The sequence below is a fragment of the Pelophylax lessonae genome (assembly GCF_965119305.1).
Source record: "Pelophylax lessonae genome assembly, chromosome: 4".
In the NCBI taxonomy this organism is placed as follows: domain Eukaryota; kingdom Metazoa; phylum Chordata; class Amphibia; order Anura; family Ranidae; genus Pelophylax; species Pelophylax lessonae.
The window spans coordinates 672,497,472-672,569,560 of record NC_138771.1 but is presented as its reverse complement, the minus strand read 5'-3'; the positions used below and the strand labels follow the sequence as shown (position 1 = coordinate 672,569,560).

The window sequence follows — 72,089 nt, the reverse complement described above, 5'->3', positions numbered from 1 at the left end:
CCCAGCCACCCCGGGGGCCCTCTCCTTCTCCCCCAGCCACCAAGGGGCCCTCTCCTTCTCCTCCTCCAGCCACCCCGGGGGCCCTCTCCTTCTCCCCCAGCCGCCCCGGGGGCCCTCTCCTTCTCCCCCAGCCACCCAAGGGCCATCTCCTTCTCCCCCAGCCACCCAGGGGCCATCTCCTTCTCAACCAGCCACCCAGGGGCCATCTCCTTCTCCTTCAGCCACCCAGGGACCCTTTCCTCTTTCCCTAGTCTCCCAGGAGCCCTCTCCTTTTCCCCTAGCCACCCAGGGGCCCTCTCCTTTTCCCCTAGCAACCCAGGGGCCCTCCCTTTTTCCCCTAGCCACCCAGGGGTCCTCTCCTTTTCCCCTAGCCACCTAGGGGTCCTCTCCTTTTCCCCTAGCCACCCAGGGGCCCTCTCCTTCTCTTCCAGCCACCCTCTCTTCCCCCAGCCACCCAGGGCCTTCTTCTTCTCCTCCTCCTCCTCCACCAACCATTCTAAGACTCTTCCAACTTCCCTGGGGCTACTCGCATCCTTTGCGTATTAGACACTACAAATCTATGACCATCCTGCAGAGTGACAAGTCGGGGGCCTGGTTACCTGTATGTTCCTGGGCCAGGGCAGAGCTCTCCTCCCAGAGCAACAACCAATGATAGAGTGAGCTGACCGGGCAGTCACTTCCTACTGATGCAGGTACCCCACCGATTCCTCCACATCTTAGGATTACATGATCAGACGGCCAATCCCCAGGCAGAGAAGGAGGGGTAAGTGTCAGCGGACAACAGACACCTGGCAGCCGCAGTGAAGGGACTGCAGCACACTGCTGCAACTTTTATATCCGAGGATTTAAAGAGGTTGTAAACTCGTTTGAGTTTTTTTTTTTTTTTTTACACCCTGCAAAAGAAAGACATAATGAGCTAGTATGCATCGCATATTAGCTCATTATGCAATACTTACCTCAGAACGAGCCCCCGCCGTGCCGCTCACTCACCTCTATGACGGGCGACATGTCCATCTGATTGGCCGGAGCCGCGGTGACGTCACTCCCGCGCACGCGCGCGGGAGCCGACAGTCACGGCACGGGGCTCTGAAGGAACGGCACGATCGGCCGTTCCTTCAGAGCGCATGCGCCAGTGACGTCACTGGCGACATGTAAGGTAAATATCTCCTAAACGGTACATGTTTAGGAGATATTTACAGTACCTATAGGTAAGCCTTATCATAGAATTGCCTATAGGTACAAGTTGTAGAGGAGGGTTTACTTCCTCTTTAAAACAATCTTTTACTTGGGAGAGTTCCCTGACTGCGCCCTTCTAAATGTTGTCGCTCCGCCACTGGCCGCGAGGCCCCTGTAGGTGCGAGGCCTTAGGCGACCGCCTAATTTGCCTAATTAGAGAGCCGCCTATGGTGACTGGTCTCCTCCTCTTAACATTGGTCCTCTCATCCCCTGGGCACAAGCTCATGGCCAAGAGTAGGCCTGAGTAAGTATACATTGATACTGATCTTTATCTGATTGGCAGCTGCTTACAAATGTCCTAAGTATTCTTGTAGGTCAATAAGATCCCAGGCTGACATCCAATCTCAGGAGGTGTAAGAAGGACAGGCGCCAGTTAAGCCTCGTACACACGCATCGATTATTGGGAGTTTTCGGCCAACGTCCGATCTGCTGATTTTCGGCTTGTTAGTATGATGCTTCCAACAACCGACTCCGACTTTTCGGCCGAAAAAAATCTGGTGTGCAGGCTATAAAATTTTTGTTGGCCCTCACCACAATGGCAGATTTTCCGTCAGTCAGTACAGATTTCACCAGACAAAAATCTGAAAATCAAGACTGGGCATGCTTAGAGAAGAAAAAACACATGACATCACTTCTGAAGTAGATTTTTGTTGGGCGAGAAAATCGTGCGCAGTCTAGGCACATTCCAACCAACAAAACACCACTCTGGACAAAAGTCGGATGATTGGTCAGCCGATAATCGTTGCGTGTGCATGAGGCATTAGTGAGCTCAAACCAAGAACTGGTTTATTGCACATGGCAACATGGGAAGGAGGGTCAGGTGTAGATCAGGATATCCCCAAACATCAACGGTCTCCTACACCAGACTAGGCTCCAATCTCTTACAAATGCCTCATAAAGTATCTCCCTGTACCATTCTGAACACAGACTATGCTGGCTGGACTCTTGCAGAGCTCGGGCTCCTTGGCAGTTGAGATTCAAGTGACTTGTCTCCTCCATTCGACATTGGTCCTCTCCTCCCCTGGGCGCTAGCTAATTCCCAAGCGTAGGCCTGAGTAAATATACATTGATACTGATCTTTATCTGACTGGCAGCTACTTACAAATGTCCTTAGTATTCTTAAAGGTCAATACGATCCCAGGCTGTAATTCAGTCTCAGGAGGTGTAAGTGAGGTTTTCTCCCACTGTCCAATATACCTCCCTATTGGACCAGTGTGAAATACTCCGCAAACAGAACGAGTTACACCTGAGCACCATGAGCAGACCTCACTAGCAGATCCTGCTCTCTGGTAGGCAGAGAACAATATAGATTTACCTGCAATCCTTCTGGTAAGCAGAAAGGATTCAAAACTTTACACTCTCTCTCTAGCACCTACCTAGAAGGGTGCTCAGACATCTCAAGTCTCCCGCAAGTCGTGGGAGACTCCCGCTTTCCGCCCTGAGCTCACGGACACCCGCAAGCTCAGGGCAATATCCCGGCTCTGTGTGTGAGTCAGATCATGATGATGACTCGATGCAGAGTGTGTCAGCAGGCCTGCACAGAGAAATGCTGGAGCCGCTGTAGGTCCGGCTCACAGGCGGAGTGATATGATCACATGCACTGTGGGAGGAGCGGAAGCAGCGACTGTGCTCTCTACTACAGCCGCATGCTTCCACTCCAGGAGGCATTTTGGCACGCGGGATCACCAGCAACTCGGTGACTGACCTAATATGAGAGCAGCACCAGAGAGCCAGCACCTGACCAGTACCAGGGCCAGTACCAGCACCAGAGAGCCAGCACCTGACCAGTACCAGGACCAGTACCAGCACCAGAGAGCCAGCACCAGTGATCAGACCAGTGACCAGGCCAGTACCAGCACCAGAGAGCCAGCACCTGACCAGTACCAGTACCAGCACCAGAGAGCCAGCACCTGACCAGTACCAGGACCAGTACCAGCACCAGAGAGCCAGCACCAGTGATCAGACCAGTGACCAGGCCAGTACCAGCACCAGAGAGCCAGCACCTGACCGATACCAGGACCAGTACCAGCACCAGAGAGCCAGCACCTGACCAGTACCAGGACCAGTACCAGCACCAGAGAGCCAGCACCTGACCAGTACCAGGACCAGTACCAGCACCAGAGAGCCAGCACCTGACCAGTATCAGGACCAGTACCAGCACCAGAGAGCCAGCACCTGACCAGTATCAGCACCAGAGAGCCAGCACCAGTGATCAGACCAGTGACCAGGCCAGTACTAGCACCAGAGAGCCAGCACCTGACCGGTACCAGCACAAGTGACCAGGCCAGTACCAGGACCAGTACCAGCACCAGAGAGCCAGCACCAGTGATTAGTACCAGCACCAGAGAGCCAGTACCAGCACCAGAGACCAGGCCAGTACCAGCACCAGTGACCAGTATCAGCACCAGTGACCAGGCCAGTACCAGCACCAGTGACCAGGCCAGTACCAGCACTAGTGACCAGGCCAGCACCAGTGACCAGCACCAGTGACCAGTACCAGCACCAGTGACCAGGCCAGTACCAGCACCAGTGACCAGTACCAGCACCAGTGACCAGTACCAGCACCAGTGACCGGTATCAGCACCAGTGAACGGTACCAGCACCAGTGACACGTACCCGCACCAGTGACCAGCACCAGTGACCAGTACCAGCATCAGTGACCAGTACCAGCATCAGTGTCCAGTACCAGCATCAGTGTCCAGTACCAGCATCAGTGTCCAGGATTAGCATCAGTGCCCAGCACCAGTGTTCAGTACCAGACCAGCACCAGTGACCAGTACCCGCACCAGTTACCAGACCAGTACAGTACCAGCACCAGTGAACAGTACCAGCATCAGTGTCCAGGACCAGCATCAGTGTCCAGCACCAGCACCAGTGTCCAGTACCAGACCAGCACCAGTGACCAGTACCCGCACCAGTTACCAGACAAGTACAGTACCAGCACCAGTGAACAGTACCAGCATCAGTGACCAGTACCAGCATCAGTGACCAGCACCAGCATCAGTGACCAGGTATACTGATTACATTTCATTTCATTATTCTCTGGTAGTGTTAAATTGGAAAGGGTTGGAAAGGGGGGGGGGGGGTGCGGCGCAGGCGTGCGTGGGGGGGGGGGGCGGCGTGTGTGTGTGGGGGGGGGGGGGGGCTCACCTCCCTGAAATGACTTTGCCACCTCCCTGAAATGAGTTTTTGCAGGTTGGGATGTCTGGGTGCTACACTATGTTGACTGGACTCTTGCAGTGCTCGGGGCTCCTTGGCAGTTGAGATTCAAGTGGCTGTCTCCTCCTCCCTGCATTGGTCCTCTCATCCCCTGGGCACAAGCTCATGGCCAAGAGTAGGCCTGAGTAAGTATAAATTTATCTTTATCTGACTGGCAGCTAAATTATGAATGCCCTAAGCATTCCTTCAGGCCAAAAGATCCCAGGAACATTACCAATTCCAGGGAGTAAGAAGGACGAGCACCAGTTGATGAACTCAAAGCAAGAACTGGTTTATTGCACATGGCAACATGGGATGGAGGGTCAGGTATAGATCCAATCTCTTCTGAACCCCTCATAAAGTATCTCCCTGTACCATTCTGAACACAGACTATGTGGACTGGACTCTTGCAGAGCTCGAGGTTGCTTGGCAGTCGACATTCAAGTGTCTATCTCATTCTTCCTGCAATGGTCCTCTCATCCCCCTCAGCACAAGCTCATGCCCAAAAGTAGGCCTGAGTAAGTACACATTTCTCTTTATCTAAATGGCAGCTACATTATGAGTGTCTTAAGCATTCCTACAGGCCAAAAAGATCACAGGAACACATCCAATCCCAGGGAGTAAGAAGGACGGGCACCAGTTTGTGAACTCAAAGCAAAAACAGGTTTATTGCACATGGCGACATGGGATGAAGGGTCAGGTGTAGATCAGGATATCCCCAAATACATCAATGGTCTCCTACACCAGACTAGGCTCCAAACTCTTCTAAATCCCTCATAAAGTATCTTCCTGTACCATTCTGAACACAGACTATGCTGGCTGGACTCTTACAGAGCTCGGGCTCCTTGGCAATGAAGGTTCAAGTGGCTGACTCTTCCTCCTGGCGTAGGTCCTCTCATCCCCCTGGGCACAAGCTCATGCCCAAGAGTAGGCCCCCAGAAATGTAAGTAATATTGATCTTTATCTGACCAGCAGCTACAATTTCCTAAGCATTATACTATAGGCCAGTGATGGCGAACCTTGGCACCCCAGATGTTTTGGAACTACATTTCCTATGATACTCATGCACTTGTGCAGTGTAATAGAGCATCATGGGAAATGTAGTTCCAAAACATCTGGGGTGCCAAGGTTCACCATCAGTGCTATAGGCCAATAAGAGCCCAGGCTCACATCCAATCTCAGGAGGTGTAAAAAGGACAGGCACCAGTTAGAGAGCTCAAAACAAGAACTGGTTTATTCACATGGCAACATGGGAAGGAGGGTCAGGTGTAAATCAGGATATCCCCAAAACATGGATTGCCTCCTACACCAGACTAGGCACCAATCTCTTCCGAATCCCTCATAAGGTATATCTCTCTGTACCATTATATGGCAACATAGGATGGAGCATCAGGTACAGATCGGGACACTCCCAAAACATGGATGGTCCCCTACACCAGACTAGGTTTCAAACTCTTCTGAATCCCTTATAAAGTATCTCCCTGTATAATTCTCAGCTAAGGCTATGTTGGCTGGACTCGTGCAGAGCTCCTTGACAATTGGGGTTCAAGTGTCTGTCTCTTCCTCCCGGCATTGATCCTCTCATCCTCCTGGGCACAAGCTCATGCCCAAGAGTAGGCCCCAATAAGCATAACTTATTTTTGATCTTTATCTGACAGGCAGCTACATTACAAATGCCCTAAGCATTCCTATAAGCCAACAGGTTCACAGGTCCCAGATGCCAGGGAGTAAGAAGGACGGGCACCAGTTAGTGAGTTCAAAACAAAAACTAGCTTATTACAAATCTCAACATGGGTTGGAGGGTCAAATATAGATTAAGACACCCCCACAACATGGATGGTCTCCTACACCAGACCAGGATTCAATTTCTTCTGAATCCTTCATAAAGTATCTTCCTGTACCATTCTGAACACAGACTATGCTGGCTGGACTCTTGCAGAGCTCGGGCTCCTTGGCAGTTGAGGTTCAAGTGGCCATCTCTTCCTCCTGGTATTGGTCCTCTCATTCCCCTTGGCACAAGCTCATGCCCAAGAGTGAGCCAGAGTATGTATACATTTATACTGATCTTTATCTTACCAATAGCTACATTGTGAATGCCCTAAGTATTTGTATAGGCCACCGCTCCAGTAGACGTCCAATGACGAAACGCGTAGGACGGTACTCTGTGTCAACGTCACTTCCGGTCTGCAGTCTGCCATGGTTGGAACGCGGAAGCTTTTTATATGGGATTGTTCCCTGGCTATTTTTTATCTCAAAACAAATATTTTATACACCATCCTGTCACTTCACAATAAATATCTTTTTAAGCACTTTGTGATATCTCTTTTTAACAAATCAATTGATATTTCATTCACATGGTAAGCGTTACTTTATATGCACCTTGCACTGGCACTTTATTCTACACACGGTTTTTAAAAATGTTTATTACCCCAAGGTTTGGATATACCATTATTTTATATTAGGTAGAGCCAACTCCAACTTTTACCTCTCCCTTACACTCCCAGGTTCACATCCAATCTCAGGGTGTAGGAAGGACAGGTACCAGTAAGTGAGCTCAAAACAAGAACTGGTTTATTGCACATGGCAACATGGAGGATCAGGTATAGATCAGGACACCCACAAAGCATGGATGGTCTCCTACACCAGACTAGGCTTCAATCTCTTCTGAATCCCTTATAAAGTATCTTCCTGTACCATTCTGAACACAGAAAATGCTGGCTGAACTCTGGCAGAGCTTGGGTCTCTTGACACTTGAGGTTCAAGTGTCTGCCTCCTCCTCCTGGCATTGGTCCTCTCATCCTCCCTGGCACAAGCTCATGTGCAAGAGTAGCCCCCCACTAGAACCGATTAAACATATTCCACACCAGGCTCCTCTTTACTGAAAAATGTTACATGAACAGTCAGTCATGTTGGATAATGGTGGTACCATACTTAACCGCTTGCCGACCGCCGCACGACGATTTACGTCGGCAGTCCGCCCCTCACAGGCAAAGCGACGTAGGGCTACGTCGCTAGCCTGTGAGGCTCTAGGGAGTAGGGAGCGAGCGTGCGCCACTGGAGGCACGCTCCCGCACGGTCACGGTCCCCCCACGCGTGTGCCTGGCGGACCCGATCGTCCGTTAGAGCGGGAGAAAGGCAGGCGGCTAATGTAAACACAGCCACCTGTCATTCTTCCCTGTGTAAGAATGGTGATCATACGGTTCTACTATGTAGGACCGTTGATCTCTGTTCTTACACTAGTAGCCACAGCCAATCACAGTTAGAAGCACGCCCCTAGGACACACATAACCCCTCCCTCTCCAATACAGTTAACTCCTTCACTGCCAGAGTCATTTTTACAGTAACAGTGCATATTTATAGCACTGATTACTGTAGTAATGTCACTGGTAACCCCAAAAGTGTCAAAAATATCAGTCAAGGGTCTGATCTGTCCGCCGCAATGTCGCAGTCCCACAAAAAAAATTGCAGATCGCCGCCATTACTCGTTAAAAAAAAAAACAACAAAAATGACAAATACCCTTTGTTAGTAAACGCAATAACTTTTGCGCAAGCCAATCAAAATACGCTTTTTGCGATTTTTTTTTACCAAACATATGTAGCATAAAACAAATTGGCCAAAAATGTTAAAAAAATTTTGATTTTTACATTTTTTTGGGGGGGAATTTCATATATAAAAATGTGAAAAATATTGTTATTTTTGCAAAATTGATGCCCTTTTTTGTTTATAGCGCATGATCAAAAAATCGCACAGGTGATCAAATACCACCAAAAGAAAGCTCTGTTTGTGGGGAAAAAAAGGACGTCAAATCTGTTTAGGTACAGCGTCGCACGACCGCCCAATTGTCCGTTAAAGTCACGCAGTGCCGAATCGCAAAATAGGCCCTGGTCAGGAAGGGGGTAAAATCTTCCGGGGCTTAAGTGGTTAAATAGGTTGCAGCAGTTCCTATAATAAGGATGAGAAGACTGAGAGAGAGACCCAAATTCCAATAGATGGTAGAACATAATCCAATTGAGGAATGCAATCAGCTATACCCCACTAAGTGGAAAAAGTCATTACACTTCCCCTGAAGAGAAAGCTCTTGTGGAAAGACTTCTTGGCTACATGGACCTTGGGAATACTGACGGCCTCAGACTAAAGTCACCTTACACTAACCCGCCCCTCTATATGTACAGCCCTCCAGGGACATTTCAGACAAATCGGTGTGGCGCTTTCGAAGGATTTGATCACAATTACTGCCCAAACTAAATTTACACCTATAGTGGTGACATCTTCTGGTGGAACTGCAATGAGATATCTAAAGCTCTCCTCTCTGCGTTTTTCCAATTGTTGGGTAACCAAGTTGAGATGTTAGCAGATTATCGGTCTTTTCCATTGGCAGAACGGAGAGAGCTCAAGGTGCAGCCATCTTGGTCCAAATGAGTATGTGCACCTCCTATTATGGAATAATTTTCATACAAAATCTTCTCCGTGTCTATTGCATCCCATTTTGTAGCTTTTTTCCTAAGCCACTAGATGTCAGCATACATCAAAAAAAGACAACGCGATACCGTTCAATACAACACAGAAGAAAAAATATACCTGGGACAGAACAGCATTGTAACTTTTTATTAACCTCCCTGGCGGTATGATTCTTTCCGATTTTAGGTGCTGAAAGCGGTACCATTATTTTGCATGTAATTCTTAAGAATGAGCAGCCCAAACCAACTATTTACATATGATTTTTTTACTGTGCGTTCTTCTTTATAACATCTCGGGTATGATAACATTTGAAACACAAAATCATAAATTATAATATAATAAATAACAATAAATAAGTTAAAGTATATATATATGTGTATATATATATGTACAGGGCTCAAAATTTCAAGTCATGAGCTACTAGCCAAGCTTTAAGAGTTACTCGCCATTTGTTGCCCCACCCAAACCCTACCCTGCTCCGCCCCTAAACACGCCCTCGTAAAATATCTCATAAAATTACACTGTTAAATGTTTTATTCAGAATTAAGTTACAAATTTTTTTTAACAACAACAACTTAAGGGCTCTTTCACACGGTCCGCCTCCGTAGACGGATCCGTGTTGCTCAGCGGGGATCGATCTGCGATCCCCGCTGAGCCGGCGGGTGACAGCTCCGTCTCCGCTTGCAGAGCGGAGAGGGAGGCGTCTCAGCACCCGCTGCCCTCTATGGGGGATCGGATGAGAGCGGACCGCTTGTCCGCTCTCATCAGATCCGATCCAAACCGATTACTGAACGGATGGAAAAATAGGGTTTCCATCCGTCCAGATTTCACGCACAGGATCGGATGCGGATGGCAGCGGGTGTCAGCGGAGGTGTCTCCGCTGACACCCGCTGCCCCATAGAGCTGCATGGAGGATCCGATCAGATCCGCCTAAAAAACTGACAGGCGGATCTGATCGGACCGCCTGTGTGAAAGAGCCCTTAGAGTGACCACAGCGTGCCCCCTTTCAATGCAGAGCGCTCACAGCGTGCCCCCTTTCAATGCAGAGCGCTCACAGCGTGTCCCCTTTCATTGCAGAGCGCTCACAGCGTGTCCCCTTTCATTGCAGAGCGCTCACAGCGTGCCCCCTTTCAATGCAGAGCGCTCACAGCGTGCCCCCTTTCAATGCAGAGCGCTCACAGCGTGTCCCCTTTCATTGCAGAGCGCCCACAGCCGTTTCTTCAGAGCAGTGTGCCGTGACTTCATCGCGGCACCGGCCAGTCACAGAGCCGGAGCCGCAAACCCAGGAGGAAGACCGGGTAGAGATGGACGCTGCCTTCAGCGATGGCATCGCATCGCTGGAACGCTTCGTTTTCAGGTAAGTTTAACATAACGTGCTAGTATGCGATGCATGCTAGCACATTATCCCTTTGCCTTGCAGGTAAGAAAAAATAAAAGTGTAGCAGTTTACAACCGCTTTAACCAGTTCTGCTTGAAGTTATTTAAACACCCAGAACATTATATATTTACTTAAATCAGAAAAAAAAAGGCGATAGTTGCAAATTTTTTTAATTGTTTATTAAACGCAAATTTTCAGGAAAAAAATATAATGAAACACATTTTAGTTCAAGCGCACATAATATGCTACCCATTTTTTGGGTCAAATATGAAGGATAAGGTTGTGCTGAGTAAATAGACACCAAACATGCCAAGCCTTAAAATTGCGTGCGTTTGTGATTTAGCGAAAAACTATGGTACCCAAAAATCTCCATAGGTAACGGCAAACCTTTTTTTTTTTTTTTAAACATTTGTAATTTTGTTTTGTGTTCACTTTTTTATTTTAATAATTAATTAATTAATTTTTACTTGATTGATATCACAAAGGGTTAGTAAACCCCTATGTGATAGCATTGGGCAGATGACAGGTACTCTTTTTTAAGACATTGGGGTCTAATAGACCCCCAATTTCTCCCCAGCACTTCACACCATCTAACCAAGCACAGATCTGTTTGGTTAGATATTCCCCGGTCAGGAAATGGTGGATCTAAAAGCGAATGTGATGACATTGTTATCACTTCCAGCTTCATTGCTTACATGTTGTTTACATTGTTTCATTGTCTAAATGTGAAAGCCAGGCATGGACATGCCTGGCAATTACAAGTCTCTCTCTCTCCAAAAGCCGGCCGTTGTGGTCCCATCAGCACAAGCCATCAGATTGTGATTACCAGTTCTCAATTTGGACGTACGCGTTACGTCCAAATTGCAGAAATGGTTAATCACAAGGTGATAGGCAGCAACAGGGGCTGATCTGTTTGTTTGTTTGTTTGTTTACACAGCCAAGAACTGCACAGGCACCATGATTTACATGATCCTGTCATCTCTAGGCAGGCATCTCAGTCCAGGAAGTAGATGGTGGCCCTGGATGATGCCTGAACAAAGATGTCGCCATCCTTCTGAAGAGAAATGTAGATAAAGACATTGTCAAGGGGAGCCCTGTGATCTGTACTGTCATGAGGAGTCCTGTTTCTTTAACCAATAAAACAATAGTTTAATAAATAACCAAAAAAAACAGAATACACCATACTCTGTAAATATCATGTATTCTAAGACAAGGTTTTTGGTGTCCATTGGCCTAAGTATTGACTACGATCCCCTGTTGTCTCCAGCCACAATCCACCAGCCTGAGGACAGCTCCAAATGGGCCGTTTTTTGCCTTCCCAAGGGGCCAAACCCTGGTAAAACAACCAATACCAGAAGGGGAAGGACCGTCAGATGGACCCCAAATTTTTGTAACCATCCCAGTATTCCATAGAATGCCATAGACCCTATACCCACCAAGCCACCATGACCCAGCTGATGTACAAGACATGAGGGCGATCAGGTGGGACAACTTTCCCCCACACTTCTGGAATGATAACCAGAGCTCCCACTCTCTGACCACCTTACCATCAAACTCTAATCAAGTAAGGCTCCTCAAGGAATACAGCCAAAGAACACACTCACGAGGCAGTAGTGGTGTGAAGGGGCCATAGGAAGAAGGTTGGAGGACTTTGGGCATCATTGGTTTGAATCCCTCAAGCTCCTTGGATCATTCTTTCTTTTGTGTTTTATTTTCATAAATTCAATGTGAGTTTCCAGCAGAAAAGGACTGGGCTGGAGATGGTAGCAGACATTCGTCCCCCTAGGCCAGTACCAATAAGATTTGCTAGGATGGTGGCCCTGAGTGGAGATGCAGTGGAGACTCTATTGGTTGGAGGACTCTGGCCATCATTGGGTTGAATCCCTCAAGCTCCTTGGATCGTTCTTTCTTTTGTGTTTTATCTTCATAAATTGAATGTGAGTTTCCAGCAGAAAAGGACTAGGTTGGAGATGGTAGCAGACATTTATCCCCTAAACAATGTGGGCTATGTGGGACTTTAGGTGAGACACCAGCAGGTAATGCCCAGCGTCTCCATCCCTGTATCAGAAAAAACGAAAGTTGAAAAGGATTAAAAGAGGTGCATGGAAGCCAGCCAGCCCCCAGTCTGATGTACTCACCCTCCAGTCTGCCACCAACCAAGTAGACCTGTCTCATGATATAAATAAAGAACAGGGGTTTCGTTGACACACATTTGCAAACACATGTGTAAGTCGCAGAGCCACGACACGGCACCCTGTGTTACCTGCAGTCCTAACACTTTTCATTTGAGTGTCTCCACAATGGGAGCACATGGCTGCTAATGGATGGATAGGAGGCAGGTGAGAGGGAGCAGCCCAAACCTCCCCCAACCCACCTCCATCCACGACTGGTATAGTATCTCAAAACTCAAATAGCGATGTTCTTGTGATGGTACAAACTGAAAACGACCAGCTGAGAAGCATACACCTCCAACCCCTTGGCGGATGCAGTGTAAAACACAGATTGGGACTTTATATGAGACATTGGCCTGTAAAGCACAGCGCCTCCATCCCTAATTTCATAAAATATTTGGGACTTTACATGAGACAAGCAGGTCATCCCTGTATATGAAAAAACTGGGGTCAAATTAGACTGCATCCACCAAAAAACGCACGAAAATCGCACGGTGGGACTTTAAATTAAGCACCAGCCTGTAGGCAAGGTGCCTCCATCCCTGGTTACATAGACAATGTGGGACTTTAGGTGAGACACCAGCAGGTATGCCCAGCGTCTCCATCCCTGTATTTTTTTACATTTATCCCCCTAGGCCAGTACTAATAGGATTTGTTGAGTTGGTGGCCTTGAGTGGAGATAGTGGAGTCCCTCTTTACTCACCTTGTTCAATGTTGGATGTGGGCTCCTGGGCATGTCCAGGAAATATAAGTTTCCATCATTCCTGCCCTTCTCAGTCCTAAGAGAGTCCACCTGACAGAGGAGACTGGGTATGAGATCTTTCAGCAGGTGTCTGGTCCCCATACGTTTTATCCGCTGTGCGGGCGGCCAGTTTGGGACACAATAGCAGCTGCATGAGAAGACCCAGTCACTGCAGAGGGCAATGCTTCAACCATGTCCAGGATGCTAAGCTTCCAGCGAGGTGGTCCTACATCTATAGCCATTCATTCAGGTGTCCAGACCAGAGATTCTTCCTGCCACTTGCCTGTGGAACAAATCATGGGAACCCTCCGGCTGGCCACCTGGACAATCCACTCCCTTGTGAGAGAGGTGTTGCTGCAATGAAAACCTAAGCAGCCATTTGTACTCTACTATTCCCATAGAGCGGGACTCTGCCACCTGTTGATCGCGATCTACCTGTCGATCATGGGTAGGTGACGGGTAGACAGCGATCCTTCCATGCTGACCCCAGAACATGGACAGGAAAGAGGGCGGCATGTACTGGTACTGATCCCCTTTCCTCCTGCACATGCTAAAAGCTGCCACTCCTCCTCTCCCGCGCAGCAGTATTCAGAGGCTGCAGAAGGAAAGGGAATCGGTACCAGTAAATTCCGCCCCTCCTGTTCCTGTTCCTCTCTTTTCGGCTGCCTGGCCCCCCTGTGCCTCCCTGGTCCACCGCCACCCCCCCCCCCCCCCACAGTGCTGTCTGCTTCCCTCCTCCTCTATCCCACTGGCTGCTGTGGGAAATCATTTCAGGATGCATGATGCTCCTGAACTTGTGTAACTAAAAGACAGGCGTGCTCCACCTGCTGGCTTGTATAGTTTTTGGGTAGCTTTTAAGCATTTTGCCAAGGCACCCTTAAAGAAACCTGAAGGCACCCCTCTGGTGCCTGGACACCCTGGTTGAAAAAGGCTGCTCTACCCTACTGACACCATCCACTACCCTACTGACACCATCCACTACCCTACTGACACCATCCACTACCCTACTGACACCATCCACTACCCTACTGACACCATCCTCTGCTCTACTGATACTGTCATGTGCTCTACTGATACCGCCCTCTGCTCTATTGAAACCGTCCTCTGCTCTACTGACACCGTCCTCTGCTCTACTGATACTGCCCTCTGCCATACTGACACAGTCCACTGCCCTAATGACACCGTGCTCTGCTCTACTGATACCGTCCTCTGCTCTACTGACACCATCCACTACCCTACTACGCTACTGACACCGTCCACTACCCTACTTGCACCGTCCTCTGGTCTACTGACATCGTCCTCTGCTCTATTGACACCGTCCTCTGCTCTACTGACACCGTCCTCTGCTCTACTGATACTGCCCTCTGCCCTAATGACACCGTCCACTGGTCTACTGATTCCATCCTCTGCTCTACTGACACCGTCCACTGGTCTACTGATTCCATCCTCTGCTCTACTGACATCGTCCACTGCTCTACTGATTCCATCCTTTGTTCTACTGACACCGTCCACTACCCTACTGACACCGTGCTCTGCTCTACTAATAATGTCCACTGCCCTACTGACACCATCCACTACCCTACTGGCACCGTGCTCTGCTCTACTGATACTGTCCTCTGCCCCACTGGCACCGTGCTCTGCCCTACTGACACCGTACACTGCTCTACTGATTCCATCCTCTGCTCTACTGACACCATCCACTGCCCTACTGACACCATCCACTGCCCTACTGACACCATCCACTACCCTACTGGCACTGTCCTCTGCCCTACTGACATCATCCACTGCCCCACTGACACCATCCACTACCCTACTGGCACCGTGCTCTGCTCTACTGATACCGTCCTCTGCCCTACTGGCACCGTGCTCTGCTCTACTAATACCGTACTCTGCCCTACAGACACCGTCCACTGCTCTACTGATTCCATCCTCTGCTCTACTGACACCACCCACTGCTCTACTGATTCCATCCTCTGCTCTACTGACACCACCCACTGCTCTACTGATTCCATCCTCTGCTCTACTGACACTGTCCTCTGCCCTACTGACACCATCCACTGCCCTACTGACACCATCCACTACCCTACTGACACCGTGCTCTGCTCTACTGACACCATCCACTACCCTACTGGCACTGTCCTCTGCCCTACTGACACCATCCACTCCTCTACTGACACCATCCACTCCTCTACTGACACCATCCACTACCCTACTGATACCGTCCTCTTCTCTACTGACACCATCCTCTGCCCTACGGACACCCTGCACTTTTAAGGTTGGCTAAGTTTATATTTTTACAGTGACATTTCTTATATTTTTCTAAGTATTCTGTACTATATTTTTAGTTATACCACCTTTTGTGTTAGCAGCTGCACTTGAATGTTTTAATTTACGTATCACAGCATAGATATTATCTTTCACACTATTATCCTTTACTATAGGCCTTGCTAGTTAATTTCTTTGAAAAAAAAAAAAAAGGCAGCGAACCCCGGAGATCTTTGATCTCTTTCTTGTTACTCTGGTAGATCTCCACCTCTCAAAGGTTGCCTAACCCATCATATAGATTATCATAGTCGGTTTTGTGCTGCCACCTAGTGTTGTTACTGGGGAACTGCTCCTAGGCGGCTCCTGTTACTGTATTTAATTATATAGCAATGATGACTCAGAGCTTTACATAAATATTGTACAGTGACAGTCACATCAGCCCCTGCCCTCAGGAGCTTACAATCTAAGGTCCCTAACTCACATACATACACAGGACAATTTAGACAGGAGCCAATTATCCTACCAGCATGTGTTTGGAGCAGGGCCGATCCCAGGCGGGCGCTGCGGGTGCAGTGCGCCCAGGCGCCGCCTGGTGGGGGGCGCACTATCCTCTCCCGGCCGCAAGTCTCTCACTGCAGCCTCGGAGCTGCTATATACATTGCAGTTGTGAGCGGAGGAGAGGGGCGGGGCGGACCGCACCAGGGTGTCCACGGGGGGAGGGTGACACCACTCTGCCTCTCATTGAATCGCCGCTGCTCCACATAGTACTGAGCAGGACCAGTATGGGAAGAGGGCGCAGTTTGATGGGTACAACCCTGCCCTGCACAGAATATGCTGCCGAATGTAAGAGACAGAGAGCAGCTATGTACCTACATGTAGAGTAGATGGTATCACCCACCCCCTGCCTGCACAGCGTGCTGTACTATTCCCTCAGTGACAGAGTGGAGGAGGAGGGGCAGGTGAGGATGGAAAGCTCCGACTATCAGTGCTTCCTGATGACTCCAGAATAGATGCTCACTGTATAACTTTCCTGCTTCTGAACAGCGGCTTCCCCCTCCCTATCTAATCCTTTCTATCACTCCTGATTTCTCTCACAGTTTCCTGACGTCAGTGGGACATCAGCACCCTCCCCCCCCCCAGTCTTCTGTTTTTATCTCTCCCTGCTCTGGACGATCTCAGAGCTCATCCCTCCTCTGTAGTGACCCCCCCCCTCCTCTGTGTAGTGACCCCTCCTCCTCTGTGTAGTGACCCCTCCTCCTCTGTGTAGTGACCCCTCCTCCTCAGTGTAGTGACCCCTCCTCCTCTGTGTAGTGACCCCTCCTCCTCTGTGTAGTGACCCCTCCTCCTCAGTGTAGTGACCCCTCCTCCTCTGTGTAGTGACCCCTCCTCCTGTGCCCTTTCCTCTGACCCCCTCCTCTCTAGCTGTACAGCAAAGTTGAATGGTGCTCTCCCTCCTCCTGTCTCTGTGCTGCTGAGTCTACTACGATCTACTCAGCTAACAGGTAAAAAGTTCAGGCTTTTTACTCCCTGATATGGCTGTGCAGACAGCTGTTCTATTTTTAGTAAGGACCTATTAACAAGGGGTGCAAACAATGTGTCTCCCATGCTGGGCTGTCTTTTATCAGCACAGGGGGTACAGAGGTGTGCGCATCCCAGTGCCAGCACCTCATTCATTTCTACTGGGACATAAGACTGCATGGACACAGCCTCTGTATTCTAATATGACACACAGATGCGGGTTCCAATAGAAATGAATGGGACGCTGGCACAGGGATGCACACAGCGCCCGTACATCCCTGTGCTGATAACAGAGCGCCCTGCACAGGTTACATGTCTGCACCACATATGAATGGGCTCTAAAGAACTCATGTATATGGAGGCAGGGCCGCCATCAGGGGGGTACAGCCAGTACTCCTGTATGGGGCCCGGGCAGCAGGAGGATTGGTGGGGAGAGGGATCAATGACAGAGCGATGCACTGTCTGCCTCTTCCTCCACCAGCTGAAAGCCGGGTTTTCCCCCCTCTTGCCGGCTTTCAGCTGTTTGTCCCCCCCCCCACCCTCAGAGCTGGGACACGGGGGCGGCAGTCTGGAGAAGTGGTGGAGTCGTGGAGAGGTAAGTCCTGGGAGGAGGTGCGCTGTGTGGTGCTCCGTGGGCTCTCCTCTCCTGTCTGAACAACACTCGTCCATGCAGCATAAGAGACAGGATCGCTCTTACATTGCATCGCACTGAACACACACAGTTTGATTACCACCCCCTACCTTCTCCACGGGCTGCTCATCTCCCGACAGCAGGAAATGTGGGTGGGGGGGGGGGGTAATCAAACGGTGTGTGTGAGTGTACAGTCCGATGCAATGTAAGAGCGATCCAGTCTCTTATGCTGTGTTGTTCAGACAGGAGGGGAAAGCACAACACAGTGCACCCCCTCCTGGCTTAGTAGTGGTTCCTCCCTGTCGGTTTGGGGGGCTTACAGAAATAATAGTGGGAAAATAATTTATGCCTGGGATGTTTGAGGGATTGGCAACTCTCGTTGCTAGAAAGTGTAAAAGTGTAATGGGGATTTGGGGGACAGGGCATTTAATAGGAGGAATGGGGGGGGGGGGGGTATGTGCTTGTAGGAGGGTTTGGGGGATTTGAGCCAGAAGGGGGGATTGGGGGGAAAGTTTGTGCTAGGAGCGGGGCTGGGGCATTTGTGCTAGGAGGGGGGAATTTGTGCTGGGGGGGATGGGGTTGTGAATTTGTGGAGGGATTCAGGGATTTGTGCTAGGAAGAGAGATTGGGGGGGTAATCATTTTGATATTTTCGCCGGAAGTGGGGGGGGGGGCCCTGTCAAATAGGCTGTATGGGGCCCTGGGATTTCTAGCGGCAGCCCTGTATGGAGGCTTAGTGATATCACTCCGTCTGTGAGCCAGGACTATGGAGGAGCCGTTCTCACAGTGACAGCCGCAGCCCTGCTGAGATATCACACAAGAGCTTTACACCACAGAGCCCACAGAGCCCAGCACACCACAGAGCCCAGCACACCACAGAGCCCAGCACACCCCAGAGCCCAGCATCACAGAGACCGGCACACCACAGAGGAGCAAGGAATCAGGACAGGCAGCCAAGAATCAGGACAGGCAGCCAAGAATCAGGACCAGCAGCCAAGAATCAGGACCAGCAGCCAGCCCCAAGGCCCCAGCAGCCAGACCCCAGGACCAGCAGCCGGAATACAGGACCAGCAACCAGGAATCAGGAGGACCAGCAGCCAGACCCCAAGACCAGCAGGCCAGCCCCAGCAGCCAGACCTAAGGACCAGCAGCCAGCCCCAGTACCCATTATTTAAGGTAAGTGAAGTCTTCTAGTCTTGGGCCTGGGCATCAAAGTGCTATTAATTAATATAATATGGTTTATTTTTCTATTGTTCGGTGACACTCTAATGTAGTCTCTCATGGGGGCTGGAGGGGACTCTTTCTATCAGAGACTCTCCAATAGGCACAGAGAGGGCCTCTGTAAGATAAACCCCCCTCCAGGTCCCATTAGACTCCGTTGTAGTCTCTAATGGAGCCTGGTGGGGGGTCTTTCTAACATAGACTTTAAAATGCACACAGAGATGACCTCTGTTAGAGAGATCCTCCTCCAGGTCCCATGATACAACCCCATTGTAGTTTCTAATGGGGCCTGGTGGAGGCTCTTTCTAACAGACTCTCTAACAGAGGCCCTCTCTGTGTTCCTTGGAGAGACCCCCCTCCAGGTCCCATTAGGAAAGGGGAGGAGTTAGTAAGATGACCACGCCCACACGGGGGCGCCATAAATATTTCTGCACCCAGGCGTCTGTTACCCTAGGATCGGCCCTGGTTTGGAGTGTGGGAGGAAACCCCCCTGGGCACACGGAGAACATGCAGACTCCAGGCAGGGAGTGCTGTGGCTGGGATTTGAACCGTCGCCCAAAGCGCTGCTGGGCAGAAGTGCTAACCACTTAGCCACCGTGCTGGCACACTCACCTGTAAATGTTATTATTTGTTCTGTGCTCCATGTACACCTTGTTACAGTCTTGTTTGCATTGTCTATATAACACTGTCCCCGTAGGGCTTGCTGTATGATGACTTGATGGGTCTCCTCTAATTACCTGCAGAGAGTCACTAGGGGACAGTTCACACATCCATCCTTACTCCCAATGGCTCGTTACTCAATAAACAGTCCAGAGGATTTGGTTTCATATTTATTGTGGAACTTGGATGGGAGAAGGGAATAGTGGGATACTCCAACTTGAACTATTCACAGTAGATAAGGACAACTCTCACTTGGCCTCACCAGCTTACTTGTGGAAGCAGACACACTGCTTTTACCATACTGCCACTTGTATGGAATAATTAAGTCCTCTTGCTCTCTCTAGCAGCAGACTTGATGCAAACTACTTTATCTTCAGGACTCTCTCTGGCATCTCTTCTACTGATACCCATCCACTGACTCTTCCATTGAAGGGGTGGCCCCTCACAGGACAGGCCCCATGACACAGATCTGTACTCACTGTAGGCAGAATCAGATCCTTCCAGTGTCTCCCTTCCAGTGAGCTCTGCAGGACATCCGTGTTCAGCTCCTATCTGACTTTAAGGGCCTCAGGTCGACTACCCAAGGCCACATGGTAGCTTCTACATAGGAAGGGCAGCCGCCCCCTCCCTCCGGGACCCCGTTCTCCAGCCGAAGATACCAAGCACATGTGCCCTTAGCATTTATACAGTCATCCAGCATACACCCAGGCACTTTTCTCTGCCAATCACCCACCCATCTCTGGTGTTCAGAGATTGTTCACATGATTGTCCTCGATACTATTGTATATAAATTTTGACTGATGTAATTTCATAGATCATTCACGTGACTCGATCTATTGTATCTATATCTACTTTAACTACTAATCATTTATTATTAGATTAAATACTCGTGTTTCCTTATCTGCACACTTCAGAGTTGGATTTTTAGCACCTCTATATTATTACTATTCATCAAGGTATACTTACATAGTTTGTGAGGTTGAAAAAAGACATCAGTCCATCCAGTTCAACCTATGATGTGTGTGTGTGTTTGCTGTTAACCGTACATTGTATACCCCTGTATGTTGTACATTGTATACCCCTGTATGTTGTACATTGTATACCCCTGGATGTTGTACATTGTATACCCCTGTATGTTGTACATTGTATACCCCTGTATGTTGTACATTGTATACCCCTGTATGTTGTACATTGTATACCCCTGTATGTTGTACATTGTATACCCCCTGTATGTTGTACATTGCATACCCCTGTATGTTGTACATTGTATACCCCTGTATGTTGTACATTGTATACCCCCTGTATGTTGTACATTGTATACCCCTGTATGTTGTACATTGTATACCCCCTGTATGTTGTACATTGTATACCCCTGTATGTTGTACATTGTATACCCCTGTATGTTTTACATTGTATACCCCTGTATGTTGTACATTGTATACCCCCTGTATGTTGTATATTGTATACCCCCTGTATGTTGTACATTGTATACCCCTGTATGTTGTACATTGTATACCCCTGTATGTTGTACATTGTATACCCCTGTATGTTGTACATTGTATACCCCTGTATGTTGTACATTGTATACCCCTGTATGTTGTACATTGTATAACCCTGTATGTTGTACATTGCATACCCCTGTATGTTGTACATTGTATACCCCTGTATGTTGTACATTGTATACCCCCTGTATGTTGTACATTGTATACCCCTGTATGTTGTACATTGTATACCCCCTGTATGTTGTACATTGTATACCCCTGTATGTTGTACATTGTATACCCCTGTATGTTATGGTTTTTAAGGTGCCCATCTAATCGTTTTTTGAAACTATCAATGCTCCCTGCTGATACGACTGCTTGTGGAAGAGAATTCCACATCCTTACTGCTCTGACAGTGAAGAACCCATTACGTATTTTAAGGTTTAACCGCCTTTCCTCTAGTTTTAGTGAGTGGCCACGTGTCTTATTGTATTCCCTTCCTCTGAAAAGTTTGTTCCTTATGCTAGGGTCGCCAGTACAGTATTTGTACATAGATGGACCATGTAGATGGTAAGAATTGTACTCTTTGCCCAGAGGTCCTCAATAGTGCATAGATATCAGTAGGGAGATTATAAGCTCCTTGCCAGATGGTACAGAACACCAGTGGTATTACACCGAATGTTTACCCGGGTACCTAGCACTTGTTGGCGCTGTTGGGAGTCTGAGGATACTTTCCTCCACATGTTTTGGGCGTGCCTTGGGCTCCAAGACTTTTGGGACATGATCAAACAAACAATAAAAGTCCTTACAGGTGTGACTCTTGGGAAGAATCCCCTGGCTTCCTTGTTCCATGATACCCTTATGTCTAACATAACATACAAAAACTCCCTGTTGAAACATCTGCTCACAGCTGCCAAGGCCTGTATCTTGGCACTGTGGGAGAGCTCAGAGCCCCCTACTAGATCCCACTGGCTTGCCAAGATCCAGGAAATCCAAATAATAGGAGGACCTCACTATGACAATGGAAGAACAGGCCCAGAAATACTGGAAAGATCCGGACCCCTTACTTCTATAAAGATCAGTCCCCACTAGCGTCACAACAGCAACTTCAAGATTGTTAAATGTTGCCGCATATTTAGTGAGTTCTGTTGGGTTGCCAGACAGGGAGAGGAATTTGAAATCACCCTCGCCCCACTTCTTTTCTTCTCCCCCCCCTCCCCCTTTGTCCCTCTTGCATACCCCCTATCAGGGCTTTATTTCAGCGGGAACGCGGGGGAACACAGTTCCGGCACCTCCAGAACTAAATGTATGTAATGGCAAGGGGTGCTGGGGTGTGCTGGAGGGTCTATTGATGCTGGCTAATAGGGAATCTATTGTTGCTCAAGGGGATCTATTTTTGCAGAGGATGGGGATCTTTTGTTGCTGGGGAGGTCTTCTGTTGCTCATGGGGGATTTATTGTTGCTGGGGTGGGTCTTTTGTTGCTGGGAGGGACTTATTGTTGAGGGAGGGGTCTTTGTTGCTGGCTGCTGGAGGGTCTATGGATGCTGGCTATTGGGGAATCTATTGTTGCTGGAGGGGATCTTTTTGCTGCTGCAGGGGATCTATTTGTGCAGAGGAACTATTGTTGCTGAGGAAGTCTGTTGTTGCTGGTGGGGTATCTATTATTGCTGGGGTGGGTCTTATGTTGCAGGGGGTCAATCATTGCTGGGAGGGATCTACTGTTGAGGGAAGGGTCTAATGTTGCTGTCTGCTGGAGGGTCTATTCTGGCTGTTGGGAGTCCATTGTTGCAGGGGTGGATCTATTGTCGCTGGGGTGTCCATTGTTTCTAGATCTATTATATTGCCTTTCTTGTTATCATTAATTCTCTAAAAGGGGTGGTATTGGGAGGTGGGTAAGAGGTAGAACTAAGGAATGGTGCTCGGAGGTGGGTAGGGGACGGAGTCAAGGGGTGACTCAGAAGGGAGGAGTTCCTGCACCTATTCTCTGAAAAAAAAAGCCCTGCCCCCTATACTATCTGTAGCTTAAACTCTTTCTTGAAAATCCAAAGAAACTCTTGGATCGGCAATGCCATGAGAATGCTACCTATTACGAATACTGTTTTACTGTTTCTTGTAAAGCTTTGTCGGTTTGTGTTAATGATATGAAAAAGTGGTGCAATGAGTGTATCATTATGATGTCTTTATACGCCTTGCTATGTTTTTATTTGACATCTCTCATAAGTCTGTGACTGCCTTTATCATGGTGCTTTGTTGATTCCTTTCAATAAAGAATTTATAAAGATGTAGCTGGTAGGCTATTTTCATATGGCTTCTCCTTGGGGGTGGAAGCAGGAGAGGAAGATGCAGGACTTTCTGACGTTACTGGCTCCCACTTTGCATGGGGTGCCGGACTCAGGGCAATGCCTCTTGTATTTATGAGTTACTCATCTCAGTCAACTCTCTCTATATCATTTGCAACTAAAAGGGAATGCTCCATCACCTATCAGGAATGCCTGAAGCCATATCATTGTTGGGTTTGTGTGGACTCTCTCCTCTCCTAACCTCAGGGTGGGAACTTCCTCTGGAAATGGACTATGGCCAGTAGAGGCTGCAAACTGTGGAAGATGGCTGGGGATGCTGGTTAGTCCAAGCCAGTCTCCCAGTTTGAGCCTTAGGAAGGGTAAGGTGCAGGAGCTGTGCCTAGTGCAGTGGGTACTCTGGAGTGCCTCCAGCCCATTGTATCCTGGTGGGTCTACAGAGCCAACCCGGACCAGGCAGGAACAGATAAAGAGACTGCCTGCTTCCCCACCACATGGAAACTGTACACATAGAAGACATTCATCCCAACATATGGCTTTTGTTACATTACAGTTCATTAACTTCTGTTTTTTTAATTTCTTGCTGTTGCACTATTCTCCAGCTGCTGGCCAATTTTTACCAAACTCTCATTAAGAATTAAGAGACCACAAATGATGCCACAGTGTCGAACTGGCCAGCAGCAGGACATTTTTATCGACATATAATAGGCCTAACTGCTGTATGCCTAACTTTAATTTTAACTATGGGGATAGGGGGGTGCAGATTATATGTGTGATATAATGTGAGGGGGTTTAGTGGCTCACTGTTCTTGCACCAGAGGGGCCGATTGCCCAAAGAGCTAGCAATCAGAAAGTACAATTTCCTAATTTACTTTAATCTCTCGCTATGTAGTTTGTCAGCTTTCCCTGCAACAGCAGTCAATACACTGACACTATGGCTGCCTTGTGCCCCGCTTTATAGCAAGGGGCTTGCTTTACCAAAAGCCCCCATAATGGCCATTCTAACACCATCTCATCCCTGGTTCTAACCTTTCACCTCTTCTCCTAAAACCACAAAAGGTCAAATACTCCTGTAACGGAACAGGGCACCCCAGAGCGGGTACCTCCGTTGACAGATGCTCCTAGTGCTTCCCGAGGGCTCCAAGCACTCCACCAGACACCGTAAGCACTTCAGACTCCACGAACCGCCGCAGCTTGGTTAGGGTCTTGGCATCTCCTACCCACCCTGGACCTACGACAAGGCTCCAGGTTCCTGTGGGTGAACCTCTCTTTCCCCAGAGAGTGCAGCAGAACAAGCTCTTACACAAGCTCTTACAAGAGCTTAGTGATTCTCTAAGGGAGTATGGAAGACCATAGCAATCCCTTGCAGCAGATTCCCCCAATAAGAGACAGGACTCTAGATTGAGGTTGAAGGAACTCAAAGCAACTTTATTGAACAATACTTATATACAGAATTTGGAACATCCCGCCCCCAACAACCGCTTTCCTATTGGTCAATTGTAAAGTACCTGCAGTTCCCCTTCAGGTCCTCCTTAGCCATGCAAATGAGGACTTGAAAATGAGTCAGCAATGATTGGTCCGATAGCTTGACCAGAAGGACTGTTATGTGTAATGAGACAGAAGCCCCCAGGGGGCAATCAATGTACACAATAGTCAGACACAGAACAATGGGAGGTCATTAGCACTTACAATGAGACAGGGCAATCCACATTCCCAATACACAAACAAAAGGAAAACCTTGCTGACATTGAAAGATATGTAATATACACAGCATTTAGGAATTACAGATTTCATGGCAAATGGGAATAAATCTTAATATTTCTATATGGAGATATTGCTGGCAAATATGAAGCAGTCCAAACCATTACTTATCTGTCTTTAAATTCCAGTGATGGTGAATACTGTCACAACTCCTATTTTTATACTGCCCTTTACATATAATCATTAGACCGGGTTTAGTTACACTTTCTGGTGATGGAAGAACACAGTCAGCAAATTTGTTATCTGTCAATCCTTGTCACGGAAATACCTTACAGAAAAAAGTATCAGGAAATGTTTATTTATGGCTTTCACCCAGTTTCTAAGCTCTGAAAACCATTTCTGTTGACGCTGTGACTTCAGTTCCCCCCGGGGCCAATTTCTCTGACCGTCTTTTCCCTTCCCTCTAGTCTGTATGCCAAATAATTTCATTATTGTCACTTGTAAACACGTGCACAACGAAGATTTATTCATCACTGCAGGAGAACATACTTTTCTTCTATAACAAGGACCCCTATCTGTATTTGGCATACAGTGCCTTGAAAAAGTATTCCTACCCCTTTAAATTTTCCACATTTTGTCATGCTACCACCAAAAACATAAATGTATTTTTTTGGATTTTATGTGATAGACCGACACAAAGTGGCACATAATTGAGAGAATCGGAGAAGCAGTCAAGAGGCCCACAGTAACTCTGGAGGAGCTGCAGAGATCCACAGCTCAGGTTGGAGAATCTGTCCACAGGACAACTATTAGTTGTGCGCTCCACAAATCTGCCCTTTATGGAAGAGTGAGAAGAAGAAAGCCATTGGTGGAAGAAAGCCATAAGAAGTCCAGTTTGCAGTTTGCGAGAAGCCATGTGGGGGACACAGCAAACATGTGGAAGAAGGAGCTCTGCTCAGATGAGACCAAAATGGAACTTTTTGGCCTAAAATTAAAACACTATTTGTGGCAGGAAAACTAACACTGCACATCACCCTGAACACGCCATCCCCACTGTGAAACATGATGGTGGCAGCATCATGTTGTGGGGACGCTTTTCTTAAGCAGGGACAGAGAAGTTGGTCAGAGTTGATGGGAAGATAGATGGAGCCAAATACAGGGCAATCTTAGAAGAAAACCTGTTAGAGTCTGTAAAAGACTTGAGACTGGGGCGGAGGTTCACCTTCCAGCAGGACAACAACCCGAAACATCCAGCCAGAGCTACAATGGAATGGTTTACATCAAAACATATTCATGTGTTAGAATGGCCCAGTCACAGTCCAGACCTAAATCACATTGAGAATCTGTGACAAGACTTGAAAATTGCTGTTCACAGACGCTCTCCATCCAATCTGACAGAGCTTGAGATATTTTGCAGAGAAGAATGGACAGAAATGTCCTCTCTAGATGTGCAAAGCTGGTAGAGACATCCCCAAAAAGACTTGCCGCTGTAATTGCAGGGAAAGGCGGTTCTACAAAGTATTGACTCCGGGGAGTGAATACAAATGCCCCCCCTGCCACACTTTTCACTGATTAATTTGTATCATTTATCATTTTCCTTCCACTTCACAATTATGGCCACTTTGTGTCGGTCTATCACATAAAATCCCAATAAAATACATTTATGTTTTTGGTTGTAACATGACAAAATGTGAAAAATTTCAAGGGGTGTGAATACTTTTTCAAGGCACTGTACAGACCTTATATTTCACAAATAATTGCTGATTTAAAGAAACCCACGGACACTTCTACAATGGGTACAAACTAAAAAGGAGTGAGCTTCCACTGCGGCACTTACTCATACACTGCCACAACCTAGCCCCCCCACTCGTATACTGTACATTAAGAAGGATGAGTGATCCACTCTTGTGGCAATTATTGGCCATCTCCGCAACCTAGCTTCTCCCAAATCAGCAAATGCTAAGGAGAATAGGTGACCCACCCCTACGGCATTTACTGACCCATTTACACAACCTATCCTCCCCAAGCAGTATACATTAAAAAGGAGTGACTCACCCCTGCAAGACTTGCTGGCTCACATCTACAACCTAGACCTCCCTAACCAGTATACGCTAAAAAGAATGACTGAACGTTGGCTGTGGCGCTTACTGGCGCACAACTACAACCAAGCTCCTTGCAAACAATCGTACGCTAAGATTCTAATCCTTCTCATTAGACAGCCACTGGTCAGGGTAGAGGGCACACCCAAGGAGAGCATTCATACAGGTGTAGCACCCTACAGGTAGGTGCTAGGTAAATGTATAGCGGGCCTTGTCTGCTTAACAGCAGGGCTGTGAATTTATTTAGTTAGGGTGTCAGGGCTTCCAGATGTGCCTGCTGAGGGGAGAAGTATCCCCACTGGCTCCTGTGAGAGGTTTCTCCTAGGACAGTGTGGGAAGCCCAATCAGGGGACACATCCAAGCTTGTAACTACCCCAGAAGGAAGATTATGATGCTAAGGATTCTGGGAGTGGGTATATGTTTGGGGGAAGTGCGTGGCTCGGTGTCTTTGGCGGGAGCAGAGTCCCAGGAAGGAGAGTACGGCTGTCTCTCCTCCTGTCTGAGGAAGCGGATGTCTCAGGGTGTTGCCTGAGAATCCAGAGAGTGCTGAGCTGAGCTGAGGGGGATCCGGTGTGCGAGAGATTGCAGAGCGTGAGAGGGGTCCAATCCCAGGAAAGCCTTCACAGGTCGTGAGTACTGCGGATTGCCCCTGGGGGTCTGCCAGAGGAGGAGGATCCGTGTAACAATAGCAAATTTTCCTTTCCCACCCTCCTCTCCCCCCTCTTACCCCCTTTTTCTCCCTGCTGCTCTATCCTCTTCTTTCTCTTTCTTTTCTGCTTTTTACTATCCTTTCACTTTCCTATAGGCTGTCTCTGACATTGGTTTTATGATGCAAGATGTTGTGCTATCATTATGTTTTCTCAGACTTTTCATGACTGGGGGTGCTTGAAGCGCACTGAGATGTTCATGCACTCATTGATATTGTTCCATGGCTTTTTTCTGTATTTAATGTCAGATTGTATGGTCTATGTTCTGTTTTTCTTTGTCTTCTTGAAAATGTTTTTCAATAAACAGAAATTAAACAAAAAAAAAAAAACAATAGCGAATTTTCATTCGCTATCGTCACACAACTGGGTGGGCTCGCCCCGAGCCCACCCTTTTTTTTTAGCCTATTAGAGCCTCTGGCTCTAATCACATGACTAAAAAAAAAAAAAAAAAGCTCCATGCCAAAAAAAGTCCATGCGTCCGACGCCCCGCATGTAGATTAGGGGGTCGGACTCATAGATAGGGGGGGCGGTGCCCCCAATGCACCAGCTGCCACTGCTGGAATGCATGGTGTCAGGTATTCCTTCGGCAGAAAGTCCTTCCTGTTGCGGTGGTGGTGTGTGAGATTCTTGGTCAGGTAGGGAAAATTCAGGGTCTTGAGAAAGATAGACGGTGGCAAAGGGTCTGGACAGGGCTGCCATCAGGGGGGTACAGCCCATACACATGTAGGGGGCCCAGGCGTCCCGAGGGGCCCCAAACAGGGTATGGTTGCCACCTGTCCTCGCAATGCCATTCAATTGTATGCTCCACCATTCCCTTGCAGACTGGCACTATGTTGTGGGTCCTGCCCCTCACTAGCCCTCACACACAGCTGTAGGCCCTGCCCTCCCCTGTTCTCCAGTTGTTCATCCCTGGACAGGAGGGGCGGCATTTACTAGAACCATTCACTTTTATTTTCCTGTGATGGAGAAGATGGGACTGGAGGAGGACATGGAATGCAGGAGGACATGGGGCTGTAGGAGGACAACGACACGGTAGGTGGGCCCTGTGGAATGTTGGTGGTCAGGCCTGGGGCGAGGGGGTCCCCAGGCCAAAAACTGTGTAAGGGGCCCCAAAATTTCTGATGGCTGCCCTGGGTCTGGATGAAGGCATGGAGGAATATCAGGCCTTTAGCTGCTATTTGTTGATCTCTAGGTGTTGGGTTCTCTCTGGACCCTCACTTAGATTTTGAAGCATAAACTTCCTTTTGAGGAAAGGCTACATACACATGATAATCTGTTTCTTGGTCTGAATGTTAATAACGTTTGAGTTATGATGTGTAGAATGTTGAAGATGTCTGTGCTGTTTGGAAAAAAAATAAACTTCTGTTCAAATATTATAGGTTAAAGTTAGTCTAAAAAAAAAAAAAAAAAGAGTTGAGATTTTCAAAATGAAAAAAAAAAAATGGCAACTGAATATTGAACCCTATGGACTAAGACTGGGATGCCTTTAAAGTTCATCTGCGTGTAAAGGCAGGCGTCCCAATACTTTTGGTAATATAGTGTATCTAATCCTAGCACCTATCTAGGAGGGTGCTACATGAGGTCCTCCCTAAAGTATCTGTAGTGTTACCCCTGAAGGAGCCACTTAACCACTTTACCACCGGAGGATTTTCCTGCTTTACGTCCAGGCCACTTTTTGCGATTCTGCACTATGCAACTTTAACTGACAATTGCGCGGTCGTGCAACGCCGTACCCAAACAAAATTTGCGTCCTTTTTTTCCCACAAACAGAGCTTTCTTTTGGTGGTATTTGATCACCTGTGCGATTTTCATTTTTTGCGATATTAAAAAAAAATGCGACAATTTTGAAAAGATAACAATATTTTTCTACTTTGACAGTTAAAAATATCCAATATATTCAATTTTTGTCATATATTTAGGCCAAAATGTATTTAGCTCCATGTCTTTGACAAAAAAATTCTCAATGAGCGGATTTTTAACCGCTTTAAGACCGGAAAATTTTACCCCATTCCTGACCAGGTCATATTTTGCGATTCGGCACTGCGTTACTTTAACGGACAATTGCGCGGTCGTGCGATGCTGTACCCAAATTAAATTTATGTCTTTTTTTCCCACAAACAGAGCTTTCTTGTGGTGGTATTTGATCACCTGTGCAATTTTTACTTTTTGCGCTATATACAAAAAAAGAGCGACAATTTCGAAAAAATAACAATATTTTTCACATTTTTTTATATGAAATTCCCCCCCCCCCCAAAAAAAAAATGTAGAAAAATATTTTTTTTTACATTTTAGGCCAATTTGTTTTCTGCTACATATTTTTGGTAAAAAATATCGCAATAAGCGTATTCTGATTGGTTTGCGCAAAAGTTATCGCAGCTACCAACTACGGGAAATTTATGTCATTTTTATTGTTTTTTTTTTTAAACTAGTAATGGCGGCGATCTGCGATTTTTTTTTTTTTTTGCGGGACTGCGACATTGCGGCGGACAGATGGGACCCTTGGCTGACATTTTTGACACTTTTGGGGGTACCAGTGACATTACTGCAGTAATCAGTGCTATATATATGCACTGTTATTGTAATAATGACACTGGCAGGGAAGGGGTTAATTTTATTGGAGAGGGAGGGGTTAATGTATGCCTGGTGCTTACTGACGTGTGTGGGGGGAGGTGACTGAGTGACACAGGGACAGATCCAGGGTTCAGCTATGCTGAACACTGCAATCTGTCACTCCCTGTCACTGAGGAGATCCGCCCGCTCTGTTTACACAAACGGGCGGATTTCCACACTCGATTCCCCGACGATCGGGGAAGAGCGGGGGTGATCACCGCCGCTCCTCCCCTGGCCCGATTCCCGCTGTGACTGAATACAGCGGGAGCGAGCCTCCGGCGGCGCGCGCGCCGCCCACAAGTGGAGGAGTCCAGCGACGTAGGTCTATGTCGCTGGACGGAATCGAGCCACTTTGCCGCAGTACCATCTCAGTGAGCGGTCGGCAAGTGGTTAAGTATATTTGGTTCTGTTCTCTTCCTCTCAACCAGGGCCGCCATCGGGGGGGGGGGGGGGCAGCCCATACACATGTAGGGGGCCCAGGCGTTCCGAGGGGCCTGGGAGCGGGGCCCTGGTGTTTTGCCACCTTGGGGGAGGGCCCGCTGTCCGCGACTTCTTCTCGTTTTGATGTACAGCTGCTCTGTTTGAGACACATATCAGTGGTGGCATCTTGTTTAGGTAATGCGCGTGTGCGGGAATTCTGGTGCCATTACAGATCAGCATCATCCCAACCCCCCTCCCCCTCCCCCCCCACCACCACCACCAGTCCCATCCACCATCAATGCCACTGATCCCATCCAGAGGCATAACTACAGGGGACACATTTGCAACCTAGCCCCCTGCTCTAGGGGGCCCGTGCAGCCCCCTATACACCTGTATATGGGGGGGGGGGCAGTAGGGGCAGCATTTAGAGGAACCAATCACTCCATTTTTCTCCTGCAGCCCCTAAATGCTCGCTTCTCCTCCTCTCCCTCCTGCAGGCATTCAGTTACCAGGGTGGACAGACCCAGGCCTAAAGCTGTGTAAGGGGCCACAAATTTTCTGATATCTGCCCTGCTCTCAACCCCCAAGAACAGTCTCAGCCCCTCTGGCAATAATGTTTGTGCGAACACCTCATTAACCACCTCTGGACCGCCCTCTGCGTATATACTGCGACAATGCGGTCTGGCTGCACAAAATCATGTATAGGTACGTGATTTTGTGCAGGGGTTCTCGGGGGGCGCGTGCGCGCCGCCTGAGCGCTGCTCCTGCTGTGTTCAGACACAGCGGAAGCCAATCAGCGGGACCGGCGGCTGCGCCACCCGCGATTGTGCAGGGGAATGATAAAACGGTGGTTTGCCTGTGTAAACATGGCAGACGGCTGTTCTGTCTCAGAGACAGAGCGAGATCTTGTGTTTCAGCTAAGCAGGAACACAGATCTCTCTTTTCCTCTAGTACATCCAACCCCCACACATTTAGAAAGCACTTCCAAGCAGCACACTTAAAACGGAGTTCCACCCTAAAAATTATTTTTTCACCGTCCGCTAGCTTAGATGAACCTGAAAAAGAATTGGATAATTAACATTTTTTTTTTTTCACTTACCTTGTTTTTAACCACTTGCCGACCGCCCACAGTATATTTACTGCGGCAGTCAGCCCCTCCTGGGCAAAGTGAGGTAGTACTACGTCGCTAGCCCAGAAGCCTGTAGGGGGCGAGCGCGCCGCTGGAGACGCGCTCCCGCCCCCGCTCGTTCTTCTGCATCCCTACGTGAGTGACCGGTGGCTCCGATGTCCGCCGGTCACTCACAATCTCCTGCTGGAGGGGGAGAAAGGCAGGCGGCTGATGTAAACAAAGCCGTCTGTCATTCTCCCTGGTGTAACTGCAGAGATCATACGATCCTGCTATGTAGGATCGTATGTCTCTGTGGTTACATCACTAGCCACGCCCCCCCACAGTTAGAATTACGCCCCTAGGGACACACTTAACCCCTGCATCTCTAATAAAGTTAACCCCTTCCCTGCCAGTGTCATTTTTACAGTAACAGTGCATATTTATAGCACTGATTACTGTAGTAATGTCACTGGTAACCCCAAAAGTGTCAAAAATGTCAGTCAAGGGCCCGATCTGTCCACCGCAATGTTGCAGTACTGCAAACCACTGTATTGAGAGAGTGGGGGAGAGGGGAATTCCCCCGCAGCTGCTTACAGGCTCTCTCACATTCACATGAGTCCCGGCGGCGGCGGGCAGGAGGTGCGGGCCGCGGGCAGGCTGATACAAATCCTATCAGTCCAATCAGCATGTCCTTGTACTACATTCTTGTTATAAATTGTAATGTGTGCAGTCTTCTGGAACAGACCCAAGACAAGAAGCTTGAGGTTAATTTATAATAGGAGCGAGCTTGGGTTGTGTTGTAACATGACTTTATAGCACTAGATGGCACAGAAACATTCCTGAAAAGCCTGCACCCATTCCGGGAAACATGAAGACTGGGCATGCAGCCAGGATTGAGGGCAGAGGATTGCCAGCTGGATCCAAGATGAAACCAAGAGCCGTCATCTTGTTATAAGTGATCTGTGCTTTGTATCTCTGCTCCTCGCCACATGGCTACTAAACGCTCCAAGGACATGCAGTCCGGCGCATGGCCACCATCACATTACAGTTCTTGACCAATGTAGAATAGATGTCCCCCCAAACTCTTAGGCTGCTTAACGCCAAAGGCTCCACCCCCATCCCATAAACCTTTCCCTTTACCTAAATAATTGAGACCACACCGTGCTTGGAGTTAATTGGCCACAGCAGCCATTTTATTAACCCTTTTACCTTAAAATTAACATAAGGAGAAAAAACATTCCTTAAAAACATAAAACAAATCAGTCATTAAGCCTGTTGGTCTTTGAGGCACCTCCAAATAATTCCAAATCCTGCACTGCGGGACCTGTGCCCTGATAGGCCTCCAGCCGCGTCACCGGCTCGGAGACAAACCACTCCCCGCAGTGCCACCATTTTGAATTCCATTTTAACTGACATTAAATGGAATTCACCATAGGGACCCATACCAACGATGAGTCCCAACCATACCCTTATCCTAAACTGTTCACCTCCCCCGCCAGCAAAGACCAACAAAACGCCACCAGCACCCAAGGGTGACACCTTACCCTTGCGTGCCCCTCCAAACCCTCAAGGCTCGCTGGATCCCATCCTGCAATCCCAGAGCCCACAAATCTATACCCACCGCATTGAGGTGAACTCCGTCACCCCGCAGATACCGCCATGTGTCCACTTCCAACTCCAAGTGGCGAACCACCAACCCACCATTCCGACACACAAAGCGCCCCACTTCCTTGTTCAACTTAATCCGAGCCTTATTAAGCCGCGCGACCGACCTGGCCATGCGCCAGGACGTGCGGGCCACCATATCCGACCAAACTATAAGCAGCGCCGGAAAAGCCGTGCGCAGCCGCAGGAAATCCAACTTGATGTCCCTGATCAAGGCCCGCGCGGACCTGGCCCCCAAATCGTTGCCCCCGGCATGCAGCACCAAAACATCTGGCTGCCTGTCTAACCGGGCGAAACGATGCACTTCCGGAAGGACCCTGCCCCAAGTAAGCCCTGGCACCCCCATCCACCTGACACAAGCCTCCTGCCGAGAAAAACCAAGTTGTCTACCATTAGGGCGCACATCAGCTCTCCGGGCCCCCCAGAAAACATACGAGTGTCCCAAGATCCAAACGAGGCAGGGGTCCAAACCTACAAGAAAAGGGGACAAAAACACCAACCAATAATCAGACAACCAGCCGGGCCCCCCACCCCCCCAGCGATAAAACCAACACCCGCACATACATTACACCAACAGCTGCGGAGGTACGTACAACAAGAACCTCCGAGACTCCCAGCGCCCAATGCGTTTCACCGCATCCTCGTTCAACCCCCAGCGCGCAGCCTCCGTGGCCGCCCCGATCCGAAAGGAATGAGATGCAAACTTACTGGCATCCAAACCCAAAGAGCGCACACACTTTCTGAACACCGATATGAATTGAAAACGAGATAACGACGACCCGTCCGCGTGCATCAAAAATGAACCGGGCTGCGGAGGGCGGATTGCCCAGTAAGCCTGAACCGCCCCCACCGGGCACAGCGGCGAAGACGGCACCGCGAACAACCGGACACGGACCCCCTTGCCACTCTGGTCCGTTTTGGACCGGCGAAGGAGGATAGTAACCCCCTCCCGACCTGCAGAGACATCCTGAACCAATAAGCCCCCCGGCACCGCCCGGGAGGAGCTGACCAATTCCCCAATCCGGAAAGCCCCGAAAAAAGCGAGAGAAAAGGCCACCTTAAACAACACCACCTCGTAACACGAGGCGCAGTGCACCCCCAATTGCATGCAAACGTCCTGTAAAAGAGCGAAGGACACCGGGCGCCTAGAGTCCCTCCTCCGATGAGCCCTGGAATTGCCTTTCAACGCCTGTCTCACCAAGAAGTCCTTCGTGAAGTCCTGACAACCCAGAAATTTAAACAGAAAGGCCAAGCCGGACAACTTGCGTGCCACAGCGGAAGCCGACGAGCCCCTCTCAAAATGATCAGAGATAAACGAAAGTAACACCCACCTGACCTCCGGACCCAGGGGATCCACCGATGCCACCCATAACACCTCCAGCCACTCCAACCATACCTTGCAATATGCCGACCACGTGGACTCGCTCACCGACTTCCTGATCCATCCAGCGAGGACCCCAAGGCAATCCCCCATAGCCACTCCGGACACGGGACTCCGCGTTGCTCCGCTGTCGGTGCCAACTCCCGGAACCTGTCCCACTGAAACCGAGACAGCGAGTCAGCAATATCATTTTTAACCCCCGGAATGTGCACAGCATACAGGAAAACATTCAACTGTAGACACCGCAAAACCAAATACCTGAGGAGGCGCACCACCGGCTGAGAAGAAGCCGACGCGCGGTTGATTACCTGGACCACCCCAAGATTGTCGCAATGGAGGCGAACCTTCAAATTCCTGAACTCCGCCCCCCAAATCTCCAGAGCCACCACCACCGGGAACAGTTCCAGCAAAACCAAGTTGCTGACCAGCCCCGCCACCTGCCACTCCCCCGGCCAAGGGGCGGCGCTCCACGCCCCCCGGTGAAAAGCCCCGTACCCAGCCGAACCAGCTGCATCGGTAAACAGCTCCAAATCAAAGTTGCTAATCGGCCCGGCCAACCACAAGGATCTACCATTGTACGTGGCCAAAAAAACGTGCCACAGACGCAAGTCATCCCTGTGTTCTTTGTTGAGCCTGACGAAGTGAGTGGGCAATTTCACCCCCGAAGTCGCCGCCGACAGCCGTCGGCAGAAAACCCGGCCCATGGGCATAATGCGGCAGGCAAAATTCAATTTACCCAGCAACGACTGCAAGCTGCGCAACCGAATTTTGCGCAAGCCCAGCACCCCCTCAATTTCAGCTCTCAAAGCCCCCAACTTATCCTCCGGTAGGCGACACTCCATGGCTTCCGAATCCACGACAATGCCCAGGAAGCTGAGCACCGTGGTCGGGCCTTCCGTCTTGTCCGGGGCCAAAGGAATGCCGAAACTCCCCGCCACCTGCTGCAAAGTGGCAAGCAGGATCGCACACCCGTTGAAAGAGGGCGGGCCCACACACAGAAAGTCGTCCAAATAGTGGATCACCGAATTCACACCGGAAACATCCCGAACCACCCACTCCACAAAGGAACTGAAGGTTTCAAACAACGCGCAAGATATGGAGCAGCCCATAGGAAGGCAGCGATCCACATAATACGCCCCTTGCCACCAGCAGCCCAGCAACCGAAAACTATCCGGGTGAACCGGGAGCAACCTGAACGCCGCCTCTATGTCAGATTTGGCCATCAAGGCCCCCCGCCCATAATGACGCACCCAGGCCACCGCGGCGTCAAAGGAAATGTAAGACACCGTACAGGCATCCGGGTCGATGGCGTCATTCACGGACCCACCCTTTGGGAAGGAGAGGTGGTGAATGAGGCGAAACTTATTGGGTTCCTTTTTGGGAACCACCCCCAACGGCGAAACCACCAAGTCTCGCACCGGCACCTCAGAGAACGGGCCCGCCATGCGACCGAGAGCCACTTCCTTGTTCAACTTATCCGACACCACCAAAGGGTGGCGCAATGCCGAACGCAAATTCCTTGCCACCGGAGGCACCGAGGCCAAAGAGCAAGGGATACGAAAACCCACCGCAAAACCCTCCCCCAGAAGTCGGGCAGCCGCCCTATCGGGGTACCTATCTAGAAAAGGCCGCAGCCTTTCCACCCTCACCGGCGTCGTCCCCTTTTTGCGAAGGCTCTCCGGACCGCCCCTTACCGGACTTAAAACACCGGGACAAGGAATGGGAACCTCCGCAACCGGAGCATTCATGTTTGAAGCGACAGGTGCCACCGAACTTACAGGAACCCTCATTAAATTGCCAGCAGAAACCCCTCTTCTTTGCGGCCGGCTGTCCCGGGGTCGCAGAACCACCGGCCCCCCCTGGAAAAAACTGATTCGGAGCCTTCGCAGAAGACATGAGCCGCATCCACAGGCTGATGTCCTTGTGGTCCCACCGTAATGACGGCCTAACCGCCTTCCGCTGCCGGAACTGTTCGTCGTACCGCAGCCAGGCCGACCCCCCGTAAACCCGATAGGCCTCCCCTATAGCGTCCATGTAACAGAAAAGGGCCTAGCAGTTTTCCGGCGCCTTTTCCCCTATGACGCCCGCCAGAATGGCAAAGGCCTGCAGCCAATTGGTGAACGTCCGCGGGATAAGCCGATAGCGTCGTGCTTCCTCGTCCTCCTTCTTGCGCTCCCCCGGTTTAACCCTGTCCAGGTTGAACTTCTCGAGGGGCAACAGCGTGAAGATTTCCACGTACTCACCCTTCCAGATCTTCTCACGGACTTCCTGTTTCAAATGTGCCCCCAATGGACCCTCAAAACAAACATATACCTCGCCTTTTGCTGAATCGTCCAGGCGAACCGCGTCCGCCTTCCCCTCCTTCGCCGTCCCGGTCTTGTCCCCCGCAGCCCCAGCCGTCACTGCCGCCACCGCAGGCGCACCAACAACTTGGGGGGCCGCAGCCACCCCCGCAACTTGCCCCGCGGAAGACGGCCCCGCCAGCCCCAGGGCCCCCACGGGCTCCGTGCCTGAGCCCCCCGCCGGAGGAACCCAAGCCGCTGCAGGAGACAAGCGGCCCCCGCCCCCCGGGGCCAAACGCCCCAAGAGGTCCCGTAGACCCAGGAGGAAGCCCCCCAAGCCCCCATCAGCATCCCCATCCGGGGTCCCCACCCCCACCGGCCGGGACGCCCCTCCCACTCGAGCCACCCCAGGACTCCCACCCCCCACATCAAACAAGCCCCTCAAATCAGTCAAAGCCAGAGAAGGAACTGTGACCTCACCTGTCTGCCCAGGGGGGATCCAGCCTCCCTCGTCGCCGACCGAACACCGACATCCTCTTCAGCATCCGATCCGGACACCTCGCCTTCCGAACGATCGTCCCCGGACACTGCTGGCATCCGTCCACCAGGTGGCGCACTCCCGGAAGCTGTAGAGCCGAGCGACAGGCGTCCCCGCCCCCTTACTCCAGCTCCGCCCGATGGAGACCTCCGTGATCCAGCTGAACTCTCGATGACCCGGCCACGTGACTTGCCCCGCCGCGTCATCTCTCTGCGCACAGCCGAGGCCGACTCCGAGTCCCGCCGATCCCTGCTGCCACTGACCGCCATGAAGCCACTCCCACGCCGAGGCTCCCCACCGACCGGAGCATCGCCAGTAGGGGAGCCCGCCAGTCCAGTTGCTCCTCGGCGAGAGGGACGGGGAGAGACCGAAGGCCGCCTTCTCCCACCACCCCCAGAGCTCCGTCCCTGCAGAGGATTCCTCCCAGAGGCGCGCACGGCTGCAGCAGAGGCATGCTTAGCCGGCGGCCCTGAAGGGTCCCTGTCGGGGCTCCTAGGATGACGCTGAGCTCGAGGGGAAGGGTCCGGTGAAAAACGATCCGGAGGCCGTGACCGCCGAGCCCGCGGGACCGCAAGCCCCTCTGGTTCCTGGGCAGAGTCCTGAACCCCCATCAACGTGGAGACCTGGGCCCGGAGCCACTCAGTCCCCTTCACCGTGGCAGCGGCCTTGATTTGCTCCAGCAAAACGTCCAACTCCGCCATCGCAGCCGAACCAGAGAAGCCGAGGTGAGATGCTCTGCAGTGCAAAAGGTGGGTGACCAAGCTTCTTCTTCCTTCGTCCGTTGAACTTCCACTGACCTCCAAATCTTAGGGGCCACCCCTCCTAACTGTACCTCAACCCCTCCCAAACTTGATACACCAATCCCTGAATACCCCCAAATCAAAACAATTTATTTTAACCCACACCTGCCCTGTCTCCCCTCTTCACATGGTCATGTCTGCCCTGCGCTATTTTTTTTTTTTTTTTTTTCGCTTCGGGCCTTGCTTTGGCGCTGCTTGTTTCTTGTTGAGGCAAAAACTCTCCAGCTGCTGGTCAATGTCTATCAAACGCTTATTAAGAATTAATAGACAGCAAAGTAAAACTGGCCAGTTTTAACCACATCAGCCTAACCAGTCTATGCCTAACTTTTATTTTTACTGTGTGATTTATACAGGTACATCTCTTAAATTTAGAATATCATCAAAACGTTCATTTCAGAAATTAAATTTAAAAAGGTAAACTCATATATTTTATGTAACACCCTACAGGTAGGTGCTAGGTAAAGTATAGTGGGCCTTGGCTGCTTAACAGCAGGGCCATGATTTCAGCTGGACTCTCATGTCTCCCAGGTGAGGTTACCGAGAGGGGAGTCTCCCCACTGGCTCTGTGAGAGGATTTTCATAGGGCAGTGGAGGAAACCCAGTCAGTGGCTCAGTCAGGCTTGTATCTACCCCAGAAGGCAGATTCTGCCGCAGAGGATTCTGGGAGTGGGTATAAGTTTGAAGGGAACGCATTACGCAGCATATTTGGTGGGAAGCAGAGTCCCAAGAAGGAGAGTACAGCTGTCTCTCCTCCTGTCAGAGGAAGCGGGTGTCCCGGGTGGTGGCCTGGGAATCCAAAGAATGTGAAGCTGAGCTGCAGAGGGGATCCGGTGTGCTGAGAACCAGCGGAGAGAGAGAGGGGTCCAGTTCCAGGAAAGCCTACAAAGGTTGTGAGTACTGTGGACTTCCCCTGGGGGTCTGCCTAGTGTCAGAGGGGACCACTCCAGGGAAGATTCTAGGGATCCAGGAGTCAGCAATCTGTGAAAGGGGTGCCTGGTCAGAGGACCGTGAAGTATTAGAGAGGGTACCTAGGTAGAGGACCCTGAAGTGTGAAAGGGGGCGCCTGTAGTTTTGGCCCTGAAGAGTCAGTGTACAGTGGGAAGTGTACAAGGTTAGGAGTTGCAGCAGCACAGATATCTACACAGAGCTACCTCAGCCAGTGCAGGGCTGGAGGGAGCTGTTCAGTGACTTTTGAGCTAAAGCAGTGTCAGGAGTCAAGTGTTCTACAGTCCTTGTTCTTCTGAGTTAAAGTCGAGGTTCCAGCACAGTTTCAGTACTACAGTATCTTGAGGCGTCAGGAAGCGCTGGTCGGCATTCAGCTGGCGTCTAGAGATGGCCTTGCGGTTTGCGGCGAATTTTGCTTGTTCGCTACCCGCCAAATTTGTGGACACATGGCGTCGTTCACGGCGGCCATATTTGTTTACATTGGGGAGAACTTTGACCCGTGACACAGCCGTCAGGTGGAAGGGGACAGCCAATTGAAACATTCCATCACATGGACAGTCCCCCTGCCCTATAAATAGACCTGACCTGGCGGCCATTTCACATTCCGCTTTCTGCCAGTGTAGGGAGAGGTCTGCTGTGCTCATCAGGGAGAGTTTGCTAGACACATATAGCGCTGTGAAGATCCACAAAAGTCCTTTTCAGGGCTGGTATTTCGGTATAGGTCTACTAGTATCTTTTGAGCTTAGGGAGAGGTATCCAGTGGTTGCTTTAAGGGCAGTTAGAGATCGGCTGCAGTCACACACAAATCGCTTTGTTAATGTCCACAAAAGTCCTTTTGAGGGCTGGTATTTCGGTATAGGTCTAGTATCTTTTGAGCTTAGGGAGAGGTATCCTGTGGTTGCTTTAGGGGCAGTTAGAGATCGGCTGCAGTCACACACAAATCGCTCTGTCAATGTCGACAAAAGTCATTCAAAGTGCTTCAATGTCGTTATGGGGTCTATTACAGTCTCTTTACTATAGGGAGAGGTATCCAGTGGTTGCTGTAGGGGCAGTTAGAGATCGTCAGCAATGACACAATTGCTCTGTTAATGTCCACAAAAGTCATTTAAAGGGCTGCAATTTTTTTGGTATTGCTGTGCAGTGCAATTAAAAGGGGGGGGGGGGTAATCCACAGTATAATATACTTGGTAGGAAAGCATATTATAGTGGTATTATTGTGCACTGTGCAGCATTGTGACAGGTGTGGTGGTGAGACTGATCGTCTCTGCAGCAACAATACACACAGTGACAAAAGCACTTATAATGTATTATAACTGGTGTGATAGACCAATATCACATATTGAAGTGGGGTGTTATCTGAGTATACTTTTACATGTCCATTTGTGTCATGCAACAATATTGCCTCTTTTGCTGAGTGAAGTCTGGTACACACAGCGCCAAACTCACTGGCCAATTTTTTTAACTGGTGTGCTACACCAATGCCCCCCCCCCCCAATGCCACATATTGAAGCGGGGTGTTATTTAACAGTATAATTTTCTAAGAGTGTATTTTAGTCCTGCAAAAATTTGGCCTCTCGCTGTGTAAACAGTGCTACACACAGTGACAACAGTTATTGGCAAATTATTTGTAGAACTGGTGTACTAAACCTGTGCCCCCCCCTCCCAATACCACATATTGAATTGAGGGGTTATTTAACAGTATACTTTTCTAAGATTGTATTTTAGTCTTGCAAACATTTGGCATCTTTTGCTGTGTTAACTGTGCTACACACAGTGACAACAGTTACTGGCCAATTATTTGTAGAACTGGCGGACTGACGGACCGGCAGATAGGGAGGAGAGGCAGGCAGAACTTGCATTGCACAAGAGGTACAAAGCAGACTGCAAATGTATCAGGAGCGAGCCATCAACCATTTACAGTCACATCTGGCGCTCCCAGGACGCCGGCACATGGCTCCGCAGTGTGGGCTTTTTTTAATGTGTCCATTGCTGACACCAGTGTTGCCATCTGCAGCCTTTGCAGCCAACGCATAAGTCGCGGTAAGCCCAACATTCACCTAGGGACAACCGCCTTAAGAAGGCACCTGAAATCCCATCACCAAGCCCAGTGGGAGCAAAACTGTCAGAACCCACAAAGCCACACTCCAGGCTCTCACCGTCCAGCCTCCTCTCCTTCTCCTGTCTCCTCACAGTTGTCCAACACTCCACCTTCCATGATGCCGTCGTCATATTGTTCTGGAAAAAGGCAGGCTTCTGTGGCTCAAATGTTGGAGCGTAAAAAAAGGTGTCCGACAGGTGTCCGACTATATCGGGTTAACGGCACCTGCAAAAACAAAGTTCTTTGCTGTCAGTTCAACCCATGTGAGCTAATTTTGGCAGCCTATAGAGGCCGCCACTTCTGTATACTGTGAACGCCTACTGTACCTCTAGCCATCATATACTACGTTCTTTGCTGTCAGTTCAACCCACATGAGCTCATTTTTGAAGCCTATACAGGCTGACACTTACCGTTCTGTGTACTGTGAACGCCTACTGTACCTCTAGCCATCAAAAACGAAGTTCTTTGCTGTCAGTTCAAAACATGTGAGCTAATTTTTGGAGCCTATACAGGCTGACACTTACTTATGTATAAACAAGCAAAAAATTGGGGGAGCAAACCCTGAACATGTATATCTAAAGCACGATATGGCCATATGGTGGGACTAAACCCCCATTTTTATTTATGCATTGTCTCCATATTTGATAGTCATTTCTTTTGCATGGTTGCGCTATTCTTTTTTAATATACATGTTGCTTGGTCCATAGCTGCACCGGCTTTAGATATACATGTTCAGGGTTTGCTCCCCCAATTTTTTGCTTGTTTATTATGTATTCGGTCTGACCAGACTTATGAGGTTGAGCATCCCATCCCCCACACACACCTGTACTCTATTGGTGTCCTCTATCAAGTAGATATAGGAGGAGTCTCTTGTAGTGCATTAGCACATCTCTCCCAGCAAGGAGTGTTGTCTCCAAGGGTAAGAGAGGCTGGATTCACCCCTTTTTTATGGATAGTGTAGGACCCACTGATAATGGGGTACTTTGACGCAGTGGTGGTCTTGAGCACGATATGGCCATATGGTGGGACTAAACCCCCATTTTTATTTATGGATTGTCTCCATATTTGATAGCCATTTCTTTTGCATGGTTGCGCTATTCTTTTTTAACTTACTTATGTATCCTGTGAACGCCTACTGTACCTCTAGCCATCATATACTACGTTCTTTGCTGTTAGTTCAACCCATGTGAGCTACTTTTTGCGGCCTATACAGGCCGACACTTACTTCTGTATCCTGTGAACGCCTACCGTACCTCTAGCCATCAAAAGCAAAGTTTTTTGCTGTCAGTTCAACCCACGTGAGCTAATTTTTGCAGCCTATACAGGCTGACACTTACCGTTCTCTGTACTGTGAATGCCTACTGTACCTCTAGCCATCATATACTACGTTCTTTGCTGTCAGTTCAACCCATGTGAGCTAATTTTTGGGGCCTTTTATGGCCGACACTTACTTCTGTTACCTGTGAATGCCTAATGTACCTTCAGCCACAGAAAACTACGTTCTTAGCTGTCAGGTAAACACATGTGGGCTAATTTTTGCGGCCTTTTATGGCCGACACTTACTTCTTTATCCTGTGAATGCCAAATTTTTCAGACTGGAAATGAAAATCAATGGGTCTGTAAAGGTTCCGCCAAATTGTGGAATGGATGCGGACCCATTTTACAGATGTGTGAATGGACCCTATATGTATTAGACAATGTATTTACCGACTGCTGTCAGTTCTGGCTGATTTATGAAAAAAAAATTTAGGGCAACTTTTTTCAATTGCAATACTTCTGTTATGACATTGTCCATGTGCTGGGACTATTTGTGCACAGCTAGTACGTCTTTTGTGGCTGCAAATACGACCTAAAGGTTTTTAAAGTTCGCCTCCCATTAAAGTCAATGGGGCCTGCCGCGAACTCGCGGTTTGTGGACTTTTGAGAAAATTTGCAGGTGGCGTTCGCGAACCGCCCCGGCCGATGTTCGTCCATCACTACTGGCGTCAAAGCAGCGCCAACAGGCATTTTTCTTCAAGTGTCCCAAAGTGTACCTAGTTGAGCCAGAGGAATATCCCACTCATTCTCTCCTCCCATCCCCTAAATACAATAAAACAAAACAAACCAAAGATGCCGAAATGGGTTCACAACTCAAAAGTGTTGGAGGTGTCATCGGTAACAATGGCCCACATTTCCAGGCCATGGGCCCACATCAGGCCCACGGCCTGGAAAAACTGGTACATTTATATAGATGTGTTACACACAGAGTGATATATTTCAAGCATTTCTTTTTTTTAATTTTGATGATTATGGATTAGAGCTAGTGACACCCCAAAGTTCACTATCTCGGAAAACTAGAATATTTTATAAGACCAAAAAAAAAAAAAAAGGATTTTAATCCAGAAATGTTGGCTTAGTGAAAAGTCTGGGATTTTTTCATTTTGACACATAAGGCTGAACTCCGCTCACATTAATGATTGCAGAGGAGAATTTAAGGTATTAGGCTGTACTTCCAATTTAAGGTTTTGAGGCTAATGTTTGGTAACTCGAACCTTCAGCTCCCTCTACATATTTTCTAAGGGATTAAGGTCTGGAGACTGGCTAGGCCACTCCAGGACCTTAATGTGCTTCTTCTTTGTTGCCCCATTTATGTGTTGTGGGTTATTGTCATGCTGAAATACCCATCCACGACTCATTTTCAATGCCCTGGCTTAGAGAAGGAGGTTCGCCCCCAAGATTTGAGGGTACATGGCCCCATCCATCGTCCCTTTGATGCAGTGAAGTTATCCTATCACCTTGGCAGAAAACCCCCCCCAAAGCATAATGTTTCCACCTCCATGTTTGGCTGTGGGGATAGTGTTGTTGGGGTCACAGGAAGCATTCCTCCTCCTCCAAAATTTGAGTTGATGCCAAAGAGCTTGATTTTGGTCTCATCTGACCATAAAACTTTCACTCAGTTCTCTGAATCATTCAGATATTCATTAGCAAGCTTCAGACGAGCCTGTACATGTGCTTTCTTGAGCAGGGGGACCTTGCATGCACTGCAGGATTTCAGTCCTTCACGGCGTAGCTAGTTACCAATTGTTTTCTTGGTGATTATGGTCCCAGTTGCCTTGAGATCATTGGCAAGATTCTCCCGTGTAGCTCTGGGCTGATTCCCCACCGTTCTCATGACCATTAAACTGCATGAGATATGATCTTGCATGGAGCCCCAGACCGAAGGAGGTTTACAGTTATTTTGTGTTTCTTCCAATTTCGAATAATCACACCAACTGTTGTCACCTTCTCACCAAGCTACTTGGGGATGGTCTTGTAGCCCATTCCAGCCTTGTGTAGAATGAATGCCTTGAATCTTTAGCTATCTACTTTAGTTGGTGCACTTAAGTGTCCAGTTTGACAGGAATGGTGCAAAGTGTACTGTGGAACTCCTGAAGCACAGAGAACACTTTTACTGCCTGGCAGAGGATGAGTGCAGCACAGTGTTCTACTGGTGTAGGCAGAACTAAGCAATGTTGTCTGCATGCAGTGTCTCTGTATCTCTGTAAGTTTGGCAAGTACCCGCTCCCCAATCCTGTGACCAAGGCCCAGTGTCCTGGAAGAGGCAGGCTCTTCAGGTTGCCCGACTGGCTTCCCCACTTTTGGAACACTTTACACTGTCCGTACATGTGTGCCTGGTGAACGCACATTCCCCTCTCAGGCAAGACGTCCCCGACCGGCCGTGGATCTGTGGGAGGAACCGCACACTGATCTAGGAAGACAGCACATCTCCCCTTGATCCAGTCTTCCCCCTGCCTCATGGTGTCTGCCCAGCTCCCAGACAGCCTCTTAGTGTCCTTTCCTTCTCTGGTGAGTAGGCATGCTGGGCTGTGTAGTTCTGCCCCCGTAGAAGGCTATGGGGCTGCTGGGGATGGGGACTACATGTCCCAAGATGCTTTGCTGCAGTCATGCTGCCTCTCCATTGATCCACCCCCCCCCCTACTAATGAGGAAGCAGGGGAGGGAACAGAGCGGACAGCTCCCTGTATTGAGAGAGTAAAGGGGGGGGGGGGGGAGAATTCCACTGCAGCTGCTGACAGGCTCTGAGCCCAGAAGCATGTGAGTCCTGGCGGCGGCGGGCAGGAGGTGCGGGGCCGCGGGCAAGCTGAGCGGCACCCATTACATATCCTATCAGTCTCTATCCAATCAGCATGCCCTTGTACTACATTCTTGTTATAGATTGTAATGTGTGCAGTCTTCTGGAACAGACCCAAGACAAAAAGCTTGAGGTTAATTCATAATAGGAGCGAGCTTGGGTTGTGTTGTAACACGACTTTATAGCACTAGATGGCACAAAAACATTCCTGAAAAGCCTGCACCCATTCCAGGAAACATGAAGACTGGGCATGCAGCCAGGATTGAGGGCAGAGGATTGCCAGCTGGATGCAAGATGAAAGCAAGAGCCGTCATCTTGTTATAAGTGATCTGTGCTTTGTATCTCTGCTCCTCGCCACATGGCTACTAAACGCTCCGAGGACATGCAGCCCGGCACATGGCTACAATCACATTACAGTTCTTTGACGCTGTTTGTTTCTTGTTGAGGCAAAAACTCTCCAGCTGCTGGTCAATGTCTATCAAATGCAATAGACAGCAAGGTAAAACTGGCCAGATTTAACCACATCGGCCTAACCAGTCTATGCCTAACTTTTATTTTTACTGTGCGATTTATACAGGTGCATCTCATAAAATTAGATTATCATCAAAAAGTTCATTTATTTCAGTAATTCAATTCAAAAAGGTAAAGTCATATATTTTAAATAGATGCGTTACACACAGAGTGATAGATTTCAAGCATTTCTTTCTTTTACGTAATTTTGATGATTATGGCTTACAGCGAATGACACCCCAAAATTCAGTATCTCAGAAAATGAAGTTCAAAAGTTTCACTTTTTGAATTGAATTACTGAAATAAATTAACTTTTTTAAGATATTCTAATTTTATGAGATGTACCTGTAATGGGTGGTTTAGTGGACCATTGTTCTTGCACCTAAGGGGTTATTTGCCCAAAGAGCTAGCAATCAGAAATAAAGTACAGTTTCCTAACACTCACAATGCAGTGTCAGGTTTCCCTTTCAACAGCAGTGTGACATTGGCCAGCAACAGGACAGATTTATCGACATATAATAGGCCTAACGGATTTATGTCTAACTTTAATTTTTACTATAGGGATGGGGGGGGGGGGGGGGTGCAGTGAATGTGATTTGCCAAACTTTAATTTTTACTATGGGTTCTGAGTGATATAATGTGAGGTGGATTAGGTCAGTGCTATATTTTGGCCTAAGCCGACAAGGCCCAGGCCTAGGGCAGCACTTTGCTGGGGGGCAGCAAAAAATCCACCCCCCCCCTTCACCTGAGACTCTATTGGCCACTGGTTGCTAGAGCCACCCCTCTCACCCCTTCCTCTCTTTCTCACCCCCCTTCTTTCTCACCTCTCTCTCTCTCATCCACCCCCTCTCTCTCTCATCCACTCCCCCTCTCTCTCTCTCTCTCTCTCTCTCTCACCCCCCCTCTTTCTCTCTCATCCACCCCCTCCCTCTCTCTCATCCCCCTCTCTCTCACCCCCCTCTCTCTCTCTCATCCACCCTCTCTCTCTCTCTCTCTCTCATCCCCTCTCGCTCTCATCCCTCCTCTGTCTTTCTCTCTCATCCCCACCCCTCTCTCTCTCACCCCCCTCTCTCTCTCTCTCACCCCCCTCTCTCTCTCTCACACCCCCCCCCTCACTCTCTCTGTATCTCACCGCCCTCTCTCTCCCTCCCTCACCCACCCCCCTCTCTCTCCCACCCCCTCTCACCCCCCCTCTCATGAGATCTCAGGGGTTGGACTTGTAGTCCTTAAATTTTGGAGGGAGTCACATCTGTCTAAACGGAAGGAGTGGGGGCAAATTTACATTGGGGGGGGGGGGGCGCCCAATTTTAGTCTTGCCTAGGGCAGCACAAAACCAAAATACACCACTGGATTAGGTCCACGCTGGTCTTTCACCAAAGAGGTTGTTTGATAACTAAACCTCGTCCTTGGTTCTAACTTTTTACCACTGCATCTAAACCTAAAAAAAGGTAATCTACTCCTATTTTTATACTGCCCTTTACATAGACTCCATGACTCAGGTGTAGCTCCACTTTCTGGTCTCTGATGATGGAAGATACTGCCCTTTACATAGACTCCATAACTCAGGTGTAGCTCCACTTTCTGGTCTCTGGTGATGGAAGATACTGCCCTTTACATAGACTCCATAACTCAGGTGTAAGTCCACTTTCTGGTCTCTGATGATGTAAGATACCGCCCTTTACATAGACTCCATAACTCAGGTGTAGCTCCACTTTCTGGTCTCTGGTGATGGAAGATACTGCCCTTTACATAGACTCCATAACTCAGGTGTAAGTCCACTTTCTGGTCTCTGATGATGGAAGATACCGCCCTTTACATAGACTCCATAACTCAGGTGTAAGTCCACTTTCTGGTCTCTGATGATGGAAGATACTGCCCTTTACATAGACTCCATAACTCAGGTGTAGCTCCACTTTCTGGTCTCTGGTGATGGAAGAACACGGTCAGAGTTATGTTCTCTGTCCATCTACAGAAATACCATACAGAAGATGTATCAGGAAATATTTATTTGTGGCCTTCATGCAATCTCAGATCTCTGAAAGTATTTTCTGGTGACATTGTGGCATTATTCTTCCTCTGGCTGTCTATGTACACCCTTTACTTCTCCCAGATCTCCTCCACATGGGGTGATAGAACATCATTGGCATCGTCTGCCACCATTCCTGTACATATCTGACATTCCTCGATATCCTCAGAGGTTTCCACAGAATTCTCCTCTGTCACAGAGTGGTGATGTTTACTGTTCACCTTCCCTGGCCATGGGCCCTTTGTACACTCAACCAGATTCCTGCCAGGGGCCACAGAGTCAGTTCTGACTTCATGGCATCTCACATTCTGCTCCCCCCCCCACTACTTTAAATGATTTCCTTGTTCCTGCCCTTGCCCTTTCTTTTCTTCCTCCTTTCTCTCTAGTTTTTGAGTTATTTCATTTCACAATGAGAGTTCCTTGTTCCTGTGACCCCTGTGCAATCCTGTGACCCCAGAGTCTCCAGTGTACCTCAGCATTCTAGTGCCTACATCATTTCTGTGCACATGTATCTTCAGCATATCCTAGATCTCCAGTGACCCTCTGTGCCACCCAGGGGCCCAGAGCATTCTGTGTCACCTAGTGACCCTAGTATTTCCTGTGTCACACAGTGACCCTAGTATTTCCTGCATCACCAAGTGACCATAGTATTTTCTGTGTCACCTAGTGACCCTAGTATTTCCTGTGTCACCTAGTGACCCTAGTATTTCCTGTGTCACACAGTGACCCTAGTAATTCCTGCATCACCTAGTGACCCTAGTATTTCCTGTGTCACCTAGTGACCCTAGTATTTCCTGTGTCACCTAGTGACCCTAGTATTTCCTGTGTCACCCAATGACCCTAGTATTTCCTGTGTCACACAGTGACCCTAGTATTTCCTGTGTCACCCAATGACCCTAGTATTTCCTGTGTCACACAGTGACCCTAGTATTTCCTGTGTCACACAGTGACCCTCGTATTTCCTGTGTCACCTAGTGACCCTAGTATTTCCTGTGTCACCCAATGACCCTAGTATTTCCTGTGTCACACAGTGACCCTAGTATTTCCTGTGTCACCTAGTGACCCTAGTATTTCCTGTGTCACCCAATGACCCTAGTATTTCCTGTGTCACACAGTGACCCTAGTATTTCCTGTGTCACCCAATGACCCTAGTATTTCCTGTGTCACACAGTGACCCTAGTATTTCCTGTGTCACCCAATGACCCTAGTATTTCCTGTTTCACCCAGTGACCCTAGTATTTCCTGTTTCACACAGTGACCCTAGTATTTCCTGTGTCACCTAATGACCCTCGTATTTCCTGTGTCACCCAATGACCCTAGTATTTCCTGTTTCACCCAGTGACCCTAGTATTTCCTGTTTCACACAGTGACCCTAGTATTTCCTGTGTCACCTAATGACCCTCGTATTTCCTGTGTCACCCAATGACCCTAGTATTTCCTGTTTCACACAGTGACCCTAGTATTTCCTGTGTCACACAGTGACCCTAGTATTTCCTGTGTCACACAGTGACCCTAGTATTTCCTTGTCACCCAGTGACCCTAGTATTTCCTGTGTCACACAGTGACCCTAGTATTTCCTGTGTCACCCAATGACCCTAGTATTTCCTGTGTCACACAGTGACCCTAGTATTCCCTGTGTCACCCAATGACCCTAGTATTTCCTGTGTCACACAGTGACCCTCGTATTCCCTGTGTCACCCAATGACCCTAGTATTTCCTGTGTCACCCAATGACCCTAGTATTTCCTGTGTCACCCAATGACCCTAGTATTTCCTGTGTCACACAGTGACCCTAGTATTTCCTGTGTCACCCAATGACCCTAGTATTTCCTGTGTCACACAGTGACCCTAGTATTTCCTGTGTCACCCAATGACCCTAGTATTTCCTGTGTCACACAGTGACCCTAGTATTTCCTGTGTCACCCAATGACCCTAGTATTTCCTGTTTCACACAGTGACCCTAGTATTTCCTGTGTCACCTAATGACCCTCGTATTTCCTGTGTCACCCAATGACCCTAGTATTTCCTGTTTCACCCAGTGACCCTAGTATTTCCTGTTTCACACAGTGACCCTAGTATTTCCTGTGTCACCTAATGACCCTCGTATTTCCTGTGTCACCCAATGACCCTAGTATTTCCTGTTTCACACAGTGACCCTAGTATTTCCTGTTTCACCCAGTGACCCTAGTTATTTAGGGTACACCCCAAAAGAGTGAGAAAGATCAAAAATAGAACAATGGCTGGGTAAGGTCGGTATCCATCTCTATTCTGCACAAGGTACGGAAAAGTCCTGTGTCACCCAATGACCCTAGTATTTCCTGTTTCACCCAGTGACCCTAGTATTTCCTGTGTCACCCAGTGACCCTAGTATTTCCTGTGTCACCCAGTGACCCTAGTATTTCCTGTGTCACCCAGTGACCCTAGTATTTCCTGTGTCACCCAGTAACCCTAGTATTTCCTGTGTCACCCAGTGACCCTAGTATTTCCTGTGTCACCCAGTGACCCTAGTATTTCCTGTGTCACACAGTGACCCTAGTATTTCCTGTGTCATGTGATGTTCAGGTTTCTTTATCTCTTGTTATCAACCTTGGTTTAGTATCTGACCATGCTTGTTCACTACCTGACCTGTCCCCATTTACAAGATTGTCTATCAATTCTGTAATACACCGTTTATTTTTCTGTCACTTGCATGTGTTTATCCAAGATCCACAACCTGGAAACCATCCTACAGAAAAGCCCATCACCCCTCACGGGGTGTGTCTGAGGGCTGCAACATGCAGTAAAGCCCATCACTAGAGTTGAGTGGACACCTGGATGTCCGTGTTCGGCCGAACTTGAAAAAAAAGTCCGGGTCCGTGACCCGGACTTTTTCCGAACTTTACCCGAACACCGAACCCCATTGAAGTCAATGGGGACCCGAACTTTTAGGAACTAAAATGGCTCTAAAACACCAATGGAAAGGGCTAGAGTGCTTCAAATGGCAGCAAAATGTAGTTAAGAGCATGGCAAGTGCTCTGCAAACAAATGTGGATAGGGAAATAACTTAAAACAACAAAACAAACAGAAAAATAAAACAATTTTCTTCATCTGTGAAGGACGAGGCCCATATGGAGTAGGAGGGAGGTTGAGGTGGCGGTGGATATGGCGGTGTAGGTGGAAGCGGCGGTGGAGGGTGATGAGGTAGCCAACACTGCTTTTTTTTTAGTCATTTTAAATGAGGGTACACCCCAAAAGAGTGAGAAAGATCAAAAATATAACAATGGCTGGGTAAGGTCGGTATCCATCTCTATTCTGCACAAGGTACGGAAAAGTCCTGTGGGATCCATGCCTGGTTCATTTTAATGAACGTAAGCTTGTCCACATTGTCTCTGGACAGGCGGCTGCGCTTGTCTGTGATAACGCCCCCAGCCGTGCTAAATACACGTTCAGATAATACACTGGCTGCAGGGCACGCCAGCACCTCCAAGGCGTAAAGGGCAAGCTCAGGCCATGTGCCCAATTTGGAGACCCAGAAGTTGAAGGGGGCAGACCCGTCATTCACTACATGTAGGCGTGTGCACACATACTGCTCCACCATGTTGGTGAAATGCTGCCTCCTGCTAAGACGTTCCATATGAGCTGCTGGTGCTGCTGTTTGTTGTGGCGTGCTGACAAAGCTTTTCCACATTTCAGCCATGCTAACCCTGCCTTCTGAGGTGCTGGCGGTGCCCTGGTTGCGTTGGCGACCTCTTCCTCCTCCTCCTCTGCCTTGGCCTTGTGCTTCCAATGTGGCCCCGCTGTCAGGTGGGAATGCCAGCAGCATCGCGTCTACCAGCGTGCGCTTGTACTCGCGCATCTTGCGATCACGCTCCAGTGAGTGAATTAAGGACGGTACGTTGTCCTTGTAACGGGGATCCAGCAGCGTGGCCACCCAGTAATCAGCACAAGTTAGAATGTGGGCAACTCGGCGGTCGTTGTGGAGACACTGCAGCATGTAATTGCTCATGTGTGCCAGGCTGCCCAGAGGCAAGAAAAGGCTGTCCTCTGTGGGAGGTGTATCGTCTGTTTCCTCTGTATCCCCCCAGCCGCGCATCAGTGATGGCCATGAGCTGGCCTGGGTGCCACCCTGCTGTGAACATGGTTCCATCTCCTCCTCCATCTCCTCCTCCTCATCCTCCAGAACTGTGCCCCTGCTGGACAATTGTGTCCCTGGCGTTTGTGTGTGCAGGAACCCACCCTCGGAGCCCCTTGCGAATGACTGCCCTGAAAGCCTTGGAAATGTTACCTCTTCATCCTCCTCCTCCTCCCCTCCTCATCCTGTGCCACATCCTCTTCCATCATCGCCCGAATCGTTTTTTGAAGGAGGCATAGAAGTGGGATAGTTAAGCTGACAACGGCGTCATCGGCACTGGCCATGTTGGTGGAGTACTCAAAACAGCGCAACAAGGCACACAGGTCTCGCATGGAGGCCCAGTTATTGGTGGTGAAGTGGTGCTGTTCCGCAGAGCGACTCACGCGTGTGTGCTGCAGCTGAAACTCCACTATGGCCTGCTGCTGCTCGCACAGACTTTCCAGCATGTGCAAGGTGGAGTTCCACCTTGTGGGCACGTCACATATGAGGTGGTGAGCGGGAAGTCCGAAGTTACGCTGCAGCGCTGACAGGCGAGCAGCAGCAGGGTGAGAACACAGATGGCCCGCACTTTCTGCAGCAGCTCTGACATATCGGGGTAATTTTTAAGGAACCTCTGCACCACCAAATTCAGCACATGCGCCAGGCAAGGGATGTGCGTCAAACCGGCTAGGCCCAGAGCTGCTATGAGATTTCGCCCGTTATCGCACACCACCAGGCCGGGCTTGAGGCTCGCTGGCAGCAACCACTCATTTTCCTGCTGTTCCATGCTCCTCCACAACTCCTGCGCGGTGTGTGGTTTTTCCCCCAAACAGGCAAGTTTTAAAACTGCCCTGGCTGTGCTGAAGTTGGTGGTGAAGGTGTTACGCTGACCGAATAAGGAGGCGGTAGAGGATGAGGAAGAGGAGTAGGAGGAGTTCGGAACCGAAGGCAAACTGAAGCGCCCTGCAATCCTCGGCGGTGTAAGATGCGCCCCCCAAAAATTTGAAAGGTGTATCTCACACGTACCGATACAGACTATGCCGCAATTTAATTTTTTTTTACCCCAAAAGTGTGTATATTGAATAGCGGAATATAAAAAAGTATATAAAATTGGTGATTTTTCAATTGCACATGTGAACACAGCAGTGTCTTATGTTTTATGTCACGGTCAGCAGCAGGCTATGAAGGGAAAAAAAAAATTCCCCTTTAACTTTGTAATTTTTAAATAGCAGATTAGAACAGCAATCTGTAGTAAAATATAGTTGAACGCTGCACACAACAGACTGATAAAAATATATATTTTTTCTCCCTCCTCCTCCTCCTCCTCAGTGGGCTCAAGTGAGGGCAAAAAGATCGTTCACTGCACCACCCCCCACACAGCAAAATCAATGTAGATCGCTAACGGACGATTGTTCTGTCCTGTGTCTCCTATCTGTCCCTGCCTAATCTCTCCAGCCTGTCCCTAAAATGCTCAAATATCTTTCCCTGCCTACACTCCGACCTGTTACTGCATTATTTTCGGGCACAATGTTGTTTTACCCTGTCTGTCCCTAATCAGCAGCAGCCAGCACCGTTATGTGTGCTCTCTCCCTACACTACAGCAGACTGACGCACCGCGCTGTGTCTCTAGCTTATAAAGACCTGGGTCACATGCTTCAGCTGGCCAATCACAGCCATGCCATTAGTAGGCATGGCTGTGATGGCTTCTTTGGCACACCAGTTAAACGCTTGTTGATTGGCTGTTGAAAGCCCGCCATTAAAAGCGCGCCATTACATACAAAACAGGAAATAAAATGACCGAACACGGATTTTAAACCCGAACATACAGTAAAGTTTTCGGGTCCGTGTCCGGGAAGCAAAAATCCAATTATCCGGTACGGACCCGAATAATACAGTTCGTGTTCGCTCAACACTACCCATCACCCTTTGCAGGATTTGTCCAAGGGCTGCAATCAGGGAGCCGTCCTGAGGTATAGCCTATCATCCCTTGTAGGGTGTATGACCGAGGGCTGCAATCTGGCAGCAGTCCTGCAGTAAAGCCCATCACCCCTTGCAGGGGTTGTCCAAGAATCTCAACCTGGGAACCATCCTGCAGTAAAGCCCATCACCCCTTGCAGGTTATTTTTTGAGGACTGCAACCTGGGAGCTGACCTGCAGTAAAGCTCATCACCCCTTGTGAGGTGTGTCTGAGGGCTGAAACCTGGGAGCCATTTTGCAGTAAAGCCCATCACCCTCTGCAGGGTGTGTCTGAGGGCTGCTCTGCAAAAAAGCCCATCAACCCTTGTAGGGTGTGTTCCAAACACTGCAGCCTAGGAGCTACCCTGCAGTAAAGCCCATCACCCCTTGCAGGATGCTCTGGTGAATACCAGTTGGTTCTTTAAAGCCCTGCTCATTGACTCATGCCTCCACCGAACATGCATATGGCACAAATGGACCACACAACTTAGGTCCACAGCAGACAAAGATAAGCTGGATTCAAAGAGAACTAATGTGCCACAAAAAACAGGGGGGGGGGGGGAAACTATCTGTTCTGGGTCAGTTCTAGAAGACAAAAGCTCCCCATAGATATTACAGTCTGACCTTACAATTTACGCGCTACCAGCTTTAGATTTACCAACACTTTGTAATATGAGGACCTACCTAAACTATCCCATTAATCTGTATCCAGTTAGGCAAGTACTTGCACCACATATTTGTTGGTAGATCCAAAGAAGAATGCAGTTAAATTGGTATGTACAGTATCTCACAAAAGTGAGTACACCCCTCACATTTCTGTAAATATTTTATTCTATCTTTTCATGTGACAACACTGAAGAAATGACACTTTGCTACAATGTAAAGTAGTGAGTGTACAGCTTGTATAACAGTGTAAATTTGCTGTCCCCTCAAAATAACTCAACACACAGCCATTAATGTCTAAACCACTGGCAACAAAAGTGAGTACACCCCTAAGTGACAATGTCCAAATTGGGCCCCAAAGTGTCATATTTTGTGTGGCCACCATTATTTTCCAGCACTGCCTTAAGCCTCTTGGGCATGGAGTTCACCAGAGCTTCACAGGTTGCCACTGGAGTCCTCATCCCCTCCATGACAACATCGTAGAGCTGGTGGATGTTAGAGATCTTGCACTCCTCCACCTTCTGTTTGAGGATGCCCCACAGATGTTTAATAGGGTTTAGGTCTGGAGACATGCTTGACCACTCCATCACCTTTACCCTCAGCTTCTTTAGCAAGGCAGTGGTTGTCTTGGAGGTGTTTGGGGTCGTTATCATGTGATAATACTGTCCTGTGGCCCAGTCTCTGAAGGGAGGGGATCATTCTCTGCTTAACCACTTTACCACTAGAGGATTTTGCTGTCTTACGTCTGGGCCACTTTTTGCGATTTGGCACTTAGCGACTTTAACTGACAATTGCGTGGTCGTGCGACGCCGCACCCAAACAAAATTTACGTCCTTTTTTTCACACAAACAGAGCTTTCTTTTGGTGGTATTTGATCACCTGTGCAATATTTTGATCATGCGCTATAAACAAAAAAAAGAGGGACAATTTTGCAAAAATAACAATATTTTCACATTTTTTTATATGAAATTCCCCCCCAAAAAATGTAAAAATCAAAATTTTTTAAATTTTTGGCCAATTTGTTTTCTGCTACTTATGTTTGGTAAAAAAATCACAATAAGCATATTTTGATTGGTTTGCGCAAAAGTTATTGCATTTACTAACTACGGGAAATTTATGTAATTTTTGGTGTTTTTTTTTTTAACTAGTAATGGCGGCGATCTGCAATTTTTTTTGCGGGACTGCGACATTGCGGCGGACAGATCGGACCCCTGACTGACATTTTTGACACTTTTGGGGTTACCAGTGACATTACTACAGTAATCAGTGCTATAAATATGCACTGTTACTGTAAAATTACACTGGGAGGGAAGGGGTTTAATTTTATTGGAGAGGGAGGGGTTAATGTATGCCTGGTGCTTACTGACGTGTGGGGGGGGAGGGGACTGTGTGACACAAGGACAGATCAGATGTTCAGCTATGCTGAACCCTGCAATCTGTCCCTGCCTGTCACTTAGGAGATCCGCCCGCTCTGTTTACACAAGCGGGCGGATCTCCACACTCGATTCCCTGACGATCGGGGAAGAGCGGCGGCGATCGCCGCCGCTCCTCTCCTGGCCCGACTCCCGCTGTGACTCAATACAGAGGGAGCGAGCCTCCGGCGGCGCACGTGCGCCGCCGAGGAAGGTGAATGTTTGGCGACGTAGGTCTATGTCGTCAGACGTTATCGAGCCTCTTTGCCGCAGTAGTGCTCGAGTGAGCAGACAGCAAGTGGTTAAAGTGGAGTTCCACCCATTTTAGTCACTTTAGATGTATGTAATCCCCTTTAAAACGACTTTTACCGATGGAAAGTTTTTTTTTTTTGTTGCTAGTAAATACCTGATTTTCTGCTTTATTTATCCTCTTCTCACTTCCGGGTCTGGTCGGTGATTACGTCATTCGGCGATTCGCAGTGTGTGCTGGGATGGCATGAAATCTCGCATTATTACACAGGAGATGAGCTGCACTACGTGCTCTGCCCCGCCTCCGCCCCACCTCCTCTCCGCCTCCTCTCAGTAAGCTGTATGTATGTAGTGTATTGAGGCTGTGCTCCGCCCCGCCTCCGCTCCGCCTCCTCTCAGTGAGCTCAGTGAGGATATAATGCTTTCAGTCCTCGCTCACTGAGCGGAGGCGGGGCGGAGCACGGCCTCAATACACTACATACATACAGCTCACTGAGAGGAGGCGGGGCGGAGGCGGGGCAGAGCACGCAGTACAGCTCATCTCCTGTGTAATAATGTGAGATTTCATGCCCTGAGATAAATCCCAGCACACACTGCGAATCGCCGAATGACGTAATCGCCGACCGGACCCGGAAGTGAGAAGAGGATAAATAAAGCAGAAAATCAGGTATTTACTAGCAAAAAATAAAAAATAAACTTTCCATTGGTAAAAGTAGTTTTAAAGGGGATTACATACATCTAAAGTGACTAAAATGGGTGGAACTCCACTTTAAGTATGTCACAGTACATGTTGGTATCATGGTTCCCTCAATGAACTGTAGCTCCCCATTGCTGGCAGCACTCATGCAGCCCCAGACCATGACACTCCCACCACCATGCCTGACTGTAGGAAGACACACTTGTCTTTGTACTCCTCACCTGGTTGCACCATTTGAACCAAATAGGTTTATCTTGGTCTCATCAGAGCACAGGAGATGGTTCCAGTAATCCATGTCCTTAGTCTGCTTGTCTTCAGCAAACTGTTTGTGGGCTTTCTTCAGCATCATCTTTAGAAGAGGCTTCCTTCTGGGACGACAGCCATGCAGACCAGTTTGATGCAGAGTGCAGTGTATGGTCTTGGCCACCGTGCTGCAGCTCAGTTTCAGAGTCTTGGCAATCTTCTTATAGCCTAGGCCATCTTTATGTAGAGCAACAATTATTTTTTTTCAGATCCTTAGAGAGTTCTTTGCCATGAGGTGCCATGTTGAACTTCCGGTTACCAGTATGAGAGAGTGAGAGCGATAACACCAAGTTTAACACACCTGCCCCCCATTCACACCTGTGACCTTGTAACACTAATGAGTCACATGACACCGGGGAGGGAAAATGGCTAATTGGACCCAATATGGACATTGTCTCTTAGGGGTGTACTCACTTTTGTTGCCAGCAGTTTAGACATTAATAGCTGTATGTTGAGTTATTTTGAGGGGACAGTAAATTTACACTGTTATACAAGCTGTACACTCACTACTTTACATTGTAGCAAAGTCTCATTTCTTCAGTGTTGTCACATGAAAACATAGAATAAAATATTTACAAAAATGTGAAGGGTGTACTTACTTTTGTGAGATACTGTATGTGGTGAGCCTAAGTAGAAGCAGGTTTTTTTTTTTTTTTTTTTTCAGCGGGAACGTGGGCAGTTCTGGCACCCTCAGCACTGAATCTATCTATTGGCAAGGGGTGCTGGGGTGTGCTAGAGGGTCTATTGATGCTGGCTGCTGGAGGATCTATTGTTGCTTTGGGGGAATCTATTGGTGAAGGAAGGGTCTATTGTTAGAGGAGAGAAGGAGAGATGACCTGGTGCCGCACATCCACAAGGTTGTGTGATAATGAGAGAGACCACCTCAGCCAGGGCTCCAGCCAGGCCACGCCCCCAACATGTTTCCCTTAGTCATGGGTCTGTTGTTGCTGGGGAGGTCTTATGTTGCTGGAAGGAAGGATCTACTATTAAGGGAGAGGTCTATTGTTGTTGCTGGCTGCTGGAGGGTCTATTAATGCTGGCTGATGGGGGATCTATTGTTGCTGGTGGGGGCCTATTGTTCCTGAGCTATATCTGTTATTAGCGGGTCTATTGTTGCTTGGGGGATCTTTTGTTGCTGGTTACCAGTGATCTATTTTACTGCTTTTTATATTATCTTTAACAAATTCCGTACAAATTACTTAGCATCACAAAATTATACTTGGTTCTGTTTTCTCTAAAAAAGGGTGCTATTGGGGGGGGGGGGGTTAGGGGGTAGAATCAAGGGGCGGTGCTTATAGGTGGGTTTCTTATAAGTGATCACATTCCCTCTGTTCTCAGCTGTATAAGAGCTGGGGGGAGGAGAAGCAGCAGCACACTGAGCTTCCCATTGAATGACTGTGTAGGTGGGTCAGACAAATGTGTGATCGTTGGAGGAGAGCAGGCTGAGTTCCCAGCTTAGCTAGAGAACTGACCACAGTGTGTCCTCTCCTACTTAGTGTGGTCAGTTTTTAATGGTAAAGCAGAGGGACTGGTAGGAACACCAGGGATTTCACATAAAGGAAGCAATGCAAAAAGAACAGGAGACTTTCCCATACAAGTACATGGTACAGCAGTCACATACCAGGAATATGAAATGTTGGGGGTAACAAAAGCTTTAGGAGTTAATTATTATTTTATTATTTCATATTAATAATTTATTTTATTTGTTTAAGATGGTTTTTAATTATGTGTGTATTTATTTTACATGTATTTATTCATATATTATTACTATTTTTTATTTATTTATTTTTTTACATTTTTCGATTTGAGCAGAAAATCATGTAAAAACCGCGCAAATCATTATTTCTATGGGAATAAAAAAGTGTAAAATCTGCCCAATTCGAGCTACAAAAAAAAAAATCTCCAGAACTTTGTTGGGCTTCAGGCGTTTGACTTCAGGTGACTTGGGGTGGAGATGTAAACCGTCTCCATAGAGAATCATTGATTGTTTCTCCTCCAGCGTTTTGCTTTAAGGTTTAATTATTATTTATTTATTTTTACATATTAATAATTTATTTTATTTATTTATGATGGTTTTTAATTATTTGTGTATTTATTTGACATTTATTTATTCATATATTATTGCTATTTTTTATTTATTTATTTTTTACATTTTTTGACTTGAGCAGAAAATCTTGCAAAAGCCGCGCAAATCAGACATTTCCAGCATCTGCAGAAATTTTTCCAGGGGGGGGACATCATTTTAAGGTCAGCCATGCTCCGCCCCTTTTTAACATGGTCGTGAAGGGGAGGGGCTTAGTCATTATCACATAAAGCACAGTCATTCAAAGGTTTGATAAACCTGATGCAAAAGCAAAGCTGACCCTCTTTGTTTTGGGTTTGTGCAGGCGGGCGCATGCGTGCACGTGACATCAGTACGTGCTGTGACATCACGTACATGGCTGCTGATGTCAGTCACCACGCAAGCTGCGACTCGCAAATATTTATTTTTAAAGGGGAAAAAATAAGCCGCTCTTTACCAGTTTTCAGAGCGCTGATTGCCGCTCACGTGACCCGCCGCCTCTCTCCTCCTCTCGGCCTCTCCCCCTCCCCTCCACTCCCGACTCACATCAGCGTCCTCTGCCCCGCCCACTGCAGGCAGCTGTCAGACAGGGAGAGAAGAGAGCTGGCGGGTCACGTGAGCGGCTATTGGCGCTCAGAAAACTGGTAAAGAACGGCTTATTTTTTTAAAACACAGACACAGGGGCACACAGGATTATTAAACAGACCAAACAGAATTGTATAAAGTGGCTTAACAACCACTTTAAAGGGGAAGTTGAGATTCCGGGGGGGGGGGGCACTTACCCCCCCCTATGCGGACGCCCATGGTGGGCAGGTTATATAGGTGAAGTGGGGGGGGGTGAGGTTGAGTGGGCAGCTTATGTTGAGGTAGGAAAAAGATGGGATGGGGGGCTGTATCAGGGAGGTGGGCAGGGTAGAGGTGGGTGGCAGGATAAATAAAGGTGATCAGCCTGAAGGTGGGTGGGCAGTCTATAATAAGGAGGTGGGAATGGTGAAGATGGATGGTCAGGTTGTGTAGAGAGGCAGGATGGAGGTGGATAGGCACACTACAGTATATAGGGAAAGGAAGGCAAGATGAAGTCAGGAAGACAGGTTTTGTAGGGGCAGGACGGAGGTGGATGGATATTCTATAAATGGGAGGTGGGCAGAAATGGAAAGGTTATGCGGAGGCAGAATATAGTTGGGTGGGCAGGCTATATAAGGGAAGTGGGCAGGGTATAAATGGGTGGCAATGTTGCGCAGAGACAGAAAGAAGATCAGTGAACAGGGTATGTGGGTGGGAAGTCTATATAGCATTGGGTAGGCAGGCAGAATGAGGTGGAGGCAGGTGGTTAGGCAGGCAGTACAGGGTGGGGGCAGGATGGATTTAGGGTTCTAGTATAGAGCTGGGTAGGTAGGCAGTACAGGGTCAGGTTAGAATGGACTTGCGTTAGGAGTCAGTACGGAATTGGGTTGGTAGAACTGAGTTGGGTAGGCAGGTGGTTCAGGGTTTGGGGCAGCATGGAGGCAGTCATTCTGGGTGGATGAAGTATGGGGTGGGGGCAGGATAGAGTTGAGTAGGCAGGCAGTATAGAGTGGGGGCACTGTGGAGATGGGTGAGAAGTCTATATAGGGCAGTTGGATAGGCAGACAGTACAGGTTTGGTGCAGGATGGATTTAGGCTGGCAGTAGGGAGCTGGGTAGGCAGGCAGTAGGTAGGAATGAAAGAAAGGAAAGCCCCTCAGGTGTAGTAGTTAAGCCTGGTGCAGGTCAGATCCGTCATCCGAGATAGTAGAAATCAAAAAGTGTGACCGCACACAAAGCAATTAGTTGAAATCAATAAATTCCTTTATTCCTCGTAGGTGAATCCATACAGACAGTGCAAATACAGACATGTCAGGTTGACGCGTTTCACCATATAGACGATCGCTTACTCATAACCACACAGTAAGACATCGGTAGCCGGCTGGCATTTGTAGATAAACAAACAGGTGATAATGGAATGGTCTAATCAAGCACACCTAGAAACAATTATTTAAATGATGCACAAGCATCCTACTGAAACCACGTGTCACCTGAAAACAAAATGATACAAAAATAAATAAAGGTGCAATAGAACTAACTCAACATGTTTTGCTTGTTAACCACTTCAGCCCCGGAAGATTTTACCCCCTTCCTGACCAGGGCCTATTTTGCGATTCGGCACTGCGTGACTTTAACGGACAATTGCGCGGTCGTGCGACACTGTACCTAAACGACTTTGACGTCCTTTTTTTCCCACAAACAGAGCTTTCTTTTGGTGGTATTTGATCACCTGTGCGATTTTTTGATCATGCGCTATAAACAAAAAAAGAGCGTCAATTTTTCAAAAATAACAATATTTTTCACATTTTTTATATGAAATATCCCAAAAAAAATGTAAAAATCAAAATTTTTTAACATTTTCGGCCAAATTGTTTTATGCTACATATGTTTGGTAAAAAAAATCGCAAAAAGCGTATTTTGATTGGTTTGCGCAAAAGTTATCGCGTTTGCTAACAAAGGGAAAGATTTTAGTTGTTTTTTTTTTTTTTAATGAGTAATGACGGCGATCTGCGATTTTTTCGCGGTAATGCGACAGTGCGGCGGACAGATCGGACCCCTGACTGACATTTTTGACACTTTTGGGGTTACTAGTGACATTACTACAGTAATCAGTTCTATACATATGCACTGTTACTGTAAAAATGACACTGGCAGTGAAGGGGTTAACTTTATTGGAGAGGGAGGGGTTAAGTGTGTCCTAGGGGCGTGATTCTAACTGTGATTGGACATGGCTACTGGTGTAAGAACAGAGATCAATGGTCCTACATAGTAGAACCGTCTGATCTCCATTCTTACACAGGGAAGAATGACAGGCGGCTTTGTTTACATTAGCCGCCTGCCTTTCTTCCGGTGTCACGGACGATCACGAGTGCCCGGTGGACATCGGGTCCGCCGGGCACAGGCGCGGGGGGGGGCCTCCGGCGGCGCTCACTCGCTCCCTAGAAGCCTCACAGGCTAGCGACGTAGACCTACGTCGCTCTGCCTGTGAGGGGCTGACCGCCGCAGCTGCGGCGGTCGGCAAGTGGTTAAATAGAAGGTTGGTCGCAAGTAACATAGACTAACTGTGCACCAAATCAAGTGAAGCAAACATAAAGCGCATGGTGAAAAAGAAAATTAATTTTCACTTTCACTATGTGCTTTATGTTGGGGGTATAAATATATATTAATACTACAGTGGTGTAGTAGTTAGCACTTTCACTTAGCAGCAAGAGGGTCGCTGGTTCAAATCCCAACCACAACACTGCCTGCCTGGAGTTTGCATGTTCTCCCTGTGCCTGCGTGGGTTTCCTCCAGGTTCTCCGGTTTCCTCCCACACTCCAAAGACATGCTGGTAGGTTAATTGGATCCTGTATAAAAAAAAAAAAAAAAAAAAAATTGGCCCTACTGTGTATGAATGTGAGTTAGGAACCTTAGATTGTAAGCTCCTTGAGGGCAGGGACTGATGTGAATGTGTAATGTATATGTAAAGCGCTGCGTAAATTGACTGCGCTATATAAGTACTTGAAATAAATAAATAAATAATAATAAGTGCGAGCCGAAAAGACCTCTAGTCTTATATTGAAGACAAAATAGTTACAAAAAAGACCTCATAAGAGGAAACAACCAAATACCTAAATACAAATTGTTGATAAAAACATGTAGTATAAAGACCTATGCATAACAATCTTAACAGGAAAGTTACAAAGTTGCAATTTAAAAATTCTTCTTGATATCTAGTCACAAAAAAGAAAAAAAAAAAAAAAAAGGAAAGAAGAAAATAACACCGATAAATCACCTAGACATACATCTGTCGATTTTATAACTACATGAGCGATAATATAATAAATAAACATAAAATTAGATAGGAATGTATGTGACAATAATAAATCATGTATCTAAATTTATGTATAGGTAACCTAGAAGATGCACAAGGAAACACACGTGATCTAAACATATATGTCAAGGTAAAAAGATAAAAGTTGTACGATTAAACGTGTGTGCATCAAAAGGTTTTGTTACAATCATAAATATAATTGGATTGAAAAAATACAGTGCATTGCGAAAGTATTCGGCCCCCTTGAACTTTTTGACCTTTTGCCACATTTCAGGCTTCAAACATAAAGATATAAAACTGTAATTTTTTGTGAAGAATCAACAACCAGTGGGACACAATCATGAAGTGGAACGAAATTTATTGGATATTTCAAACTTTTTTAACAAATAAAAAACTGAAAAATTGGGCGTGGAAAATTATTCAGCCCCCTTAAGTTAATACTTTGTAGCGCCACCTTTTGCTGCGATTATAGCTGTAAGTCGCTTGGGGTATGTCTCTATCAGTTTTGCACATCGAGAGACTGACATTTTTGCCCATTCCTCCTTGCAAAACAGCTCAAGCTCAGTGAGGTTGGATGGAGAGCGTTTGTGAACGGCAGTTTTCAGTTCTTTCCACAGATTCTCGATTGGATTCAGGTCTGGACTTTGACTTGGCCATTCTAACACCTGGATATGTTTATTTGTGAACCATTCCATTTTAGATTTTGCTTCATGTTTTGGATCATTGTCTTGTTGGAAGACAAATCTCCGTCCCAGTCTCAGGTCTTTTGCAGACTCCATCAGGTTTTCTTCCAGAATGGTCCTGTATTTGGCTCCATCCATCTTCCCATCAATTTTAACCATTTTCCCTGTCCCTGTTGAAGAAAAGCAGGCCCAAACCATGATGCTGCCACCACCATGTCTGACAGTGGGGATGGTGTGTTCAGGGTGATGAGCTGTGTTGCTTTTACGCCAAACATAACGTTTTGCATTGTTGCCAAAAAGTTTGATTTTGGTTTCCTCTGACCAGAGCTCCTTCTTCCACGTGTTTGGTGTCTCCCAGGTGGCTTGTGGCAAACTTTAAACAATACTCTTTAATACTCTACAATACTCTTTATGGATATCTTTAAGAAATGGCTTTCTTCTTGCCACTCTTCCATAAAGGCCAGATTAGTGCAGTATACGACTGATTGTTGTCCTATGGACAGAGTCTCCCACCTTAGCTGTAGATCTCTGCAGTTCATCCAGAGTGATCATGGGCCTCTTGGCTGCATCTCTGATCAGTCTTCTCCTTGTATAAGCTGAAAGTTTAGAGGGACGGCCAGGTCTTCGTAGATTTGCAGTGGTCTGATACTCCTTCCATTTCAATATTATCGCTTGCATAGTGCTCTTTGGGATGTTTAAAGCTTGGGAAATCTTTTTGTATCCAAATCCGGCTTTAAACTTCTCCACAACAGTATCTCGGACCTACCTGGTGTGTTCCTTGTTCTTCATGATGCTCTCTGTGCTTTAAATGGACCTCTGAGACTATCACAGTGCAGGTGAATTTATACGGAGACTTGATTACACACAGGTGGATTCTATTTATCATCATTAGTCATTTAGGTCAACATTGGATCATTCAGAGATCCTCACTGAACTTCTGGAGAGAGTTTGCTGCACTGAAAGTAAAGGGGCTGAATAATTTTGCACGCCCAATTTTTCAGTTTTTTATTTGTTAACAAAGTTTAAAAATATCCAATAATTTCATTCCACTTCATGATTGTGTCCCACTTGTTGTTGATTCTTCACAAAAAATTACAGTTTTATATCTTTATGTTTGAAGCCTGAAATGTAGCAAAAGGTCGAAAAGTTCAAGGGGGCCGAATACTTTCGCAATGCACTGTATATATATATATATATATATATATATATATATATATATATACATATATATATACATACATAAAAAGTACAGGGGCGTGGCTTGGCGCGGAACGTGGATGGCCGCTTGAACTCTCAGCTCCCGGCCGGCGTGTGAAATTAAAGCTAAACTTTAGCCTTTCCCCTCCATCGACAACCCAGCAAAGATGATGGGGAGATCTAGTACCCACTCCTCACCCTCCAGATCGCGCTCACCCCACGGTCAGAGCTCCGGCAGCACCCGCAGCATTCCGGAACTCTTCCGGCAGCCTCAGCAGGTACGCGAGTCCCCGGCTCAGACCAAGGCCTACTCGGAAGCGCTCTGAGGTGCCTCCGCCCCGCAGTCTGTGACTAACCAACCGAGCACCATGCAGCAAGGAGACCCGAATTCGGCTATGGACGCGCTCTCCCCACCACAAAATTCCACACAATTGAGGCCAGTTACCTTCCCTGAAATGCGCTCCATAGCAGATGAGCTAAAGGCCTCATGGGCTATGGCTATAGCTGATCTTAGGAGGGACTTTAACTCTATCAACACAAGAGTTACTGAAGTAGAAGACAAAGTATTCTCTCAGGAGGACTCTATCCAAACCCTATCCCACTCAGTACAGTCCCATGACTCGCAATTCAGGGATATGCAAAGGCAACTCGAAGATTTGGATAATAGAGGCCGTCGCCATAACCTGCGCGTGAGAGGCATCCCAGAGTCGGTGGAACAAGCTCAGGTGACAAAAGCTACCATTGCCATTTTTAATGATGCATTGGGCAGACCACCTGAAGCCCCAATCGAGGTGGAACGCCTTCACAGGGCCCTCAGGCCTAAACCGAGAGACACTGACCCCCCTAGGGATATTGTCTGTTGTTTAGTCAACTTTAAGTTGAAGGAAGACATCTTAAGGAGGACAAGAGACCGTCACACCCTCCTGTATCAGGGATCTGATATTAAGATCTTCCAAGACCTGTCCCCAATAACTCTGCAATGCAGACGGGACATGAGACCCCTACTTGATTTATTACGAGCAAGAAACATCCAGTATCGGTGGAAATTCCCATTCTGCCTGTCTGCCTCGGCGAACGGACGCACAGCCAATCTGAAGATCCCAGAGGAATTGCATAACTTTTGCAATACACTTAACATACCTTATATAGAGCTTCCAGATTAGTACAGGCCGCTCAACTCTCGGTCCCTCCGTAGAACCAACTCCACCGACGCAATTCCGGAGAGAGACGAGTTCCATATAAGGCACCCAAGATCCGCATCTCCTGGACCTGCACCACCCACCCGAAGCACAATGCAAGACAGGCAAAGTCCAACCGCTTCCCCGGTTCACCGGCGTCCGAGACAAGAATGATATCTCAAGTACTACCCTCTATAAGTGCTCAATATATATCTGCAACCCCTCTCCCCTTTTTCTCTTACTTTTTCGCTGTCTCACTATATCCCCCCCACAAGACATTCCTCCACCTGCCCTCATATGTTTTTTTCCACAGACTCTGATCTACATTGATGTCTTCTCATGCTCCAGAATACATCACCCTCTCAAAGCTCACAGACTTCCGGATTCCTGCATCTCTGGACACAGATGAAGAACTTGCTGATGAGCCTAACTGAACCTCTCTACTGGTCGTCCCCCCGATGACAAGACTCGCTTCTCACCTGGTTGGGTAATGTACCTATCACCACATATGCAACCCTCCCTCAAAGTAGTTTCGCACCAACTACTTTGACAGAGAACCCAGGGACACTTGGACTTTTCTTTTTTATTTTCCTTCCCCTTGATACCAATATAAAAAGTATTTGTTATATCCTCTGGTGCCTTTACAAAATCTGGCGGGCTGCCCGGATCTATCTGTACTTTATTCTCCCATAGCTGAAATCAACCTTATTACGGGAGGAGACGGGGGGGGGGGGAGGGAGGACAGAGAGGAGTGACTTTAAGACTGAGAACTTCTGTACACAGCATTTCAATTAAGGAACAAACGAAATTCCTACCCCAATCCAGCTTGATACATTGTGATAACTCTATAAATAAATATAGTTTGGGTTTATTCTCAGATCTTTAGACCCCCTTCGATTCTTGTGGGGATGATCCGGTCAGCCCGACCAAAGCAATTATCTACCTATGCGTAATAATTAATATGTTCCCTCCGCCCCTGCTCCTCACTACCCCAATACCAATCTACCCCTAAACAGCGAACCTTTTTACTTTTAACTTTATATTGTATGTTTAATGCTCACCGCCCTTTTCTCATACCTATTATACCTCATTCCCCGGAAACCTCGGTTGCTCTTCGCTTTTAAACCATAGCCCAAGTATCCCATTAAGAAAGGAAATGCTCTTCCCATACTCCTTTTCCGTAGACCAATATCCCCAGCCTACCTCACAACCACATACATCACCTATGCTCCCTGACTATCTTCCCAATCATCTAATCCTCTCATCCTAATTGTTACGTTGGAGGGGCACTTAGCCCCACCACAATCACCCTCCACATGCCGGCCGGCAGTACCTCTAAATATATTTTTTCTCTCGTTCTGATACTCACCACTTACCCCACAGGATAGGTTGAGTGTATTCGACGCTCTTCCTGTCAACTCTTCCGACAATTGTAAATCCAGTTAGGGTGTGAATCTCTTTCATACCCTATTTTTCGGTCTTTAACCCTTCATACTTACCCTTACCTTACCCCTCCTTTTTCTTACTGCCCCTTCCTATACTTCCCCAACCTTCTCGTACCCTTCAATCCTCTCCATTCCCGGCGGTTTCTGCCTCCTGTGCTAATTTGGTTGTACTCTCACAACCACCACATTTACGTCCCCCATTTTGAGGGACCAGCAACTTTTATGTGATGACGTCCTCTTCAGATTCCCCCAAATCTTCTCCACTCAAGATCGTATCTTTGAATGTTAAGGGTTTAAATAAACCAGAGAAGCGCAGCCAAGTACTAGACATAATGCACAAGCTAAAAGCTGATATCATATTCCTCCAAGAAAGGCACTTCCACGCAAAAAATACTCCAAAACTTGGCAACCTCCGTTTTCCCACATCCTACCTGGCCACCAACCCACTGGGAAAGACTAAAGGTGTAGCAGTTCTCCTGTCCAAAAACCTGGACTGGAAATGCACTGATTCTATTGTTGATCCTGACGGCAGATATATCCTCCTAAAGGGCACCATTTCGCAAAAACCGTTCACATTAGCAAACATTTACAGTCCCAACTCGGCCCAAGTTCCGTTTTTCAGGAAAATATCAACCTTGCTAGCAGGCTTCCAACAGGGAATCACGATACTAGGTGGAGACTTTAATGTAGCATTAGATCCAATCTTAGACTCGTCTTCCGGAACATCATCTCTCCCATACAAGGCTCTTAACCACTTGCCGACCGCCGCACGACTATCTACGTCGGCGGTCAGCCCCTCACAGGCAAACTAACGTAGGGCTACGTTGCTTGCTTGTGAGGGTCTAGGGAGCGAGCGCGCGCCCCCCGGGGCGCGCTCCCGCTCCCGCGTGGTCACGGACCACCCCGCGCGTGTGACCAGCGGACCCGATGTCCGCCGGTCACTCGGCGATCGGCGGGGGAGAGGGAGAATGTCAGGCAGCTTGTGTAAACAAACTGCCTGTCATTCTCCTCGCTGCAAAGACACTGATAAAACGGATCTGGTATGTAGATCCGTTGATCAGTGTCTTTACAGCTAGAGCCACAGCCAATCACAGTAGAAACCACGCCCCTAGGGACACACACAGCCCCTCCCTTCCAAATAAAGTTAACCCCTTCACTACCAGTGTATTTTTACAGTAACAGTGCATATATATAGCACTGATTACTGTAGAAATGTCACTGGTAACCCCAAAAGTGTCAAAAATGTCAGTCAAGGGTCCGATCTGTCCGCCGCAATGTCGCAGTACCGCAAAAAAAATCGCAGATCGCCGCCATTACGCGTTAAAAAAAAAAACAACAAAAATGACAAAAATCTTTCCCTTTGTTAGTAAACACGATAACTTTTGCGCAAACCAATCAAAATACGCTTTTTGCGATTTTTTTTACCAAACATAGGTAGCATAAAATAAATTGGCCGAAAATTTTTAAAAATTTTGATTTTTACATTTTTTTTTGGGGGAATTTCATATAAAAAAATGTGAAAAATATTGCTATTTTTGCAAAATTGACGCTCTTTTTTGTTTATAGCGCGTGATCAAAAAATCGCACAGGTGATCAAATACCACCAAAAGAAAGCTCTGTTTGTGGGAAAAAAAGGACGTCAAATTCGTTTAGGTACAGCGTCGCACGACCGCGCAATTGTGCGTTAAATTCACGCAGTGCCGAATCGCAAAATACCCCCTGGTCGGAATGGGGGTAAAATCTTCCGGGGCTTAAGTGGTTAAACCGATTAGACAGTCCCTCCATGATCTACTTCTCCATGACACCTGGAGAACGCTGAATCCCTCGGCTAAAGATTTCACTTTCTTCTCCCCGCCTCACCAAAAATATTCTAGACTAGACTATATTTTCCTCTCTCAAAAAGACCTACCCCTGATCAGGAAGCCAGCAATTGAGCCAATGTTAATTTCAGACCATCACCCCGTATCCCTGACAATATCGATCCCCAAAGATTTTTCACACAACAAATTCTGGAGATTGGATTCCTCCCTTCTTACCCACGAACCAGACATCCAATACATAAGACACAAACTTACTGAATATTTCTCTGTCAACAATGACAATGATGTATCCCCCATAACTATCTGGGAGGCGCACAAATGTGTCATGAGAGGCTCACTTATCTCTCTCAAATCGTCTAAAAAGAAAGCCCTCGAAGCCCACACCCGATCCCTAATCGACAAAATCCGGGAATTAGAAAAAGCACATAAAAGCACTAAAGCCCAGCACACTTATCTAGAACTCGTCCACAATAGACAGCTGCTACTTGATGAATTACATATTAAAGTTAAACGCAAATTCATTCTTCAACAGAAACTCTTCTATGAATTCGGGAATAAAAGTAACAAATTCCTGGCCAAAGCCCTTCAAGAGAAAAAAGCCAAGACTTCTATTCATTCAATTAGAGACAAACATGGAAATACCTACGTAAAAACTCCTGACATTGCTTCCCAATTCGAGAAGTATTACACCCAATTATACAACCTAGACCACACAATCCCCGAGCAGACACAAAATTCCCTCATTCATGACTTCCTCCAGAATGCGTGCCCTAAAACCCTTAATTCCTCACAAACTCGTGATTTAGAAAATCCCCTATCGGAAGAAGAACTCAAACTAGCAATCTCCCAACTTAAAGCGGGCAAGAGTCCAGGCTCGGATGGATTCACAGCCCCATACTATAAGACTTTCGCAACCTTACTTTCCACACCACTGTTGAAAGCATTTAATGCACTGGCTTCTCCCCCTTATCCTCACAATAGACTATTAGACGCTCACATTTCTTTCGCTCTTCTGTCTAAATCGAAAGCAGAAGGAGGTATAGGTCTTCCGGACCTCCAGAAATATCATTGGGCCTGTCATATGACAAGAGTACTGGACTGGTTCCTGCACGAACCCAACAAAGACTGGGTAGTTTTAGAAAAATCCTTTTGTACTCTACCCCTTTGTACTATTCTCTGGTCTGCAAAAGATCACACCCCCCTATCACTAAAAAAATACCCCCTCATATATGCAACTCTATCTTCCTTCAGGGACGCCTGTAAGCTAACAGCGATCTCTTCGGCTCCTGGTCCTTTAACTCTGATTAAACAAAACCCGGACTTCCTTCCTGGGATGTCTCTTTCCTTTTTACGTAATATATGGCAAGATGACCACATTGCTGCTTTTCACTTCTTTGAGAAAGGAACACTTTTGGACCGTTCTCAAATTAAATCTAATGCATCATCCGCCCCCATCCCCAATTGGTCTTATTTTCAAATCAGGCATTTCCTTAACTCACATAACCACACTGGAGACCTGTCGAGAGACCTTTCTACATTTGAAAAGTTATGTCTACACAATTCACCCAAGCGCCATCTCATTTCTATCACATATAATCTCCTGATTACAGATCCACAAGGTAATATCAACAAAGCAAAACCAAGATGGGAAACAGATCTCAGCCTTTCCTTCTCTGATAAAGAATGGGAAAACATGTCTCAGATCACACATAAAGCTTCCCTTAATGTTTCCACACAGGAGAACTGCTACAAACTCTTAACTAGGTGGTACCGAACCCCAGCGCTCCTCCACAAATTTAACCCTAACATCCCAGACATATGCTGGAGGTGCCATTCCGACACAGGAACCCTCCTCCATATCTTTTGGACCTGTCCAAAGATCCGTCCTTTCTGGAACTCAATTCGTGACACAATCACTAAAGACCTGAATATAGATATCACCTTCTCACCCGCCCAATTTCTACTACACTTTACTAAAACCCCCCCTCATAGATACTGCAAATCCCTCATACCTCATTTGCTTAATGCAGCCAAAGCATGTATCCCGCCCCACTGGAAATCAACCAATCTGCCTACAAAGCAGGAATGGCTAAATAGAATGGATAAAATTGCTAAATTAGAAGAGTTGATAGCTATTGCCCGTGATAGAACAGATTCATATGCTAGAACGTGGGCTCCCTGGACCTTGTTCCGTGGGTCTTA

The 72,089-nt window shown here is 47.8% G+C and overlaps 2 protein-coding genes and 1 pseudogene across 3 annotated transcripts; all 3 read right to left on the bottom strand.

The window, feature by feature from the left end:
• Window positions 1-33,442: 33,442 nt before the first annotated feature.
• LOC309553112 (uncharacterized protein) lies at window positions 33,443-34,129 on the bottom strand (the record flags this gene model as incomplete). The annotated part of the gene is made up of 2 exons (XM_082254007.1): window positions 33,443-34,038; window positions 34,120-34,129. 2 exons carry the CDS (start codon window positions 34,127-34,129, stop codon window positions 33,443-33,445), a joined length of 606 nt encoding a protein of 201 aa, XP_082110133.1.
• Window positions 34,130-34,132: 3 nt separating this feature from the next.
• On the bottom strand, window positions 34,133-36,393 carry LOC309553111 (integrase/recombinase xerD homolog; the record flags this gene model as incomplete). The annotated part of the gene is made up of 2 exons (XM_082254006.1): window positions 34,133-34,861; window positions 36,367-36,393. The coding sequence occupies 2 exons, from the start codon at window positions 36,391-36,393 to the stop codon at window positions 34,133-34,135; spliced, it is 756 nt and encodes a 251-aa protein (XP_082110132.1).
• A 169-nt stretch (window positions 36,394-36,562) lies between these two features.
• On the bottom strand, window positions 36,563-65,814 carry LOC309553110 (annotated as a pseudogene). The gene is made up of 2 exons: window positions 65,805-65,814; window positions 36,563-37,350 (listed from the first exon to the last, which is right to left on the bottom strand). The product of its transcript is annotated as an uncharacterized misc_RNA (transcript).
• Window positions 65,815-72,089: the final 6,275 nt, after the last annotated feature.